Source organism: Mirounga leonina, unplaced genomic scaffold (genome assembly GCF_011800145.1).
Source record: "Mirounga leonina isolate KUSES-001 unplaced genomic scaffold, KU_Mleo_1.0 Mir_153, whole genome shotgun sequence".
In the NCBI taxonomy this organism is placed as follows: Eukaryota; Metazoa; Chordata; class Mammalia; order Carnivora; family Phocidae; genus Mirounga; species Mirounga leonina.
In genome coordinates, this window is record NW_023270387.1 from 1,624,586 (window position 1) to 1,696,674 (window position 72,089).

Below are 72,089 nucleotides of genomic sequence, written 5' to 3' on the forward strand. Positions count from 1 at the left end.
GCTTAAAAATAATCAGGGGAGAAATCGTTTTTGGGTTTGTACAGTAGTTTATGCCAGATGGAAAATTTCAGTGTTTAGGAGATAAACTCTATCAGTATTTTCTTTCTTTCTTTCTTTCTTTTTTTAAGATTTTATTCATTTGGCAGAGTGAGCACAAGCAGGGGGAACGGCAGGCCAAGGGAGAAGCAGGCTCCCCGCCGAGCAGGGAGCTGGACACGAGCTCCATCTCAGGACCCCGGGATCATAACCTGAGCCAAAGGCAGACGCTCAACTGACTGAACCACCCAGGCGCCCCTATCAATATTTTCTTGTGTACCTTCCAGGTTTCCCGTATAGCTTAAGAACTACTTTCTCTCTCCACCTCAACCCCCAAGGTTGTATTAATAGAAAATTATACTATATTTTAGTTTCATTTTCCACAATTAGAGATGTAATTCAAATTTCTGTCTATGATATGGAATACGTGTCTAATGTTTAAATTTTTCCAGGTGCTGTGTTCTCCTTGACCCAGTAAGCAATAAATTTGACTTTGTTATAGGAATAAGTTTTGCTGGAGTTGCTCAAGGAAAAGTCTTCCAACATTGCAAAATCCAAGCCGTGAGCCCCAGTCTCCACCTCTGGTCCATCTCTGGGCTGCATTTAATAGATTCATCACCCCTGTCTGCTTTTACTCACTTGGCCGGAGGGGTAGGCTTTGGTCCTGGCTTTTCCCACCTTGGCGCCTCCAGCCTCTCTGCCTACAGTTCCCTCAGTCTGGAATCTCCCTTTTTTGCAGCTCCAGAAACTTTCCTTCTAAATAACAAGTTTCCGCTGCGTGCTTTTGCAAAGCCTCTGCTTCCACTCATCAGCCCCTTGAATCAAATCCGCCCTCGTGACCCTCATCATTTCCCTCGTGCTTCCTGTGACTGTTTGTATATACTCTCTGTTGTGGAATATTTCTTCTGCCTCATCTTCCAGAACAAGGGGACAGTTTCCAGCAGGGGCCATTCTTTTCATAATCTCTCTTGACTTTTCAAAATTTAAGAGTCTTTTTCCAGCGTCCCAGAAGCTCTTTTGTGTTCTCTGTCTGGATCACCCGAAGGCATCTTCTTGTACCAGGAGCAGTTACCTCCTCTTTATTCTCTTAGTTCTGACTTCACAGAAGCTGCGTGTCCCACTCAGGGGGTGCGGGAGGAAGCATGGCAGGCTGGCGGAGAGGGAGTGAGCCTGTCCCTCGTCATTCCCATCTGCTTTCTGGACTTGTGAGTGACACCTAGTGATGCTGCTACTTCCCAGGGATTCATTACTCTCACATAGCACCCAGTGCTCATCATATCACGTGGCGTCCCCCCCCCAATGCCCATCACCCAGTTACCCCATCCCCCGCACCGTCCCTCCAGCAACCCTCAGTTTGTTTCCTGAGATTAAGAGTCTCTTATTGTTTGTTTCCCTCTCTGATTTCGTCTTGTTTTATTTTTCCCTCCCTTCCCCTATGATCCTCTGTTTTGTTTCTTAAATTCCCATATGAGTGAAATCATATGGTATTTGTCTTTTCTGAGTTATTTCACTCAGGATTATACTCTCTACTTCCATCCACATCGTTGCAAATGGCAATGTTTCATGCTTTCTGAGGTCAGGCCTCAGTTTTACTCACACTCCAGGAATGCGTCTCACGGACCCCTCACAGACCCTGGGACCGGCCAATCCTGGCGCCCCGGTCCCAGGGCCCCTCTACGAGCCCTGATGACCTTGAAGCATAGGGAGTTGCTGGCATTTGCACAATTTGATCTAAAGACAGTAATTTTGTGTAATTCAAACCAAAACCAGCTCCTTAATTGTAGAGCAAGCACAAAATAAAGATGGGGTGCTTTTTGCTAAAAAATTAAGAATGATGAGACCGTGACCTCAGAGCGTCCAACGCAGTGTGGGGCCCTTGTGAGCCCGGGGTCAGCGCGTGGGTTTGTCACACGCCCGCAAAGCCGGTTCCGATGCGCAGCTCAGCTCCTCCCTGACCCCCGCCCGGCCTCAGGGAGTGGGCGCTGCCTCGGGGGATGTCCAGGCCGGGGTCACCCCCGTCTTCCCTGTTTTGCTGGTTAGGTTCTCCCTCTGTTATAGAATGCTTTCTGCAACACCTGGTGTGGCTTTTCCCCCAGTGTGCCCTGACGTCTCCCTCTTTAACTGCTTAGGGCATTTATCTGACCTCTCCTATCAGCAGTTGTGTGGACAGATCAGCAACGGTCAGGTTTTCAAACGAGCAGCTCAAAACATCAAAGTCAGAAACTTATATATTAAGACACATTCGAAATGGTTTTTAGAAATAGGGTATAGGGGGGCGCCTGGGTGGCTCAGTCGTTAAGCATCTGCCTTCGGCTCAGGTCATGGTCTCAGGGTCCTGGGATCGAGCCCCACATCGGGCTCCCTGCTCTGCAGGAAGCCTGCTTCTCTCTCTCTCCCACTTCCCCTGCTTGTGTCCCCTCTCGCTGTGTCTGTCAAATAAATGAATAAAAATCTTTTAAAAAGGGCGCCTGGGTGGCTCAGATGGTTAAGCGTATGCCTTCGGCTCAGGTCATGATCCCAGGGTCCTGGGATTGAGCCCCGCATCGGGCTCCCTGCTCAGCAGGAGGCCTGCTTCTCCCTCTCCTGCTCCCCCTGCTTCTCCCTCTTCCACTCCCCCTGCTTGTGTTCCCTCTCTCTCTGTGTCTCTGTCAAATAAATAAATAAAAATTTTAAAAAACACACACACAAAAACTGTGGTCCTGGGGTGCCTGGGTGGCTCAGTCATTAAGTGTCTGCCTTCGGCTGGGGTCATGGTCCCAGGGTCCTGGGATCGAGCCCCGCATCGGGCTCCCTGCTCCGCGGGAAGCCTGCTTCTCCCTCTCCCCCTCCCCCTGCTTGTGTCCCTCTCGCTGTGTCTGTCAAATAAATGAATAAAAATCTTTTAAAAATAAAAACGGGGTATAGGTACGCGAGTTTAGTATTCTCTGAGCACACCTTTCCTCCAGCAACTGTTCTGCCCAGATGTAGATTTTACAGTCTGTTGAGTGGATGTTGATATTAATTCCAGTGTATGTTTAAGACTAGCAGTACTTGCAAACTTTTTAAAGACCTTGCTAAAACCGGCAGACCTTCACCAGAAATCTTTTCCTATTGCGAGAGCACGGTCATCCTACAGGGAAGCAGCAGCTGTGTTGGGCCGGAGCGCGGAGTGTGATCTCGCTCCCGAAGAGAGCATCCACTTCCCGAGCGGGAGCTGGGGCCCAGGCTTGCTGCTGGGCAATTACACACGCATTGCATTTCCACGCAAGCCCCGCTTAGTCCCAGACCGCCGTGATTCAAGTGCTGATGGTTTTGAGGGTTCTGAAGGATGGAAACAGTGTATCTGAGCTCTAGGGAAGCCCGTGCGTTCTAATTACCCCCCAAACAGGGGAAGTCAAGTCCAGGCAGCTCACAAGAGGCAGCCCCATACCTGGGAGCCCTCTCAGGTGTGAACACAAGCCCCCCACGCGTGTGCTCGGCGGAGGAAGGGCTCTCAGCTGCTCAGGGAGCACACGCTCATGCCAGTCTGAGAACGAGAGGTCACCGTGAAAGGCAATTCCATTCCTGAGCTACTCACAGAGACGGGGAATTTCAGGTAGGCTTTACGAAACTCTAAGTGACACCTGGTTCGAACTGCCCTGGAAACGCCAGTGTGTGCGAGAACGGAGTCTCCCGCTAAGTACCGAGGCTTCACGGAGAGCCCCGCACCCGCAGACAGCTGAGTGAGGACGCAGGACTAGCCGCGCAGGTGCACACAGAGTAGCTCAGCCGCCCCGCCCGCGGCCAGTTCTCCCTGCACCCACAGGGGCCGCAGGGAGCACCCCTGCAGGAGATGCGTCCTGCCTATCACCATGCACCCCGCAAGCCTCCTTTTCAGGCTTGCTCTCTGCGATCCCAGAGGACTTCGGAGGTACCCTGCATCCTTGTGCATGGGCCTCGTTCCCCGTCCTGTGGGGGGCAGCAAGGTGGACTGCCCAGGGCCCCTCTCTCCCTCCTGCCTCCTCCGTCTGTCTGTCCTGAAAACTGTCAAGGTGACCCTGAGAAAGCTGAGGGAGACATCAAGAGAAAGAAAACAACTGCTTTTCTTTATAGATCAGCTAAGACAGAAATCGCCTTAAAATTAACAATATATAGAACTTTATCAGCTGCCAGGAATGGATGGGTCACCTTCTGTTTCATGAGAAACAGTCAAGATAAATAACTTAAATAACATGAAAGTGACAAAATTCTTTAAAGTTTCCAAATGGAGAAACATGCATTTGAGCCATGCCTTTGAAGTGTCAGAGTCGACTCTGGGGAGTCCACCAAGGAGAGGAAATTTATACCACAGGAGAGAACAGAATGTGCCTTTTTCACACAATGGCATCAAGAGCATTACGGAGATTATTCTGACCGAGCTCTATTTTACTATAACACATGGTAAGTCATTTATTTATCTAACTTCTGGGTGTACTGTTAGAAATTCATCACCCAAAATGTACCATAGATCTTTCTCTAACCTTTTCATATTTAAGGAATGAAGGTGTTCCAGTCTAGTTTCTTAAAGAAGGTCCTACAAAGTGTTGTATGTTAGCAATTCCATTTAGAAAGTATTATTTGAAGGAGAGAGTAATTGTATAAAGGATCACAGACTTAATACAAGGTACTGCAAAGTGTGAGTGATGACAGGGCTCTAGGGAGGGTGGAGAAGCCAATGAAGTTATTTTTACTTATATTCCAAAATATTTTAAAATTAATTCCTGAACTGAAAATCAGTAACAGCCAAGCAAGCAAACCCTACCAGCCCACTGTTAGTTTGAGCATCACTGCGCCTGATTTGGGGGAAGAACAGCATCGTGGTTAAGTAGCAGGTTTGGAATCACCGTAGACTGCCAACATATGGTGTGGCTAAATGGTCCTTAAAATAAACATCCAGTCTTAGCACGTTTTTTGTCTTCTTTGCAAGATGGCCCTTGGCCCTTTGACAGGTGCGCAGGTGGTCCACTGTGTGCTCATGCTGCACCCTATCGGCACCTGCGGACTTAATCCAGACTTTTATGATCCTCATTCAACAGTTCGGGTGTCAAGAGGTGTGCAAGATACATGTTCGAGAGCTCTACGGAAAATTCCTGAGAGAAACTGAGGAAGACCCAAATATGCGGAGCGACTACCATGCTTATGAATTAGAAAACTTACTATTGTCAAAATGTCCTTTCTCCCCAAACCGATCCCTCAAAACAATGCAATCCTAATCAAAATACTAGCAGGCTATTTTTTTTTTTCTTTTTTTGGCAGAAATTTTAACAACTTATCCTAAAACTTGTGTAGAAAATCTGAGGACTTAGAAGAGTGAACAACAACAACAAAAAAAGAAAAACACACACAAAAAAGGCCATACACATTCCAAAACTGGTGTTGGAATGCTTGTTACTTGATTTTAAGATATTATGAAGCTATAATGTTCAAAATATTGTAATGATATAAAATAGGCATATAGATCATTGGAACAGACTACAGACTCAGAAATAGACACATAATTATGCAGTCAATAGATTTTTGACAAAGTGGTCACAACAATTCATTGAGGAAAAAAATATTTTCATTGATTGATGTGGAGCAAGTGGACATCCATATACAAAACAAATGAGCCTTGATCCTTTGCTCCCTTCGGGCACAGAAATTCACAAGAAAATGATCATAGACCTAAATGATCATAAGACCTAAAACTTAAGAAAACATAAGAGAGATTCTCAGTATTCCTGAGTGTGGCAAAGATTTTGTATGAGGATACAAAAAGCTTGAACTATAAAAGAAAAATTATTAAAGTAACTTCATAAAAAATTTAAAACTTATGCTCTTCATAAGACATTCTTGTGAAAATGGAAAGACACATCTTGACCTAAGATAAGACACTTGGAAAACATCAATCTGACAAAGGACTTTAAAAAATACATAAAGAACTCTTATATCTCAGTAAGAAAACAAGTGACCCAATATAAAAACAGGTAAGAAATTTGGACACTTCACTATGATACGGCGAATAAGCATGTGGGAAGATCCTCGCTGTCTTAGTTATTAAGGGAACTATTATTAAAACCACCAGTTACCACTGCACCTCCTCGAGAATGTCTCGATTTAAAAGGACAACTCAAACAATTGTTTTCGAAGGTGACAAGTACCAAGAATTGCCGGTGAAGATGTAAAGTGCTACACCCACTTTGGGGGACAGTTTCTTTCTTAAAAGTTCAGTGTAAACCTTCCAAATGACCCAGCCATTCCGCTCCCAGGTATTTACCCCTCAAGAAACGGAAACACCTGTCCACAAATAGACTTTCTATACGTATCGCTATGGAAGCTTTATTTGTAATAAGCACAAACCCGAAATCACCAAAGTGACCATCAAATAGCGAGTGGATGAATGAGTTATGTTATATCCAAACAGTGGAAACTTCTCAGCAATAAATAGGTGTCAACTATTGGTAAACACCACCATATTGATGCATCTCAAAATAATTACTGATTAAAAGAAATCAGATAAAAAATGGATGTCTTGTCTGTATGATTCTATTCACATAAAATTATAGAAGGTGCAAACTAATCTAGATCACTGTGGTTGCCTTTCCGTGGTGGCAGGTGAGGTAGGGGACAATTTGAGGAGATTTTAAGGGCCAATACATATGCTCACTATCTTGATTACAGTGATGGTTTCACATTTGTATACAAGTGTTAAACTTATCAGCTTACATGTGCAAAGTTTACTGAAGCACAGGGATTCCTAAATACAAAAGTAAAATTTAAAAAAGACCATTATCATTTTGGTAGAGGTCTATTTCCTATGCCTTTAAAAATGAGTTTATAGGGGCACCTGGGTGGCTCAGATGGTTAAGCGTCTGCCTTCGGCTCAGGTCATGATCCCAGGGTCCTGGGATCGAGTCCCGCATCGGGCTCCCTGCTCCTCAGGAGCCTGCTTCTCCCTCTGCCTCTCTCTCTCTCTCTGTCTGTCATGAATAAATAAATAAAATATTAAAAAAAAGAAGAAGAAATGTGTTTAAAAAAATAAATAAAAAAATAAAAATGAATTTATATTTGCAGGATTCCTTCCACACGACGTGACCCCGCCCTCGCCACACCCCGACGCACCTCTTTCTGAACGGTGGCACCGGGCGAGTCCCGCCGTGGTCGGCTGTGAGCAGGGATGGAGGTCCCGGCCGGAGACTGCTCGGACCCAGGGAACACGACCGGAGTGACCTGTTATTTCAAGCAGATGTAAACACATGCTATCGATCTGGGCTTTCATCAGTGACACGGTATTTGAATTACTGCTTCAATGGGCCGCACGTGTCCGTGACCTTCAGGCCTCAGGGTCATGGACCCGGCAGCTGGGCTCAGGTGTGACGCATAGCAGGATGCTTTTCCACCTGAAGCGGGCAAAGGTGGAGACCTGGCTTTTCCATCTTTTCCCTCCTGCTTTTCTTCTTCTCCCCCTGCCTGCTGCTCAGTGCTTATCACAGACCCGTTAGGGTCCAGACCCCACGCTAGGTCTAAATACATAACGGCCAGAAGACGACACAGCCCCAGCTCTCACGAGCTGACCATCTACCGAGGCAAACAGAAAAGCAGACCAGCAGTTTGACGTCCTGTGACAGACACGTAGATCCACGGGAGCACATCGCAGTCAAGATCCAGAACACTCCCATCCTTCCAGAAAGTTCTTCATGCTGCCTTCCAGTCACCCCTCATTCCACCGAAGTAGTAACGGCTGCTCTGATTTCCACAGAAGCTTCTCTGCCGAAATGCGTCAGGGCCCAAACAAGGGAAAATGGGCTTCTTTGTGTGTCCCCAGGGGAATCCGTCAGGACGGAGGAGGCAACGCAGAGTGGGAGCTGTCCGCGGACGGAGAGAGGACAAGGAGGGGGGTCCAGCAGTTAGCCGGCGAGGGCTGCCCAAGCGGGAAGGAGGAGCTCCAGACAGAGAGAAAACAAGATGGACGGGAAAGGAGGACGACGGACACATACGTGTTTATGACCCTGGGGTAATGTTTCACCATTTACACAGCGGAGCCCTCTCCCCTTGCTCGGCTTTGTTGAGAATGCACTAAAATAATGCATTTTCATCAAAATATTAACAAAGTGTGATTCTCCATCATCCTTGTACTCCCTGAAATCCTGACCTCATGCCAGAGCCTGGACAAGATTACCGTGCAGTTAAACAGCCTCAACTTAAGCTTGGCTACTGTACCAGCTTTAAAGTAGGTTATTCGAAAAATTGCATGTTACTCTTGCCTTTATATATTATATAAAATGTGCCTATGTCAAAATTTATGCAGCTCAGAGACACCCCCAAAGGGTCACTGGTTGATAAAAGAGCAGTATTACTCAGCAGTTCTTAATATTTAACTTTTTAAAAAGATTTCTTAAAAATTTGAGAGCGAGAGAGTACAGGCAAGAGAACACGACAGGAGGAGGGGCAGAGACAAAGGGAGAAGCAGGCTCCCCGCTGAGCAGAGAGCCCGACGCAGGGCTCCATCCCGGGACCCTGGGATCATGACCTGAGTGGAAGGCAGTCACTTAACCGACTGAGCCACCCAGGTGCCCCCATAATCTTTTAACCAACTGAGCCACCCAGGTGCCCGGTGCCCCCATAATCTTTTAACAAACAAAATGCTTACCCCATCAACATTATCTGAAGTTTATAAATGACTCAGACATTGTGACTAAAGACAAAGCAGAACAAAGCCCCGTTTAGGGTGTGCATTTTCAATGTGTGTCCTCACTGGGGCTCCCCTCTCCGCAGACGCCCCGGTGCCCACCCCCAGCTAATCCAACAGCTCCTGACTTGACACTCAGTGGGTTAATAAGGCATCCAGTAACAAATAAGCTTTTACAGCTTATGTTTTAGGGTTCCATACGAGGTTAAGTCTTTTAATTTTTTTTCCATGTTGTTTAACCTCCATGTATTTGTGGTCTTTCCAGTTTTTTCAAGTTTCATAGCATTTCGGTCAGAAAATATGCACGGTATGATCTCAGTCTTTTCGTACTTGTTGAGGACTGATTTGTGACCCAGTATGTGATCCATTCTGGAGAATGTCCCATGTGTACTTGTGAAGAATGTGTATTCTGCTGTTTGAGGATGGAATGCTCTGAATATATCTGTGAAGTCCGTCTGGTCCAGTGTGTCATTCAAAGCCCTTGTTTCCTTATTTTCTGCTTAGATGATCTGTCCATTGCTGTGAGTGGGTAGATTAAATCTTCCTATTTATTCTTTGCTATTTAAATAAATACACCATATATTCTGAATATGTACAGCTTTGGTCTTTAAAGTGTGTGCTCATCATTCAGAATAATCATGGCTGGAGTTAACCCTATTGAAGTCAAAATAACCAAAGTCCCCTCAACATTCCCCTGCCTCCCCAAGTCCCAGGCATGAACACGTTAGAGACTCACGGGCTGGATGCATGGCGGAGTCATGGTGCGGCCCCCTGGGTCGTTTGAAACCCAGCCTTCACACATTACACGTTAATACTCAGCTGCCTTTGGTGAAATTCAAATTTGGCCCTTAGCTGGCAAGCATTTTCAGCCATTACATGGTTGGCTTTTTTTTTTTTTTCAAGATTGTGTTGTTTTTATTTTCAACACTTTGCTCATATTTTTTCATTCTCATCGCTGAATCAGAAAGTCTTTGGGATGGAGTCCCTGCACTGTGGAACCTGATGCTCTGTCCGGCTACAGGGTCAGGATGGAGTGGGATTCTAGGACACACCCCACTGGTGTCAGAGATTCGGTTGTCGGTGGTGTGAGGAGCCCTCCCCGAACACACACGTCGGAAATGGGGCATCAGGACACTTCCACCAACTACGCCGATGGATATGGATCGCTGTGAAGTAAAGACTTCAAGATTTTTATTTTATAGATTTATTGGCCACTAAACTCACGGTTATCTTAATGCTCTATGTAGGCACTAAGCCTAGATCTAACGAATCTGAGAAAGACCTTCCTGATTCTGAGGCAGGTGGCCTGAAAACCACGCTGAGAAACCACATACCCTCTAATTTGTACAGGTTAGGACCAGGTGAGTGAGTGATTTCATCTATAGGTCAATGGTGACAAGTAATGGTCACCCAAGGGTCACACGCACCTCTTAATTGATAACCCTGTTTAATATAGTTTTTCAATTTTTTTATGAATTACAATTCTTAGAAAATTAGCAACTATAGCTAGCTTGAAAGGAATCTCTCTAAAAAATGTTCCTGAGTGTCCCACTCTTAAAACTGAGTTGGTTTCTCTGCTCATCAGAATCCTGTAGATCCTATTTATTCATAAATGAAACTGCAGCTCAGAAATGGCATGGTTTTCTGTTCTGACTACAGCTCTGAGAGTAGGATTCGGCAGCTCGTGGCTTGTCCGAGAGAGACAGGGCGGGCGTGGTGAGACCAGGGCGGCAGGTGGTGGGCAAGGTGGCCGGTCTGCAGGCTGCCAGGAAGAAGGGTGGCTGGTGGCGTTTTTGAGGTGAGTCAGGCAGTTCATGCGAGAAGCATGTGCACAGAGGAAGAGGCCGCGCTGGGAAAGGCAGGGCTCGGGGCCTCGTGGCAGGCTTGGGGGGCCACGCACGTACCAGAAGAGGAATGGGAAACCCAGTTATAGGAACGGAGGCACGGGGTGTGGGGGCCAGGGGCAGAGGTGGCTGAGGCTCAAGTATGATGGCAGAGACCGGGACCCACAGTTACCACCATCATGCGTACCGGATACGACGCACAGTGCTCAGCCTCTCACGCGATTGCCCTCTGCAACCTTGGCAGAGGCTCCACAGCAGAAGGTCCATCCCATGGGTGAGCGAACTTAGCCCAGCTTCCTAAGTGAAGTCACACTAAGTGCAAGCATGGATGGAGAAGTTGGTGCCCTGGAGCCCTGCTGGGAGGGTGCGGTGTGCACACACGCGTCTGGGCTGCGCGTGACCGTGTAAGAGCGTGGAATGGGACAGGGAACTGGAGGGGTTCCCCCGGTCACTGTGAGACTGAAACCCAGGAACGGGGATGGAGCGGGATTGTGAGGTCAGGTCCAACCAAGGGCAGGAGTGATGCCCACGCAGTGGCCGGGGTGGGGAGGGCAGAGGAGGCAGCCGTGCTTCACTTCTGGCCCCAGTCAAGACGGGTTTGGGACCCGGGAGGTGAACGGGGGTTGGGGGGATGGGCTAGCTGTGTCTGCACACACAGACGGCGCCTCGTTCCAGTGTAGCTTCAACAAGAGAAGCGACAGTCTGCTATTCCAGCTTCCACGATAACCGCCAACCCTGATTCTTGTGCTCCCCACGTTCTCTCTACCCCAAAGGGTTGCCTGAAACTCTTGCCCTAGAAATCTATACAGTGAAATGGAGCAAAGAAGAACTGCCATTATCTCCTTCAAACCCGGGTTCCTGGGGATGGAGCTTCCGTGCTGCGTGTGGAAGAGCATCCAGAGCCTCGGGGAACGGTCGCGGCGGAGACTCCTAGAAACTCGGTGTGAGTGGTTTAACCTACGCCCTCTTCTCGTTTTAGACTGAGGTAGGCGTGAGCTTTGGTGCTCATGATTTTATAGAAACCTTTTCCAGGACTGATTTTATTTTTTTTAATTGAACTAAACTAGAAACCTGAGAATTCGGCTGGCACAGAAGAATCAGGCTGCTTACAGACAGCTGTTGGGTGTCAATGAGAAAGTTATTCCTAAATCCTAAAAACAGTCACTTGAGCTTTGTAGTATTGTAATGGAGTCCAAAGCCCTATTGCACACCCAAACTCAATTTATTAGCATCTGAAACTGACAGTGTGTCAAGGATACTGATTAATTACCTGATTTTGCAAGCCAGGCATGGGCTGAGAGTGATTTTCCTTGACAATTTGCATAACGATGTCAGAAAGAAACCAGCACTTTTGTCTGCCCTATGTCAGAAGCAGTTCAAATGGAGCCTGTTTTAATTACGCTAGTGTGCCCCCCACTGCCCTCCCGTTTAATTCTTCAAATCTACTCAGATGTAAATAGAATTTCCAAACGTTCAGGATCTATAAATTCTTTATTCTTGTTCTTTCATCTCTTGTTTGTACTTCAGATGATTCAAAAAATTGAATTTAAAGTTTGATGGTCGTCACTAAACAATTCAAATATCAATTATATGGAAATGGAATCCTCTTTGATGAGTAAATAAGACTATTTAAGGATTTTATGACCTTGCAAATTCCAGGCCTTGAGTGCTGCAATGATTCATTCTCAAATGGCAAAAAATTCATTATCTTCAATTACATAAGAAAGCATGCATTATGCTGAAAAGAGCTGGAGAGGGGTAATGAAATCATCTCTCTCTTCATCTAAATACTTTGAATTATCCAATGCCTCAGCAATGGTATTTTTTGTCTACTTATAAATGCACAATGTTAAATTAACAAAGTTATGGATTTGAAATCACTGTCTAAGCCACAATTACAAATGAAGCTCAGGTAGCCTCTGGAATCTGAAACAGAACTACGATGTCCTGTAGATCTATCTTGGATGATATTTTCTAGTGGTCTGGATTTCCATCTTATTGTGTCCTATTTTATGGCAATCTCATTTCCCTTCATTCCAGTTCCTTTACCAAATTGTATTAAAAGTAAGCAAAGAATTGTGAGCTCAGATCATTGGCCCAGATAAATCCAAGGGAAGGGGTACACGTTGTTTTCTGGTTTAGCAGCCTTTCCAGGAACAAACGTGGTTCCAGGCAGTGTCAATAACCCCAGTGGGGTGTGTGTGTTGGGGGGGGCGGGTATATGCGATGAATCCAGTGCTTCTCTTGGGAATCTTAAACATGACGAGCAGCACAGCCTGTCCTCCAAGGATTCAGTGCCCAGGGGAAGAGATGGATGACCAGCCTAGAACCTAGAACACTGGTCCACAATGTCTCATCTTTATTTCCTAAAGCCTACTTAGTTTTCCTATTTATAATTTTTATTTATCCCACTCAATGTGAATATTTGTATACTTCACTGGTGAAATATTAGTGTATTTGATTATAAGGTGGTACAAGACCCACTGCAAATTTTATGCAATATTTAGAATAGGTACCATATTACCTTTCCAAAATATGAACAATTTGACCTTAAGCTTTTCAGATAAGTATAATTTATATATATATAAGCGCATAATATAATTTATATATAGCACCATCAGCCTCATGAAAGCCTAAAAGAGGGAGAAGAAATGGGATTAGCAAGGGGAGTTGGGAAAGGATCTCCATCCCTCTACAGATCCAGCTCTACCACCAAGAAAGTAGATTCCTAATGGAAACAAAGCAAAATCAAGTCACTCAATTTTTGATGATTAATCCCCCCTCCGTTCCGTTTCCATCCCTGTCCTCCACATGAAAAAGGGTTGGGGATGAGCAAGGGGGGGAGATTGTTTAATCAAGTTTGGGAAGACATCTAGAATCTGAATCCTTGACATTCGCTTCATAAAACCATTGAAGCTCAGAAGGCCACCGTAAGTGGGGTATCTGTGACACATAGCATGCTCTAGCCAGCACATTTTCCCCATTTCTTTAAGATTTTGTCTGACAGACACAGCGAGAGAGGGAACACAAGCAGGGGGAGTGGGAGAGGGAGAAGCAGGCTCCCCGCTGAGCAGGGAGCCCGATGTGGGGCTCGATCCCAGGACCCTGGGACCATGACCTGAGCCGAAGGCAGACACCCAATGACTGAGCCCCCCAGGCACCCCCATTTTCTTCATTTCTGAAGTCAGTGATGTCATGCTGGGAGGTTCAGCCTAGCTACGGTGGGGGTACTTACACCAGAGATCAGCACACACCCTGAATGAGGGCTCCCCCCTACCTCCTCTGTCCTGGCGATACTTGGCCAGAATACCGCCTGACCCTGGCCAGGCCACTGCAGAAAGCAACACAGAACAGAGTCCTGCCTTTGGAGACCTTTAGTCCAGCTTTCTGCACGAAGAGCTTACTGAAAACAAGTTGAATGCAAGAATGAACGAATACTTTCAGTGTCAGACGGCCGGCTCGGATAGGGGTAACGTAGGTGAAGGAGAACGAGTGGGGGCGATAGGGGTTAGAAACTGAGCCCATCGGGGCTGCAGAGGAATCAGGTGGCTGAGGAGGTGGGGTACCATGTGGCACGGCTGGGGGGGAGGGGTGCTCTCTCAGGGGCGGGGGGTGCAGACCCCTGCTTCCCACCAACCACTGCTCGGAGCTACGGCTCTCTCCCCGTTTTTGGAATATCCTTGAAGCCTACACTTCTCAGGGGCATCTTTCCCTGGGGTGTCCTCGGCCATAGGGTGTTCTTTGCTCCTTTCCCAGGAGGCAGGGAGAGAAGCTTTAACATGTTTCCATGAAAAGAACAAGACCGCATTCATTGGGAACCTATTCACTGCCAACTAAAGAGAACAGCTTGCAAACTGTACATCAGGAACTTCGGGGTCAAAACAGATTTCCAGCGGCGCCTGGCGGAGGTGGGGGGGTCACGCGGATGAACGTCCGAGGCTTGATCCCAGCTCAGGTCTTGATCTCAGGGTCATGAGTTCAAGCTCTGAGTTGCTCCTTAAAAGACAAACAAACCAAAAACCGGATTTCCAGGAGCGGGACGCTGCAGAGGGAGTCCTCTCTAAGCTGGTTGGGGTGGGGGGCAGGGGCACACTCCTGCCTCAGCAGAGGGCCTGGCTATATTCCCGGGCTCTGGAGGCAGAAGCATTACTGTAGACAAAGATATGCTTTTCTCAGCTAGGTGGTATTTTCTTCTAAAAGCAGTTTGCATCTTTCCTACCTCTGCTTTCGACAGGACTTGTCTCCATTTGGCACCAGCCACTGAGCCACAAGGCCGGTGGTTCGGGGAATCTGAGAAGCTAGATTAAGGAACACTTGTTTCTCCAAATAGGACTTTGCTACAATTAAGGCCAAACTGGGGAACATTAAACCTCCATTCTTCAGTATCCCTCTGGCGTGAATCTTCTATTCTGCATCTTTACTTAAACGAAAACCTAGCGGGTCCTTTGGTTTATTCAGGGGATATGCACAAACCAGCCCGTCCTCCTCTTTGCCTCCTTGATTCCCAAATGTAAGAGGAAGGCTCTGACTGCAAAATTCAAGACAATGCCTGCAGGGTAAGGCATCCTTAGGTTTGTTTTGCTCTAGGAGAACCCGGGAGGAACACAGAATAGTTGGCGGAGGGACGGTAGGTGGGTGGTGGGTGGGTGTTGCAAGTAGGGCCCATTTTAGGACTGGAGACTTGGCGATCAGGGATAGTAGGACAGTTGCTGCCATCAGTCCGTGTCATCAGGTGACAGCAGACCTGTCCTCTCCCCCCAGGTCACTGGTGACAAATCGGGCATTCTCCTTAGCCGAGGACCTGAAAGGGGAGATGTCAGGAGTGGGGAAGGCTCCGGCCCCTCCTATGTGAGCTTGTTCGTCGGGCCTAGAAGGTCATGGATTAGAAAGAAACAGGTTCGTTATTAAGGTATCAACCGTGTCCCATTCACAGTAACTTAGGATAGAAGGAACAAGGGTTCTTTCCCTCTCTGGGGACTTCCTGGCCCTATAGTCTGCTTCCCCCCCTGGGGGGAAGCCACCACCAGGCACTGGGATGCTTGCTGAGCTCACCCGGCCTTTCTCATGATGGAGACAGTGGGGTTCATTTCTAAACTTCATGTATAGCTGTGTTAGACTCACATCAAGGTGACTCCCCAAATCAGATTTTCTAAAAAGAATAGCACTAATTGGCTCACCCCTGTGCATTCTTCGCATCAGTGGGGGCAGGTGCAGGGGGAGGACGGGCGATGGCCAAGGAGAAGCACTTCCGACAGACAATCTGGAGGGAATAGTCAGAGGCGCCACATGCCGAAGGAGAAGGAAGCAGTGGCGTGTCCGGGCCTTGTGTCTGTGCAGTGTTCTCTGGAAATACCCAGAAGTTCAAAAGTGATAAGGTGTTTTCTCCAGCCTGCCACCTCCAAACCAGAGTTTGGATGGAGGGACGGACGGAGGGATGAGTCCCTTCTGACACTCCCCTCAAAAACATGCTCCTACTTGCCATCAGGGGGAAAACAGTGTAAAGAATGGTGTTTCTTACATGATGTCCTCTAAAGCACCTCTCTTAATGGGAAACACTTTCAAAACCATCATCTTTTTGAATCTGACAAGGGAGATTAGGTGGTGGTGGTGGTGGGTTCTGTTTTTATTGCCTTCTGGACAGAATCGGGAAGTGGGAAGCCTGTGCAGAAAATGTGGATGAGCCTGACGTCACAGAAAAAGAGTGATGGCTGTTAGCTGTAGATAATATGGACTTGAATTCTGTTTTGTGGGGACGGACGGTTAGGGCAGGGATGGACGGACAGTTAGGGTGGGGACGGACGGGCAGGGTGGGATGGAGAAGAGAGCTGAAGGCTTGCGGGTAAAGAAGCATGTGGAGGGAGAGGCTGCAGGTAGAGACTACTGATGGGGCGACATTCGTGGTGGGCTTGTGCCTGGAAAAGACAAGATGCCCAGTGAATACCTGGATGGCAGAAAAAAGAAGGGTGGAATTCTGTGTTGGGTGGTTTAAAGCCAAGCCCGCCAGGAGGGTGTGGAGGGAGGTGGAGAAAGATCCTGTGCGTGTACATTTACTTGCTTTTAGCTTCAAGTGCAGAACCTACAGTGGTCCCAGGACAGGGCGTCCGCAGATAGGGAGACCTAGTGTCGACGGATTCAGCCGGCCAGCAATGTCCCCAGGGACCCCAGCGTTGGGGTTTGTGGAACCAACTAAAATTGTCCTCTTCACTTCGTTTTTGAGTGCATTTTTAAAGAGAGATACACTTGGGAGTAGGACAAATGGAGACCAAATTCCGGCTTTCGTACTGACAGTGAGGGTCAATGTGCCTTAGCTGAGTGACCACCATGGGTTTCTTAGTGATGGACATGAGATTAAAAATCCCATGACTTGATAATTTCAAAAGTTAATTTGTTTGGAGAAAAGAATCAGACCTATAGAAAGCATAGGCAACACCTTATACTTAAAAGTATAATAGAAACATTTAGTTACTTTGTACTTGAGTATATTATTCCTGAAAACACATTTGATTATTAACATCTCCACTTGTAAGCAGAGCAAACACACTCAGAATCATTTCTTTCTGCATATCCTCTGCTAGAGACAAACAGATTACATTTGGAGAGGCTCTTTTTACATCTTAATTGAGGATTTTTTTTTTTTTCTGTTCACATCATTGAAAATGAAGAGTGTTGAATCCCGTCTTCTGATCAAGACCCGTATCAGAGATTGTTGCCCTGACCTTGGGCAAGTTTGTGTCTACTCAGGTCTCAATGAAGCAAAAATAAATATATGTTCTAGAAAACAGGTTTTGCTTTAGAAAAAATCAGGATATCAGCTGTCAAAGAAACGACTTTCAAACCTTTGATCTATCAACTTTCCTGCAACAAATATTAGATAAGTCTTCTTGTGGCAAATAAAGAATGTTAAACATTCCCAGCTCTCAATGGAAACACTGAGCACATAGAGGGCACATGAAGTTTCCCGACAAATGCGGATGTGAATGCACCGTGAGCCCATCTGCCTCTGTCCCACGGCACCTCACGACGTTGTGGCCACAGCGGGAGAACCCACGGGGACTGGTTTTCTTTTCTGTAAAGCTCTCAGCTTCAAATACACAGGGTAGAGACGTTTGGCAGGACCGGGTACCACACCAGTTAGAAAACACTGCATTTGGGAATCAGGTCTTCCTAAGGGGAGCTGGCTTCCATCCCACTGTGACACCTTCTTGAAACCGAGCCCCAAACTTCCCCCCCCGCCGAGTTAGCAGCATAGCATCTAGGCATGATCCTAAAGTCTGGGGGCAATAATGTTAATACGGACTGAGGGATTATTATGTGCAAGCCACTGTTCTGGATCCTTTCTGCAAACTCACTTATTCCTCACAATGACCAGGGCTGTGGCTGAAAGAGCACAGAGCCGTCGGCAAAGCGACCAAGTCCTACTACCTGCCGTGTGCGGAGCGCCTACCACGCGTGAACGGCGCGTGTGGTCCCGGGCCTTGCGTCCCTTGCGCATTTAATCCTCAGGTGCTGAGCTGCCGACCACTGAGGGGCTCTGAGGGGCTCCGCAGGAAAGGATGCTATGAAGAGGGGTCTGCCTTTTCGGATGCGCCACAGAGACGTTTGGGAAGCTGCAGAACCAGGCTCGAGACTGAGCTAATGAGACTGATACCCACACCGCGGAGACCGGTCTGCTGAGAAAATTGCAGCCGCTGCCCCAAACGAGATGTTGGCCACCGTGCACCTCCGTGCGGAGGGGACCTTACAGCTGATGGTGTTTGTACCACTCCTGTTACCAGCATTTCCGCTCCGTGAAATTCCAGCTGCCACCGCTCCACCACCCATCTGGGGGGAACGGAAGACATTGCAGGGGTGGCGTCATTTGGCTCTAGGCTTGCAGCAGAGATGGTTATAAAAATAACCATCTAGCATTTCCAGCTCCTACCTGGTGAGGCAGCTTTAATTCCCTGCCAGTTTCTTAAATCTGCGAAGAGTTTGGTGGAACGGCATATCTCCACTCATAGGAAGTTTACAAGGCACGTCCTAGTACCTGCACTTCCACGGGTCACGGGCCCAAGACCCACAGGGGAGAACGGTCTGAGATTGGGTTCCCGTGCACAAACTCAAGATGGGAAATTTTGTGCCCAGGTTTTATTAGAGAGTGCTCTCCAGAGATACGTCTCTGAGGGAGTAAGAGGAGGATCGGGTTGAGGGAAAAGCTAACCTTCAACGCTGTCACCACCGAGGCCTTAGTCAGTCCTGTATGGGGCACCACTGCTGGGGTGACAACAGCATTGTCCCGTATTAAGGCAAGTGGACAAAGCCTTGTGTCTCTGGATAAGCCGGTTCGGGGCACGGGAGACCTTTTGGGTGGGGCAAAGCCTCAGATGGGGTAGTGCCCTGTGGTTGAAAGGACAGGAGTTATTGTTCTATTTCTGTAATGGCAGTGAAATCACCCATTCGGCACTAATTCCCACGAAAATTTTAGTAGAACAGCAGTGGTACTCATGTGTCTTCCCACGGTGAAAGGTACAGGACCAGTGTTGAGGATGTGGGGAGCTTGGCGCCCTCACGCGTCGTGGTGGCAACGCACAATGGGACCCTTGCTTGGGGAAGTTGGGCGGTGCCTCATGCTTGCAGCCCGGTGGTTGCCCCCGTCTCCCTCTCGCAGCAATCTAATGATTCCGTGTTACGTAAACCTCTTCCTGCTGAAATGTTTAGGGCGATTTTAATTTCACGAACTGACAGCTGGCGGATAGTAGTACCTAGAACGCTAGAGCAAGGATGAGGGTGAGGACAGTCCTTCTTCACCTGGACCACTTCACTTCGTTCTGGGTGTGATGCGCTGAGGAAAAGAGATCCCTGAATCCACCCAGATGACGGTGACCACGGCGCTGACCGACTGGAAACCATGGCAGCTGAGAAGCGCTGAGGGCACTCGGTGCAATTTGCAAGGAACGGAAAGGGCGCTTTTGCGTACGTGAAGCGCACAGCGTGGAAGAGCTCTGCAGTAGTAGGAACAACTCGGAGAATGTGGGGGACACGCGTAAGGAAGAAAGTTCTGGTCGTCAGCTTGCCTTGCCGGGCAGTAAGGTTCCCGCTGCAGGAGGAGTTCGGCCAGAGGGTGGGAGGCCGCTTGATGGAAAAGTCGTAAGAAAGATCCAAGGATTCAGAAGGGAGTAAGTGTTGAACTAGATGATCTTTGAGTGGAGACTGCACCAGGAGCTGGTTCCCACGCTGGCCTACACGATGCCATAAAACAGACGAATTTTGTCACTCACACTTAGGATTCAAGATTGCTGTCTAGATTCACATAAACATTTAAAATATCAGGTTTTCTTGAGGAAAAAAACCGAAGGAACATGGTAACACTGGGCATTCCCTTTGGAAACAAGTGGTGTTGCTAAGAACGTATTACTTCCTTTAGACAGGGCAAGAAATTTGTAAATCACCACAATCCCATTATTCTCAACAATTTTGGCTTTAGCTCACGTCTATTATTTATGCTTCCTGCCTGGAACCTGAATTTGCTACCTCTGGATTGCCAAGCCTAGGATTCTCTGATTCTTTGATGCCATGATTCAGGGTCCAATTCAAACGCTTTCTCTACTCATTTCAACATTCTTACTCCCTTCCATGAACTCCTCCGGCTCATTCAAAAGGCATTTACCATCTTCACTATTTTCTTGGAACATTCCAGCAAGATAATTAGATGCTTGAGGTCAGGGTCTCACACAGAAGAGGCATCCATAGATATTTGTCCAACACATGGCCTGCATTGACTGTTAATGCTGCCCTTTGCCAAACTGATTAATTTTGTTGCAGCTTAGAAATAGCCCACTCTATACAGGAGAAAAGCTTGCCTGCTTTTATTTTGAACTGCAAAGTTTATTTTTGAAATTGGGTTTTATTTCCCCCTGGAATTCTGGAATCTTGAAACAAGTTTGAAGGAATAATTTAAATTATGGACTGTGGAGCTTCCTAGTTCTTACTCATGTTACTAGGCAGCATCAGAAGGCACCTTTGCGATGGAAATCTATAAATTACTTTCTTTCCTTCACTGAGAAATTCAGATATAAGACTGCCTCATTCCTTTTTTACGTTTTTCTCTCTGAATAATTTAACTAACTTTTATTTAAGTTCCAGTTAGTTAACCTACAGTGTAATATTAGTTTCAGCTGTACAATGTAGTGATTCAACACTTTCATACATCACCCGGTGCTCTTCACGACAGGAGCGCTCCTTCATCCCCATCACTCGTTCCCCCTCCCCCCTGCCCATCTCCCCTCTGGTGACCAGCAGTGTGTTCTCTGTAGTTCAGAGTCTGGTTCTTGGTTTGTCTCATCTTCCCCCTACCCATGTTCATTTGTTTCTTAAATTCCACATGAGTGAAATCATATAGTATTTGTCTTTTGCTGATTTTTCTTCACTTAGCATAATAGCTTCTCAGTCTGTCCATGTTGTCATAAATGGCAAGAACTCATTCTTTTTTATGGCCGAGTAATACTCCATTACACATACACACACACCCCCACTTTTTTTTTTTTTTAAAGATTTTACTTATTCATCTGAGAGACAGAGAGAGCATGAGTGGAGGGGAAAGAGAGAGAGAAGCAGACTCCCTGCTGAGCAAGGAGCCCGATGCGGGACTCCATCCCAGGACCCTGAGATCATGACCAGAGCCGAAGACAGACGCTTAACAATCTGAGCCCCCAGGCGTCCCAACCTCTTCTTTATCCTTTCAAAGATCAGTGGGCAGCTGGGCTGCTTCCATAATGTGGTTGTTGTAAATAATGCTGTTATAAACATCGGGGGGCGTGTACCCCTTTGAGTAACTGTTACTGTATTTTTAGAGTAAATACCTAGTAGCATGATTGCTGGAAAGTAGGGGAGGTCTATTTTTAACTTTCTGAGGAAACTTCACACTGTCTTCCAGAGTGCAGACTGCCTCATTCCTTTATGCTTGAAGTTTAATTTGAATTTATAATTGCAAATCAATTTCATTGCTGTTGTAGAGACATTTTCTCAAATCACAATCAGTTTTGTTGGGGGGGGAAGGCAAGTGAACAATTTGTTGCTTTTGATTTAATCAGGATTGTTGGGAATAATGGTACTAATTTAAAGCTAATTTGCTTTATATCAGGAATGTAGTGTCTATATACTGAGTATATCAGCTTTTCCTAAAATGTATTCCACAGAATATTTTTTATTGAAATGCCCCCAAACATTCCATTAACAAATGGATCACAAACTTCAGGATGTGATATCCCAATATGAGCTACATTTTTTGAAGCTATAAAGTCTTTAAAAATGTTACAATTATTTCTGCTTCCAAAGATGAACATTCCACTTTTTCTGGGAATTAGTGAACACCTGTGCTTCCCTTTAATTACACAATTTGAAAAAAAAAAAGTCTAGCTCTTAATTGTACTTATAGCTGGGTGCGGGGGGTGGAGGGGATAGAGATGCATAAAGATCCCTGGAGGAAGAGCAGAGTCCTTTCCCTGAGGCTGGAGTGAGGGGCTGGTGTTGTTGCCTCTGGACGAGACAGCTGTACTCAGCACGAATAGAGGCGGCAAATGGATTTAACTACAAGAAAGAAACTCCAGTGAAACAAAGTACAGGAAACAGAAGTTAAAAGTTCTACGCAGAGAGTTTCAGCAGGATATTTCATCATAATATTAGCATAGGACTTGGTAAAAAGTAAAACACTAGAGAAATCTTGGAAATTTCTCACACGCACAGACCCCACATGAAACAACTCACACAAAGAAAGGATCAAAGAACAGGCTTGGCTGGAGATTCAAAAATAATGCCAATGAACTCTCCTCAAAAGCAGTGCCAAAGGACAAATAGCTTTTACAAACGGGGCGGGAATTAAAAGACAACCTTGGGATTGGCGGATGGGGGACTCTGTAAATTCTCTCACTAAAAAGCAATGATGATAAGACAGAATTGGCACAAACTACCATTTCAGAACTCTCAATGTTGATCAAACTCTACAACAACTTGGGAAGGCTTTCTTCAAGAAAAAGTACTTAATCTTGGTAAGAATAGTGGGCATTGCGCCCTCCCCCTCCCCCTGCCCCACCTGCACAGTGTGGTCGGTCCACCAGTGAAGAGCAGGTCATGCGGACGTTACTGCCTCACTTGGAGAAAACCCATGTCCATGGGCACCGCTCAAAATAATACCAATGTTTGGTGGGATTCAGGGCCATCTAATATTGCAACTAGCCTGAGATTGTGATAATTTTGGGGGGGCAAGCAGCAGACAGAAGTCCTGTCCAGAATTAAGTAGGAAGAGTGGCTTTGAGAAGCTCCTACATACCGCTGAGGGTCTGGAAAGCAGAGAACATGCACCAGGCTGCTCACGTCCCTGGTTTCATGTGATGCCTCAAGCGCAGGAAAATAAAAGCCAGAGTAGACTGGAAAACTGCTTGAATGTTGAATGTATTCTTCAACCCGAACACAGACCGACCGAGGGGGCTGGAATATTTACTGGCTGACGCTGCTTTAGCACAAACTGTGGCCCCATCACTGTTGACCACTAGGTTGGCTTGACCCAGGGGTGGCCACTTCGACATCAGACTTAAAAATAAAAACAGGAATTAAAAAAAAAAAAACAACTGAACAGGGACTTCAGTGGCCACACACTGTGGGGACACAATCTAGAGACAGTCCAGGCAAGTCACCAAACAGGAAAACACCATCAACCAGGTATCTCGTGGGTGGGAAGAATCCAGAGTTGCTGCGATGTTATTCAGGGTCCAGTTTTAAACAACAGATTATGAGACAAGCAAAGAAACAAGAGTGCTCCAGGGAAAAGGCAGAAAACAATAAACAGCCTCTTAATTCCCCTGCTGTTAAGCTTAGTAAAAACTTCGAAGCAGGGCGCCTGGGTGGCTCAGTTGGTTAAGCGACTGCCTTCGGCTCAGGTCATGATCCTGGAGTCCCGGGATTGAGTCCCGCATCGGGCTCCCTGCTCAGCAGGGAGTCTGCTTCTCCCGCTGACCCTCCCCCCTCTCATGCTCTCGCTCTATCTCATTCTCTCTCTCAAATAAATAAATAAAATCTTTAAAAAAAAAACAAAAACAAAAACAAAACTTCGAAGCAGATAGAATAAGTATTCAAAGAACTAAAGGACATTCTTAAGAATTATACAAAAATAATATTACAAGGAACCCTCAAATAGGGTATATCAGCACAGGAAGATATTATTGTAAAGAGGTTTAAATAGAAATTCTGGAGTTGAAAAGAGAAATAACCTAAATGCAAAAATTCACTAGATGGGCTTTATAGAAGATCTGAGCAGACGGAAGAACAAACCCATGAACTTGAAGATAGATCAGTAGAGATCACGTAACTGAACAATACAGAGAAAAATGAACAGAAACATGGGCACCATTAAGGACACCAACACACACAGCAGCGGTCTTTTAGAAGGAGAGAAAATTTAGTTCAGTGAAAAAAATTAAGTGATAGCTGAAAACTTCTGAAATCTAATGAAAAACACTGATCTACACATCCATAAAGCTCAGTGAAATCCAAATAGGATAAACACAGAGACCTAGAAAACCTGAACGTTTTCAGCCAGCAAGGCTCAAGTGCCAAGCACAGAACATCCTTATCAATGTGAGCAGCACGCACATACATTTGAAATACATTTTCCAGACTGCATGCTAGGCCAGAAAAGAAACCCAACATATTTAAAAGGATTGCAAACATACAGAGTGAATTCTTTAACTACAATGGATTTATGGATTAGAAAACTCAGTACTGTTAAGATGGCAATTCTTCTCAAACAGATCTTTAGATTCTGAGTGACATAAATTGAGGACCAGTAGCTAAAATAAATTAGTTCTTTTATTTGTCTCATATAACGGTAACTCTGGAAGTGAGGAGTTCAGCATTGTATGGCCGCTCCGTGACGTCAGCAGGAACCATTCTCTCTGTCTTTGCTTTTGGAAAAGCCTTGGTGTCTGATAGGATTTCATGATTTCACGATGCAGTTGCTTTATAATTTTCATCTTTGCAGTCCATAAAGGAAGGACGGGAGAGATCAAGAGCAAATGTGTAAGCCTTCTGACTCAGCCTCCTCTTGAAGTAGTTCTCCCAGGAGCCCTGTTCAGGGACTACCATTTGCTTCTCGTTGGCCGAAACCACGTGGCACGGCTATTCCGGCCACCCAGGGGGGCTGGGAAGGGTAGTTCCTAGACAAGCACATTGCCAACCAGAGTGTAACTGCATTCTGTTCTTTAGACGGGGAGGGGGGAGAATAACTATTGGGTGGGAAAACAACACGTGTGGTACAACATATATTTAATTCAGCCTGAACTGTATCATCAAGTCAGGACTATCAGCTAATGTGAGTCATACCATAAATGCTGAAAGCCAAAATAGTTCCTTTTAGGACAAAATTAATCCACTGGCATTGCATTAATGGAACATGGAAATTACTGTTTTTTTTCTTTCTGTTGTTTAGATGAAATACTTGGTTCATTTCCAGTTTTAGAAGGTGGGTCTTGGAATGCTTCAAATTGCCCAATTTTAAATTAATTCTGCTTTAGTAACACTTCAAAAAAATGAATATAAATCAGAACAAACCCTCTAGGGTGTAGCAAGTTTCAAATTTTCTTTACAAAAACAGCAATGCACCAGTAATCACAGAGCAATAAAGAAAAATTAGAGAAGTATATCACAAGGGAAGAAATAATGGAAAACCATTAGAGACTCAAAGAGCGGAAAGGTGCCAAGAGAAGATGAATGGCTCCACAAATTTTATCACAGTTTTCCAAGAAATTACAATAAATCCACCAGGTAGGGAAACCATTTAGTGAAATTATTGATATAGACCAATTATGCCTCACCAGAAATGAGATGATCATTTCCCTCTTACTGAATCCAAAGAAAGCTGTAGGATTATAGCTGACCCATGAAAGCTGAATGGTGATTATAAAATATTCTACAGAACGGGGTAATGAGTCTAAGATTACACACAATGAAGCAAAACTTTATCGACATTGTCGCTTTAGGAAACGCTAGTCACCATGACCACAGACATTTTCTGTGCTCTATTTCAGTAAGAGCAGTTGACAGAGTGATAAATTGCTTCTTCCAGATTCTCATGGGTAGGTTTTGGGGGAGAAAAATGACCAGTGTGGCTAACATTTAGAGAGATGTAATTGGACAATTTGTAGGGTGTCATCAGAAACTCTTGTGGTAAAGAAAGGGATGCAGACCAGGTGGACTTCTTAGGCATGATTGCTTTTTCTGTGTTTCTAGAAAGATTCCCAAATGAAACCCTGATGAGTGGACCCCATCTGGGGATGAAGACTACCATCAGTGAACTCAGAGGGCTGCCCCGGGAGGTCAAGGTGCCAGACTCTACAGCTACAGGACAGAGGATGCACGTCTGCCTCCCCATCGAGCCAAGCCGGTCTCCGACTCTGCTCCCTATGCCAGAGTGTGGTCCCTTCAACATGTGGCTAGCTGGAAAGATGAACAGAAGTGACATGTGTTGATGTAGGACTTCTGAGAGGAAGGATTTTATTGCCAGTGGGAAGCCTGCCTCATTCTTCTTTTGCTGAGGAGACTGGAGGCTGGGTCGGTCTCAGCTGGTCCCTGGATGACCCTGTGAGCAGAGCTCCTCTCCTCACCCACAGTGACCAGGAAATGGAGTGTGTTTGTTACATAGACTCCTAGCCTGTCCTGACTGATACACTTCATAGCAAATGATTTAAATTGCTTAACATACTGTTCACCTTCCATAATCTCTTTGTTTACTTATTCTTTGTTGTCTGCTCTTGAAATGTGATGTCTATGTGGGCAGAAACCTTCTCCCTCTTGTTCACTAATAAATTCTTCAGAACCTAACCTATTATCTGGAAAATAGTAAATATTCAGTCAATATTTGTTCAATTAATAAGCACAGTCTTTAAATAAGAAAGATCTTTTTAGACAAGGAACTAACCTTTCTTAGGTACATACCTACATCCACATTTCTAGCCCTTATTAGCTGTGTAACCTGGGGGGAAATTACTTCACCTTTTGTACTTAATGCTGGAGTTCATTTGTAAAAATTGGGATAAGCATATAACTGTCTCATAAGGTTGTCATGAGTACTAAATGGGTAATACAAGTAGAATGATGAAGCATATACTAAAAGTAATACAAAATAGACATCGAGCAGTACGCTTGAATGACTAATTCTATGTTCTGTTTTTCGGTCCCAGATGATCTTGTGGAGCTACTGGTGGACTAGAGCTGGACCATTAGGCCTGCCCTGTCTCTCTCCCCTCAAATTTCATTTAAGAATACACTTTTCGTTGTTTATGCCACGGGAGTATTATAACTAGCAGGTAAGTTAAGTTTCTGATACACTCCTGTTATATGTTGATAGTCTTTCTTCCTCAATCGGGAGTCTATTTGTAGATGTTCACGGTGGAAATCTTTACAGTAACACCATGTTCACTTTTGTGCCAAACTCTCAGTTGAATCAGATGGCAATTTATCAGATGGTGATGAGTAATGTCAACCTAGACTTCTTAGTGTATTCTTAATTTCCTTAATTCTGTAAGTGTTTGCTGAGAAATGATTCAATAATTTGCTCAGTGCTCTACATAAGCACTGGAGATCACCATCCCAAACTTGGCCCAATCCTTGAGGAGGTGAGAACCTAGAGACAAAGAAGGGCACCCAGTGCACAGTTGCGTGAGGTCACTAACATGACAGGTGGACTGTGGGAGGAGCCGTGGTAACACACATAAGCAAAGTGCCCGCGCTGATGGCCTGGAGCCTGCGGCGGATTAGACAGGACATTAGAAAGGAGGCAGCGCTTGGACATCCTGTCAGAGGGGACGGGCGTCAAGGACACAGTGACGAGGAAGGAGTTCAGGGGGGCCAGGCGAGGTGAGGACAGTTACGGTGAGGACGTGGGCTCTCGGTCTGGTCAAGGTGAAGCCACTGAGAGATTGCACAGAGGGAAGGCAAGAAGCGATTTGATCAAATTTGCATTTCTGAAAGGCCAGTTTCACGGCAATGAAGAGGAAAGATGAGAAGTGGTTAGTGGTGGGGACTCCAGTGTAGAAATAATGGCAAGAATCCAAGAGCCGGAGGAGGAAGGGCCCCCAGGGAAGGAATCAGAGGTAGGAGTTGAGCGGAGGGGAAGGACTGAGAACTCTGCGGGAGGTGGCATGGTCCGGGCTCCCTGAAAGAGGTGATGTTTCGGAGAGATGAAGAGAATAACAGCGGGGGCTCTTGCTGGGGGTAAATGGTGCTGTTTCCCAAGATGCAGGAGAAAGTAGGCATCGCTCAAATGGACGGGACTTGGGGGGGGGAGGGTTGGCTCTGGAATACGGTGTCTTGTCTCAAAACAGAAAATGAAGCAAACCACTGATTGCCGTACCTCCCTTCCTATTTATTTAGTGTTCTCTAGGTGTTCCTTAGTGATTTAAAATGGAAAACTTGGACAAAGGCCAAGTGTAGGTTAATATCCGCTGCAGGGAGGAATGATGAGCTCCTTCACGAACGGTGGTTTACAAGTCAAACAAGCAAGGTGACTGTTAGCAGAGACTGTGGTTTATTTCAGGATGGCAGGGTCTATCACCCGGTTAAATTGCGTTTGTGTTCTGTGAGTCTTTCATTTTTCCCTGGAGGAAGAAAAGTTCTGCCTTCATTTTCCACTGGCAACTTAGGAAGAAAACTTAGAGCAGTACTTCAATTAAAAATTGAAGTTAAATGTAAACAGCAGATTAAAGGATTCATTAGTTACCATTTAAAGCTTTGGTTACTAGCCAGAACGCGGGATTTAGTAATCCAAGGGGCTGCTTGATTTGATGGATTTTTACAATTGTTTGTAGGTAGAGAAGCTTCCACGCAGAGCTTTTGAGGTGCCTCACCTGCTGGGGGCTGTTTCTGGAGTCTGGGGGAGGGCCTCTTACCTACGCATATGTGAGAAAAATAGGTGGTCTCCCTAACACACTTCTAAATTCTTGGGTAGGGAAGAAGCAAATGGATACAGGTCTTTGAAAGCTCCTGCGAGAAGTGTATTGAAGACTCCCAAATCCTTTACCGCTGAAATGTTTGAAATTCATGTGAAGAGAAACTCATGGTTGAGTTTAGACGCGCCTGTTGAGGAGGCAGGGCAATCGCGGAGCTGTGCGCCTAGCGCTTTCTCGGCCCCTCTAGACCCAGCTCGCCCGGGTTTCCTCAGGCCAGGGGAACCCCCCGGCATCTGATGGCTAAGTCTGCAGCTCAAGACCTCGGTTTAGTGAGACCACGGTAGAGCCGGAGCCTGAGGAGGCAGTCCCTCACGCCTTGGTCCTTGCTTGGGCTGAGTGTCTCCCTTGCATCTGCTGTAGCTCCCACCTGAGGACCACTGATGCCCAGTGCAGCCACCTTCCCTTCCAGGCTTACCAGCCAGCACCATTGCCTACTTTCCACGTGTGCCCCTGGAACCCCTTGTACATCCCAGAGGGTTTAGGGAGATGCAACTGTATACCTCTGTTTTGTTCTGCTCTGACTACTGAGCAAGGTCGGAATCCTCAAAGTCCTGCTCTTGCCAGTCTCTCTGCATTCCTCGGGGATCTCGTTTAATGGCACCATGGCTTTAAATGTTACCCATAAACTAAGGGCGCCTAATTCTGTATCGACACCCCAGACCTTTCCCCTGGACTGTAGACTTGAACCCAACTACCTCCTCAACACCTCCACGTAGGCGTCTGGTACACCTTTCAAACCTACCTGTCTACACTGGAACCCTCCTCCCTCTTCCCCTCAAACCTGTTCCTTCCTCTGTCTTCTTCAATGCAGTGAACAGCACCTTCACTCTGCCAGATTCCAAAGCACATGGTAGCATTACCTGTGACTCCCTCGTGTCCCACACCCACTGAAAAATCCACTTGGCCCTCTCTTCAGAACACGTCCAGACTCTGTGCTTCCTAACGCCCTTCCCGGTAGGACCGTGGGCCATGACACTGTCCCCTTTCTCCTGGATCCGCTTTCAAAAATACAATTCCTACCATGTCCTTCTGTTCAAATGTTTCCAGGGGTATCTGCTGTTTCCTATGCCGGACGCCCGCCTCCCCCAGATACCCACGGGGCTTTTTTCCTTCACTTCCTCTTGGTATCCCCTTAAATAGCACCTTCTGGTCAGGCTTTCCCTTCATCATTTTAATGATCAAGTTTTTACTATTCTTGAGATAGAGTTGAAATACAGCACTGTATACGTTTAAGGGGTACAGTGTAATGATTTGACCCACACATGTTGCAAAGTGATTATTGGGGTTTAGTTCCTATCCATCTCATACAGATAGGTAGCAAAAAAAAAAAAAAAAGTTTTTTTCCTTGTGGTGAGGACCCTTGGGAGTCTACTTCCAACCTCACACACACTCTACAGCCGTGTGAGCCAGAGTCCCGTCACATCCCCAGTCCTTATCATTCCTGGAGCCGTGAATGATCTTCGACACCTTCATCCAGTTTCCCCACCCCCACCTCCTGCTGCTGGTAACAAGTCTAAGCTCTCTTTCCAGGAGTTTTGTTTTAGATTCCACGTAGAAGTGAGCTCATACAGTATTTGTCCACATCTGACTTATTTCACTTCATGTAAAGCCCTCGAGGTCCATCCATGTGGTCACAAACGGCAAGATTTCCTTCTTCTTAATGGCTGAGCAATATTTTTAATGATCTTAAAATGGCAACTTCTCCCTCCTCCCAGCACCTGACATTCTTTGCCCCATTTAACTGCTTTCCCTCTTCTAGTGGCCCTCATCTTCATGGGTCTCCATGTTTATTCATCCGTCATCTTTCCCCTCATGGAGGCAGGTGGTCTAAGAGCCGGAGCTCCTAGTGACTTTGTCCTCAGCTGGCTCATCACACCTGCACATAGCGAGTGCATAGCGGGTTTGGGGGGAGACATGGTCTCTGTTGTATTGTTCACATCCTAACCCAAGGCTGAGAATTCTCCCAGGTTCACTTCTGCTCCAACCCCTCTCCTGGGGCTCTGTGTGTGGTCTCTGCACAGAGCTGTCTGCGGTCTGTCCGGGCGCTCTCGAAGCCCATCTTCCTCCCGGGACCTCACGGGCTACGGCTTGCTTACCATCTAAGTCAAGTGCAAAGTAGGACGATACGTATACACTGCCAATTCCAAGGTGTATGAAATTTGGCATTGAAGATTTGACTGTAAACTCAGTTCAGGACAATTCCCAGAACTGCTTCTACAAACACACCCAGCCGTGCCCAGCATCGAAGAGGACATGGTTGGCGAGATGTTGGCGGACATTTAGCTAGAGAGGTGGCAGATAATGATCATACCACGAGCAGTTGTGTGAAAATCTAGCATTTATTGCGTGCTGACTGATTGATTGTGCCAAAATCTACATATACCCCCTTCCCAATGGCCCTAGAAGGTAGTTATTACCCTGTCTCACACATGAGGAACCCAGGGCTCGAATCGTTAATACCTGGATCAGAAGTCTGAGGTTTAATAAGGGCTAAGCTGGGATCGCGGGCTGGTTTTTCCCAGGAAGCCGCGCCGCATTCCCCGTTGTCCCTCCCAGGAGGCTGGCAGGCTGCTTCTGGAAAGTATCCGCAGCGCCTTTTGACAATGATCTCAGAAGCCTTGCGAGGACACCTAGCCGGACAGCTTCTTAGGTTGTACCACAGCCTGAGGGGCCAACTGCGCCGTTCCCTCCGGCGCTCGCGCCTTCCCGGCCTTTCTCGGCGTCCTGCCGGGTCTCTCAGAGGCCTCCCAGGACGGCCATCCATCCGCGCGGCGCTGGTCCGCCGTGACTTAGCCCTGTTAGCTCAAGCCGCATTGTGTTGCTTCCCTGAAGGCACCTAAGCCCTTTCTCTTTTGACTGGGGGGCCCTTCCCTACTCAGGGGTTCCACACGCAGCAACGCTTTGGGAAGGCAGCCTGCTCTTTGCTAGGGTTGTAAACTCATGCCCCCCAAACCACAGGCGAGGGGAGGAAATGGGGCCCGCCAATCCTCCCGCAGGGGGATTTGACAGAACACAGTAGCGTGACTCGTTAGTATTCCCAGGTGGAAAATGGACCTGTTGTTTGCAGTATGGAGGCCGCAGAGGCAGAAGCGGCCTCCACAATCATTTTCAGGTCTGAAGTCCCTGCACACCACGTCCTTTCCTAGCTGGTATCGCTTGCACATCCTGCCGCGGACTCGCCCAGCACTTCCGGGCTGGGGATGTGGTTGTTATCATCTTACTGCAGAGGAGGGCGGGAGTGACAACTGTTCTCTTTACAAATCCCAAGTGACGGGTCATTTGGTTTTGTAATTGTGCATGTTTGTACAATCTGCTTCCCATTCCTGCTAGATTAGCAGGCACCGAAAGCCTCTTCGGTGTGGAATTACGTCTTCTCAATAAGGCCTCGGGTCTGCGGTCGGGATGCACAAATGATAGAGTGCACTTGCAGGGACGGTGACGCAGGGACGGTCCCCGTGTTACAGGGAGCTCGTCTGTAGGAAGGCGCAGCGAGCCTGCACCCTCACGGTTCCTACCGTGGGACGCCAGCAGAGGGCAGTGGAAGCCAACGCAAGCTTCCCTGAGCCCCCTACACTCCACAGTTGGGTCCTAACAGATGAGTAGGAGCCTGACGAGCAGGACCACAGATCGGCATATTCTGCACTGATGAACCACGCATCTGCTTTCTATGCGCTAGAAACAGAATTTGGGAAAAATATTGAATGGTATTAGAAAGTGATTTTAAAGGTAGTTTGTGTTGGACTTGAAGCCTGAGGGTCTCCACCCGCGGGTGGCCCTTCACGCGGGTCGCAGGGGTCCCCTCCCTAGCACGCCTGTCCCTGCGTCTGGACCACACTCTGGACTTAATGAAGGACGGAGGACGTGAATGAACCAACGTGGATGCCACAAGGAGAGCTCTGTTCTGTGACATTCCACATGCCATCCACTATCCTGATTACTCTTTCATGATCTGAAACTCACGTCTCCCCTCCAGCGGACTGCCAAAATCACGAACCACAGCAACTGCTTGTTGGGCCCCCCTCTGTGCCCAGCGCTGTGCTGAGTACGAGGTTTCCACTCATCCTGGTCTCACTCCAACTCCGTAAGGTCGGTCCCATTATTATACCCAGTTTGAAGGGGAGAACACACAGGTTTGGCCGCTCACCCGAAGTCAGAGCCAGCGAGAGGGTGCGTCCCAGCCAGGAGTGTCCGCACTCCTGGTCTTGTGTTGACAGCCAACCCAATAACCTTGTCCCGAATCTTGTAAAAATTTATCTGAATTTTTATGAGCTTGTACACTGTGTGATATCGGAAACCTCCGCGGGGTCTGTGTTCAGTGGATGATAAACCTTGTTCTAGAAACAGCTTTGTTTTCTAACCTCCGTGTTGTGCGTAACAAGGCAGCCACACATACTTGGAGAGAGTCCCTTCAAGAGGCTTGTAGGGGGCTGGAAACTTGGAGGGTGATTAAAATGTATTTTTGCAAACTTTTAAAATTCGGCAAAGCGGAAAGATGAAGTGAGGAAGTGCAAGTTGATTCAGAATGAAAATAACACTGGTAATAATTACAGCAGCCGTGGCAGGCTGGGGGCTTAGCCCATGCCTGGAACGATACTGACTACTTCTGAAATACTTAAATTCCAATAACCTCCCTTTGAGATATGTGCCATCATTCTGCTTTCACAGGGGAGGAAGCCATCTCAGAGAGGTGAAGGCAGGTGTCCCTGTGACCCAGCGGGGCGTAGCAGAGCCATGGTGAGAACCCAGATCCAGTGGTCACGTTTCACCCCTTTCCATTCCTGGGCACTCCTAGAGCATCGCTGGCCGGGGAGACCATGTTATTTTTTCAAGTTTTTAATTTTGATTCCAGTTAACACACAGTGTAATATTGTTTCAGGTGTACAATATACTGATTCAACACTTCCTTACATCACCTGGTGCTCATCACGCATGACAGGTGCGCTCCTCATCCCCGTCCCCCGATCCCCCTGCCCACCTCCCCTCTGGTCACCATCAGTGTGTCCTCTGTAGTTCAGAGTCTGTTTCTTGGTTTGTCTCTCTCGGCCACCCCCCCACTTTGCTAATTCGTTTTGCTTCTTAAATTACACATGAGTGAAATCTTACGGTATTTGTCTTTCTCTGACTTATTTCACTTAATACTCTCTAGCTCCATCCACATGGTTGCAAATGGCAAGATTTTATTCTTTTTTATGGCTGAGTAATATTCCACTGTGTGTGTGTGTGTGTGTGTGTGTACATCACCTCTTTATTCATTCATCAGTCAATAGACACTGGGGCTGTTTCCATAGTTTGGCTATTGTAAATAATGTGGCTATAAACATCGGGGTGCAAACATGTATTCCTTTGAATTGGTATTTTGTATTTTTTACACATGACACCATGCTCTTTTGTTCTATTTTTGTTTGAGTCATGAGAGAGGAACGTACTGACAATATTTCCTGGTTAGATGAGTAGCTGACCCTCTATTCCCCAGGTTGGTTAGCAGGATTGAGAAGGGCATGGGGGGACCTCTCAGCAAGAATTGCTTTTAGAAATCTAAATGGCTTCAACTCAAAATTTCAAGTACCTTTTTCATTTTGACTTTGACATTCTTATTCATCAAAAGTGTCACCCAGGGCGCCTGGGTGGCTCAGTTGTTTAAGCGACTGCCTTCGGCTCAGGTCATGATCCTGGAGTCCCGGGATGGAGTCCGCATCGGGCTCCCTGCTCGGCAGGGGGTCTGCTTCTCCCTCTGCCCTCTTCCCTCTCGTGCTCTCTGTCTCTCTCATTCTCTCTGTCTAAAATAAATAAATAAAAATCTTAAAAAAAAAAAAAGTGTCACCCAGCTCCATTAATCATTTCATCCAGGAGAGAGAGATGGGTTTGGATACCTTTTGACCAATTTGGGAATCAAATATCGAGGACTTGCTCTTGCTATGTGAATTCAGGAAAACAGACAGGGTCCATGGGCTCCGAGGAGTGTTCTCCTACTCTTCTGGTCAAGGGCAGGCTCTCTGCAGTAACTTAAACCTTCCAGGGTGACAGTTTTGAAAGAAACACATTCAACTGCATATCGGATTCATTTGGTAAAAAAAATAAAAATTCATAAATTTAATGTATAGAAACCCTTTATACAGAAGCAGCAAGAGAAGTGTACCTTCCCAAGAATAGTCCCCTTGGCTTTACGTCCCACCTCAGACTGGGTTGAGCGCGGTCTCTCTGTACCCGGTCAACTCTGACCCACGTATTCCAACGTGGCCTTCTAGAACACGCAAGTCATGTTTGTTTTCTTTTCTACTTGGTGACCCTCCACATATTTGAAAATAGCACGCATGTTTTTTTCTGACTTAAGGTTCCTTAAAGGTTCCTTTAAACTTCCCTCTCCACGAAGGACTAGTAGGAGGATGTGTCCTTCGGAAAGTTTTAGTGTCCTCGATACACACAGCCTGGCTCACTTCTGGTTTCGAAGACGGGATGTGCTCTGCTAGAATACCACTTGGCCTGTTTTCTCTTTGCAAGGCAGGCGTTGGGACGATGATACATATTTGTGCAAACCGTGCAGCTGAGCTATGTGCAAATTTGCATAATGGCACTCCAGGTGATGGGCTGCACGCTAATTACTTGTAACTTGATGAAGCTGGATTTTAGCAACACGCTCAAGACTGAACACACTGCCAGCAAACCAGGAGCTCTCAGCAAGTCGCCTCATCACCTTAAATGGATTAAGAGGAAAGACTGTGGCCAGAGACCGTGGGAGGCTGGTTTATCAAATTCTCCAAGGTCACAGATCTGTGCAATTTCAAAGAATTTCTCAGACTGATGCGAGGTATTTGTTGACTGTGCAAAAATGTTTTGATTTGATCAGTCCAAGACGTCAGGGTCTCCCGCCAGAGGAGTGAATGAAAGGAAGAATAGGAGTTAGACGCACACCGTGGGCCCTGCTGTCACTGCACGGAGGGGAGACCGAGGCCACGGTCACCATGCTTCCTGCCCTTCTGAGCAGCGTTCATCTCTCTGGTTGGGGTTTTTTGTTGTGGTAACAGTCTTTTGGATTTTGAAATGATTGCATCCCTAAGATACACATTCCTTAACCGATAAAGCATCCAGCCCATGCAGGGGATGGAACGTCCGGTGTGAGGGGGCAGGTGACAAGGTTGCTCGGAGAGGCCAGGTGGGGGGTATTTGCAAACAGAGCCCTGGCAGCTGAGGTGTGGCCCTTGTCAGACCTACCTGCACCCCAGTGCTCTGACCTTTGGCCTGGGAATGAGGATACACAGCTCTTCCCTCATTATCGGTGAGATAATGAAAATAAACACCTGGCCCACGTGCAGGTCAGGGTCTAGCAGCTCTTACTAGTGTGTTATCTGTTCTGTGCCAGGAGCTGGTGAAGCTGGGTAAACACCCACAGGGCCGCTAGGAAGGCCAACGGAAAATCAACAGCCGGTTAATCGATAGGAGAGGATTTTAAGGGATCTTTCAGTTTATCCTGAAAGAATGTTTGTGTGATAAGCACAGATTATAAAATGAAAAAGGAAATTAAATAAAACCAATTTGAAGCAGAAACCAAAGACACAGTCTTCACCCTTGGGGGCCTCACCGTCTTGTGGAGGGGACGTAATTGTGGGTTCTCACTTCACGTGTGATTAGTAAAAGCTAGAATGAGGGAACGAAGAACTCGGAGTGGGAGGAAATGCCCAGAAACTTCCTGGCGTCTGTCCTGTTGGAGATGGAGTCAGGAGGAGCCACAGGGTGGTGGTGGTCGGGGGCACGGGGGGAGGGCTTTGCAGGCAGCAAGGCCTCGAGGACTACGGGGCACAAAGTCCCATGCCAGGAGTGGCCAGCTGTATGCGAGGCCCGTGGGATCTGTGCTGGTGCTGGATTGTGCGGGGACTAAATACCAAGCCGACAAGTCAGGACTTTGCTATTTACCGAGTTCATTCCTCCAAGTGCTTTTCTCGAAAATTGTGTTTGCCGTGAGGATGCGTCAGACATCCTGACACTTTCTTCCTAGACTCTGCTACTCAGGGTCTCATGCAAATGGAGAATGAGGAGGTTATAATGAGGATTTGGCGATAAAAAAACAAGGAAAAATACGCTACGCAGGTGAGATAGCGCCTCACCCCCTGAAACATGCCATTTTACGCACTTTGTGTGGATTCTGGGAGAAGTGAGCCGTGATCTTCTCCAGCGTGAGGACCTACAGCACCGCACATGGGAACTGGCAGCTTTCCAGCTCGTGGGTCAAGTTGAAGACAGGGTATTACACTTGAGAACAGGGTAAAGTGAGGCAAGCCAATTCATCTGCAATTCCCTCATAAAAATGGATCCAGGAATCAAATAGACCAACACAGCCTGGGGCTCTTTCACTTACAAGTGCACTAAGGTTTTGGTTATGCAGCATGTACCCCACTGGGTTTGAAATGCAGGAACTGCACTTAGATAAGTGCCGGGGATGTGGTAGGACTGGAGATGGGGAAGGAACCCTGGCTTTGGGAGTGAGGGCCTGGCTACGCGTCCCCGCTCTGCCATTACTGGTCTAGACCATGACCTGACTTGGTCTCGCGGTGTCATAGGGCACTCCAAACCTCCAGCCCCTCAGATGTAACCACGGGACAGAAACAATGCTGCTCTCTCCCCAGTAGAGAACGGTTGTAGGTTGATGGAGGGGATTCCCCTGCTCCCTGCTTTTAGAGACTAAGATGGGGTCATGGCATGAGACAGTCTATCTACATCGGGTTATGATCCTTGTTTGCACCTTGAACTTCACCCAAAGAAACCATCTTCAGTTACTTCAAGTGATGAGAAAACTGAGGCATCGAGAGTTTAAGGAACTTCTCGTGGTCATGACTGTAATCGATGTTGGATCTGGAGTTTAAATTCAAGTGATCAGCCTTCAGAATCGGTGTGTAACCACCATACTACCTTGCCTCTCAGAGAGATGGGTTCTTTCCTCTACCGTAAATAAATAAACTGCCTAGAATTTCAGACCCTCAGTGTCAGGAAGTGAGAGGGGTGGGAGAAACTAACAAGAGGGGACAGCTTTTGCCTGGATCCACTGATTGGTTCCCATGGAGTGTTTCTGGCCTCATGTTCACCACACTAATCTTTTGAGTTTTCAGTTAAGGCCAGAACTCAAAATTTCAAAATGTGTTCTATTGAATTTTCCATGTTTCAAACTAATTAACATTTTAAGAACTCAACACAAGCCATCGGCATGCAGAGGACGATGGTTTGTGATGTTGGTCAAGAGGCGTTCGCAGTGTGGTGGTTATGAGGACAATCTCTGCATCCAGATGTGGAGTTCAAATGCCCACCTCATTGCTTAAGAAGAAGTCATCCATTCCTTTGACCTCAGTTCCCTTGCCTGGAAAATGGGGCTCTTGATATGAATGAGGGCGCATGCCCCAACCTGTTTAAGGATGGAGTGAATACCATTGAGCACCTGCCCAGTGCCCAGCACCTGTAGGCATCCTACCCGCTCGGTCATGGTGCCCCACAATGCGTGTCAAGTCGTCCACCGTGAAGGAGGGCCTTGCACAGCTCCCGGTAGCACTCAGCCAGCCCTCCTTGGAGAACAATGTTCTATGCAGCTATCGAATAACTAACATCACAAAAATTACTAAATCTTATGATGTTAATCCCTCCTTTTCATTCCCAATCTCAAAATTCCCAATCCACAAATCTACTTAAATTCAATTTCCATCAAAGGGAGCCCAGAGAAAATGACTTCCTCATAAAAATAAGAACTGGTTTTCTATTTGTCCTTCGAGTTTTTTTTAAAAATCACATTTCCTCTTAGTCCTTTTCTTGAATGAAATTAGTAGAAGAGGGAATAACAAAAGCCTTTAAAATGGCATGTATTGAGTTCCCTCAGTCCACGGAAAGAAGTGCTTAATCCTAGAGGAAGTAGTAATTACATGACTTTTTCTGGAAATAAGAAAAGAGAAAACAAAGGAAAAAAGGTTCAGCTTCAGAACACAACAGTAATTAAACACCATTAAGCGTCTATGGAGAGCAGGGCTCTGTATGGATGATGTGGGGAGAGGAGTTTGAATCAGATGAGGCCCCAGAGATTTCTGCAGTGGTTCTCAAGTATTTCATATGCTAAAGGGTCACCTGAGAACTTGTTAAAATGCAAGTTCCTGGACCTTATGCCGGGGAGTTCATTAATTTATGTTGAGGGGGGCCCAGGGGTGCTTATATCCATCAGAACACTCAGTCCGGGGACTACATTTTGAGAAACACGGTTTTAAAATAAGGGCTTAGGGTATTACAGATGGTGGTTGCCTACCCTACTAACCACTCCTCTGGGATTTAAACTAAAGATTCTTTAGTATTATGGGCTCTTCCTCAGTTCAACGAGATGAAGGATTTTGATCAAATCAGTAACTCTTATTCTGTTCATGGCGCAGGAAACGTTAATCTGGTCAATAGGATGAAATGGTAAGTCTTTTGGGAAACTTTTTCACGTTGGGGAAAGAAATGGTCCTTTGCCTCTAGCTGAAGATTTTTGGGGAGGCCATAGTTGGAGCTCCTGAGGCCACATTCAGCCTGACTGGAAGAGCCAACAGCCGGAGAGTGATGGAGAAGGAAGATGGAAGAAATTCCGGTTCTTGATAACATTATCAGTGATTACAGTAATCTTTGAAATATCTTCCTCTAGACTTACGGAGATAATAGGACTCATATCATTTAAATTACCTTTAATTAGATACCATTATTCAAAGCTTAGAGCTTAGATATAGGATACACTTCTTTTCCCCAGAATGCTGTAAGAACAGACCATAAATTATAGGCTGAATGAGGCGGACAGAACAGAGGGCAGTGAGGACTGCCTCACTCCAGCTCGGGAAGTCGGAGGCACCTGTTAACGAAGGCACAAAATGTTTACGTCCCAGGAAACAATTAGGGGTTGGATCAAAGTGCGTTCCGATCTGGGATCTGGGTCTAGTTAGAAATGGAAGGAAGAATTCAGAGTATGGGTTTTTGTTGGCTATGTACAGACTCCTTCAAGTGAACTTCCACAAGAAAGAGACAAACTGTCTGAAGAAGAAACAGGTTCTGCTAAGAGGAGCATTTTATGCCTCTACGCTGAAAACCGAGCTAACACCGTCTTTTAATTTGAAGTCTGGTGGTTGGAGAGGTCAGTCTCTGCTCCCCAAACTAAAGCTAGTTTATGAAACACCAGGAAAGCAGGGAGCTTATCAGAAGATAAAATTAGTAAGTTTGGTGCCCCGGGCCTTTGCAAATATCCCCATGATTAATTATTTCTAAGTGAGAGAGAGGCGAGCCTGTCTGCCAAGATTGAAAAAAGGTGGGAGCTTCTCCAACAAGGGCTCAACTTTGCCAAGTTCTGAAGACAAAGGTCGTTAGGCCAAGGGAGAGGTCAGAGGACTGCGGCTGGGAAACCAAAATCCCAGAATTAGCAACCCGTGAAGATGACTAGCCGTGCCGGCCAAGCCTGGGTATGGCTGTGTTGCTAGAGAGGACCTGACCTGGCCGAGAACGGCTTGTGAACGGTTAACGTCTAAGGCAAATGGCAGGTCTCTGAGCCTTCCCAGCCTCAAGTGGGTGGCAGAGTCGGAGCGGGTGGTCTGGGGGTGGGGTGGGCTGACTGCCCCGCAGCTCAGTCTCATCGTTCCGGCCTGCTGAGCAGGGACGGGTTTGCTCGGACAGGGCCCCTCACTCTACCCCGTCCTGCTGTGACGGCCGCCACCTTCCTTCCCGCAGGCCCCACGTGGGCGTCCTGGGTCGGTAGCCTGTCTCTCAGCCGGAGGCTCACCCAGCGAAGCACACCGTGCCTCATCTGGATTCCCAGGACCTGCAGCCTGATGCAGAAGCCACAGGAGACGGAAGAATTTGCGCCATGCAAATGGGCGGCAATACTTTTATCGTGAAGAACAGCAGAATACGGGGCGCCTGGGTGGTGCAGTCGGCTGAGGGTCCAAGTCTTGATTTCGGCTCAGGTCACATTTCAGGGTCGTGTCGTAGGATCAAGCCCCATGTCGGGCTCCACACTCAGCAGGGTGTCTGCTTGAGATCCTCTCTCCCCCCTCCCTCTGCCCCTCCCCACTTGTGCGTGCTCCTAAAAAAAAAAAAAAGGAACGGCACATTATGGGTGTTGCGCACCCAGAAAAGTAGAACGTGACGGATGATCGAAATGTAGCAGTTCTCTCTGCCTCCCATCACTATAGACGGACTTGAAGACGTCAGTTTTCTTGTGGTGTCAGGAATACAGATGGTTCGTGGGGCTTCTCCACAGCCAGTGGGGGGGATCGATCTTGGTCAGATCTAAGCCCACCCCAGCAAAGTCATGATCAGCGACAGTCATTTCACCGGGCTGTAACTACACTCTGGCCAGTTAGAAGAAGAGCGAGCCCCTGGCAGACCGCTGGGACTGGCTTTCCTTCCAGGAGAAAGGGAGGTGTGTGGAGAAACCACCCTTCCACCGCTTCTGGCCTCTGGAAGCCACCGTGGGAAGACAGCCTCGGGGGTGGCAGTCATCTGCGGAGACAGAGGGATGGAGCCCGGACCCAGACGGCACAGGCAAGCCTGTGAGTGAGCCATGCATTTCCCTGGCACCTGCTATCTCGTCGGGGGTGGGTACAAGCCCCTCCGTCTACAGCATCCTCTGCGTTCCCTGGTACTCACGGCATCCTAGCCCAGCCAGCAGACAGGGCCTTTGTTAATACTGCGCATAGGGCCTGGATCACAGCTTTGCTCAGCACTCCGTTCCTTGAGTAAATGAACACTTGAGTCTGAAGTCAGACTCTTTCACTCAGGAGCCTCTACAAGACAGTCCACCCTCTCAAGCCTCCGTTTCTTGGTCTTTCAACATGGGGACAACGGAGCCCCCCCTGGTAGGACGGTCATGAGGGCTGGCCTCACACCTATGCAGTAAATGTTCCCCGCAAACCTTAACTGCTTTTTACAATTATCTTACCGATAAAAAACAGTCTGGTTTTACCCAGAAGCAGAAGCTGTTGGCTCGGGGGTGATCCCAGCAGTGTGATTTGAAAAGCCTTCTCCTGCATTTTAAGTAAAACAAAAACGCCCCTTCTTCCGGATGTCCGTGAATCAGAATTAGGCTGCTCAAGACAAACAGGATCCAGTCGGGTTTCGACCGTGGATGTTTCTCCCCGGCGTCACTGGGGGGAACAGGAGCGGATGCCTTCTACGATGATCCGGGTGGCTCAGTTGGGATGTGTGATTTCTCGCTCACCTGGTAACTGATGGAGAGCAGGTGAGGTCGGAACAGAGAGGCTCAATTGCCTTTGGCCCAGGAAGAGATGGTGTTGGCATTCCTCCTGCTGTATTTATGTAAACCATGTAATCACTGCGGCCGTTCTCGCCGCTCCTGGGAACCGGGTAGGTCTCCACGCTGGGTGGGACGCTGTGTACTCAGGGACCACGCAGGAGATTCACGTCCGATCGAGGACCAGCGAGGAGACCGGCAGAAGGGGTGGCCCCCGTGCAGACAGAATTCCTGAAAATTAGTTTGTGAACCCGGAGCCTATTTTCATGAGGAAGAGTACCATGGATTCCGGGGAGGTTGCTGGTGCATTCACGGTTTTTCTGTGAAGCGGTCCTGTAGCTGATCATGCTGACGTTTGACTTCAGGCAGCACCTCCAGCCTCGCTGCCCCTGCTCAAAGTTACCAGCCCTTCGCTCATGCCTGGGGTCGGACGCTGGAAGCTACAAACCCAGATTCTCCTCCAGCTGCCATTTCAACAATAACCCCTAATGCCTTAATCTTCCTGCACATCTTTTCCTCACCCATTCAAGGGTGCTCTGGCTTGTTACGGGGGTGGGAGCCATGGAAAGGAAATCAAGCTTGCGTTGGTGAGTTGGCTACCACGTCGTGTGCGACTGATCAGGCAGATTCTAAGCCAAGGGTGGGGAGCGTGTGCAGGAAATGTGTACCCGAAGTCCAAACGTGATGGGGCGTGCACAGTTCACGTGCTCTTCTTCCAGAGCAGGTCAAACTGTGGAACAAAGACAAGCTGGATGCGCCCAGCAAAGTAAACCGAGGCAAACAGGCGACTTCAAGAGGAGCCCAGTCTCAAGGGCAGACCCTCCGGATCGGAGGTGATCGTCGCACACGGACAATTGCAATCACCACAGTGGGCACTTTCCTCCTGCAAAGTGGCCTTGGTGACCGAAGACAGGGTGTGGCCTCCTTTCTCTTTGTCCTTCTTTGTGTCCTTGCACTGGACTCAGTTTCTCTTGGCCTGCGATGAGGCAGAACTGGCTTACCTCCTCAGCTAACTTCTACTCCTCTCTCACCTCTGAGCATTGGTGACAGCCTGGGAAGGTCACCCCCGTTCTGGGCCAGGCATTCCCGACTGGGTTCCCCCAACTCATCCTGCTCGTGCCCACCCTTGCATTCTTCATCCCCCTCTGCTACTGCCTGCCCTCGCCTCTTCACGCCTCCCCAAACCGCAAGCTTGTGACGTCAAGGGCCTGGGCCAGCCTCGGTGGCCACCGTGCCCTAGACCAGAGCCCGGCTAACAGAGTGCGCCAGGATCTGCAGCAAGAACACAGGCCTGAATAAACAACTCAGTGTTTGGACACTCCGAGGTTCTCTCTCTGGGAAACATGGTCACTTAAAAAAACCTAAAACTTAAAAAAAATATATAGTACACCAGACAGAGTACAATGAGATCCCTTACAGCTATGATCCAGATCCAGCCGTTATCAGGGTCCGGATCTTGCCCCATGAACCTCATCTTTCCTCTTTGCTGTTTTCTTGAAAGTCCCAGACCTCACACCATCTTACCCTTATTTCAGGATGCTTCTCTAAAAGCACAATCATTTTCTAAACCAAAATGCCTTCTTCATGCCTAGCACAATCAACCATTTCTTCCTATCATTTATTAGTTTTTGTTCAGACTTCCCCTGTTGACTTAAATATAACTTTACAAATTTATTCCATTAAAAAGAAAGTCTCACACGTCTTCACTTGTTATGTTTTTAATCCCCTCCTCCTACCCTCTGTTTCATGCCATTGTCTTGTTGAAGAATTAAATGTATTGTACTGGATCATGAATGAATGGAGAAATATGTCCCATATTCTGGATTTGTTGGTTTCCTTGGAGTGTCCTTTATTATCTTCAAGCCCTAGATACCCTGTAAACTGGAAGTTAACTTTCAGTGCTAAGATTCAGGGTCTGCTATTTTTGGCAAGAAAATTTCATAGGTGTTGATACGTATACTTCATGTTCCATCATCCGGGGAGGCACATAATGTCTGAATGCCCCAGAGGACAGGGGCCGAGTTTATTCAGCTAGTCCTCTGATAGTGAACAATTGGGGAAAAAAAACCCCAACGTCTATCACAAATAAGACCACAGTGAAGAACTTTGTGCACAAGATAGAGCTTTCTGCCAGTGTATCTTTAATAGGATTTCCTAGGGATGGGATGAATTTCAGCTATTTTACCATGGTGTGTTTGGGTGTATTTATCCTGCTTGGGGTTAGGAGTGCTTCTGGAAACTGATTTGAGGACTTCTGTCAGTTTGGAAAATTCCTGGCATCACATTTTCAAATATTGCCATCTTCATGCTCTCCTCTCTGTCTGGAAGTCAAGTCATTTTTATGTTGGACTTGGCTGTGCTCCCTGTATCTCTTATGTTCTTGTCTGCATTTTCATTGCTCTCTGTACTCAGAGACATTTACGTCTGACCCATAGTCCACTTCATTCAATCTCTTGCAGTCCTGTCCAATACGCTTTTAAACCGACTCATGGTATTCTTTTCAGTTATTGCATTTTATACTTCAAAAGTGTACATTTTAAAAATAACTCCTGGTTTGGTGCCCCAGTCCTCAATTTCCCTTTTTCATTTCCTTATATACCCAGGCATCGTTGTTTTAAAAAGCTGTGCTCAGCAACTCCACTATTTGGAGTTCTTAGTGTGTTTCTGTTCTTTATTATTTTTCTTCTTTGTTAATAATCTCTCACTTCTTTGTGTGATTTGGTATTTCGTCAAGTACCATGTGTAGAAGTAACTCGAGGCTCTGGATGCTATTTTCTTCTTCTGTACGGGATTTCCATTTGCTCTGGTCATGTAGGCAGGCTCAGGTCAGCAGGTGCACCTGGGTCACCTTAATACACAGGGATTTCAGATGGTTCAGAACTCTGAACAGAGATGAATGGTTTTCCTGTACTTCTAGGTGGTGCTCTTCTGGGTGCCAGCCGTAACCCTGAGGAGGTTACCTGAGTCCCTTCTGCCATCAAGACTTGGATTCTAACTTCCCCTGTGCGCTGTGTGAACATCACAGGCTGTGCTCAGTTTCCTGCCTATCAGCCGCGTCTTCCAGAACCCACTGTGATGTCTGTGGGCAAAGCAGGCTCCATGCTTTCCTTCTGTTTCCTCGTCTGGTCGTTGTTGTTTCTGTCTGCTTTGTTATTCCCAAGGTCTCAAGACTTTAAACTATTTTCTCCATATGTCCCAGTCGTTTTTTGCTGGGGCACTGGGTCTCAGGAACCTAGCCTGCTGTGGGTGTGGGTGGAGCATCTCTCGCCAACTGGTCAAAAGCAAACTCTTCTCGTCTGTGGGACTCTCCCTCTAGTTTTCACACCTATTTCCTGAACTTAAATTTTGGATTGCCTGGACCTGGCCATCCCTGTAGTGAGACTGCCCACTTCTCAAAGATCATCAGGTTATCTACGCGCTAGCTGGGCTCGAGGCACCGCTGGGTCCCTGACAAGGTGGTTGGAAGTCCCGTTTGGCTCTGTCAGGACGTATATGAGAAGCCAGGGCCATGCTCAAATTTCCTGTCTGTGTACATATAGCCTCTCAATCAACTTACTGAAATTTTGTTCTCAGTTAAAATAAGTTTGGACGAATCTGTCACTGTAACATTATATTTGATTAATGGCTTTGTGAAGGTTAAAAAATCATATGTGTTGAGGTTCTCCCCAGAGGACACGCCCATCATCCCACCTCCACATCTGAACAGGAGACTATACGTAGGCCGTAGCTGTGTAGGCAAATCTTGTTTCTACTTGTGTTATGTCTAAATAGTTGTTTCTCTGCTTGAGAAGTAATGTTTTGGACCATGTTTTCAGTCAACACAAGAGAAAGGAATGGCTCAAGGCAAATGGCAGAAAAATGCCAAGTCCCTCAGACTGTCTCATGGCAGGGCCGTGTCTGGAGTTGGCTTCTGATACGGGCTTGCTCACTTAAGCATTCCCAACTTCTCAGTCCTGTGTTCTGTGTTCTCATGCTCTTTTTAACCCCATTAATGCCTCCGGGAAAGATCTCGGGCTTTGGAGTCAAAACATCATGAACTCCCCACTCTCCCTCCTACCAGCTGAAGGTGGTATTGACCAAATGAGTTGTTGAGATTGGGGTACCCAGCAAGCAGAGCGTGGGGTCTCGTCACTGCTTCATCTGCTTATGCAGAGGCTATGCAGACGTGCACCCTGTTGCTCTTTGAACAGAGGCAAAGGACATACGGAGCAAGTTGGCAGGGTAAGGAGGAAGGGCAGCCATGGGGCCATCTGCTTACACACTCAATGTTTTGTGCATATGCAAGATGCTGGAGTTTCCTGTGGCTCAATTAGATACCACAGAACGGAGCTGAAGGGCCGTTTTGCCATCCAAGAGAGTTGGCCTCAGGGCCGATGACTGTCCTCTAGAGGTATCACGAGAGGGAATCAAGGAGGTTTGGAAGAGGTCAGGCTGGAGCCAAATCTAATTTTCTTTATATGAAGGGGAGATCAGCTGCAGGCCTCTTCCCATACACCCATTCCCCTAGCCCCACCACTGGGATGCCTTCCACCTAGAGGATATCGATGGCTAGTCAATGGTACCCCGAAATGCAGTCAAAACTAATATAGAGGACAATACCAGTGGCTTCTGAAGTAATGGACACCTGCCCTTCCCCCCCGTACTTTTACTATTTTGTAGGAGAGCAAGGAAGACCACTGGTATGGATATTTTTTGAAAGATTTCTGGGGATGCTAATGAGCAGCTAGAGTGAGAATTTCCAAAATCCCATAAGAGGGGATGAAAAAAGTGTTTCCTGGAGACAATGTGGAGAGCAAAAAGTGCCTCATGTTTGTGAACCACTGAGGACACCCCTGATACAGTCACGATTCTCCTCAGCAGGGAGGAAGACTCCACAACGAAATCCCGACAAACTCCCAGTCCAAGTGGGTGGACTTTGCACGCCATTCTCTCTGGAGTAACATCCTCCCTACCCTTAAATTTTGAGCCAATGAGTCATGGAAAAAACTTGGGGACCACATTCCACCTTGTTTTGGATAGAATCTGGATGATGGGATTTATTAAGATCTGAGGACATCAACAAGCTCCTAAGAACAGAATTCAGGAACTGCTGCAAGCCTCCCCTCCCCTCTCAATGCCTCATTTTACCTTTACAAAATAACCAATGCATCATCTCCCTTCTCTGTTACACGCCCATCGTCCTTTGCTTTTTGCATCTCGGGTGAAGCATTTCTAATTCCCAAGCTCCTTTCTCGTGAAGCATTAGCCCCCTGAAGACTCTTATCAGCAGAGAACTTGGCACGCTCTGTCTAGGGTAAAGTCATCTTCCAGGGGGGAGATATTTGGTTGTCCTTCCCCCTTTCAAGAGGACTTCTGAAACCTGGTGGTCCCAGCACGACCACTGATATTCACCACAGCCCTTGTAACCTCTTGGGTATTTCAATTTCCTTGGCTAAACCACAACTTCTGAAAGCAGATCCTAGCTCTTACATCATTGTCAGGTTCTGTGTAAGGGTAATACTTCATTTTAATAAACTTTAATTGCTACATTAATCCAGTTCATTATCCATGTGGATTGCCATTTACTGCTCTTTTAAAAATCTTTCCATCTGACTCTGTGTACCCAGACTGTAAACAAAAGCAGCTGCCGAATGTGTTCAGACTATTACCATTTGGGATGTGCCATCTACCTCTGTTCCCAAATTAATTAGGGCCGATGAAACTGCTGAACCTCCCGACCGACACGCTGGTGTCTTGCAGGGGGCTCTTAGCGAAGGTTTGTCATCTTGCTCTCAGAATGGCCCATCTAACTCAACATCACGACTGTATTTTTCAGATCCAGTAGTGATCAATTATTTAAAGCCAATTGTTTCTAAAGGAGGATAGATCAAATCCTGAAGATACCGCTCACATCATATATTCTCTTTCTCCTTCATGGAGTGACTTCAGTCGGACACCAGGAATGGAGAATGCCAGGCACTTCTTCCTGATTTGAAATTCCCCCACTAAGAGCACGAACACACATGCCTACTAAAGTCAGAATTGCAAATTTGTCTACTGAAGGTCACTAAGGACGACATACTCTCTTAAAAGGGATTTTAAATTACAGTTTCAACAGCAATCCTTTTGAGAATATTCTCTTTAAAGAAATTTATTAAAAAACAACAGTATACAGAAATAAAATCATAGAGATAAAAACTCCATGATAGCATTTCCCCTTCAGGCCTCTGTAAGTGATAACCCTCCATCAGAAACAGAATCAGTGTTCAAAGTGTTTTCCAATCAACTTCCCTAACCATCACTATGCCCTGTGATCACCTAGAGTTTTAAGAAAAAAACATTTAATAAAACATCAGAGAAATCTAACCATAGTTTCTTTTTATTTATTTATTTGAGAGAGAGAGAATGAGAGAGAGAGAGCACATGAGAGGGGGGAGGGTCAGAGGGAGAAGCCGACTCCCTACTGAGCAGGGAGCCTGATGCGGGACTCGATCCAGGGACTCCAGGATCATGACCTGAGCCGAAGGCAGTCGCTTAACCAACTGAGCCACCCAGGCGCCCCTAACCATAGTTTCTTAACTTACTATTAACATGTGCATGAAAATGTCCTTTTACTGGATTGTAATTTATAGAGATTAAAAGCTGGGGTTTCCCCCCTCTTTCCCTGGCCTCCCTAATTCTTTGCTAGGACTCTGCCTTGAGGCTTAATAGATGCTAACAGGAGGACCCTGAGTATGTGAGAGGCAAAGAACAAAGAAGCAAGCAAGATCAGGGTAGTGAAAAGAAACATTTTATTATTTTTATTCCATTGACTATGCCATTCCAAAATTGAAATTGTTCTTGATGGAGAAGCACTAGTCCATGATGGTGCTAGAACTGAAACTTTTTCACCCAACTCTTGCAAAGGCAACCTAGTGCTCTGACAAATGGTAATGTAGGATTTTTTTTCCTCTTTAATGTCATAATTAACTTTCTTCTTTTGTTCCTCTTTCTGGCTGCACTACATGGTACCATATCTTAACCTACCAGTAAAGGACACCAAAGAAATCCTAAGTGTTACCTGACTGGCTCCTTGATTAGCATGAACTTGTCAGAGCCCAGCCCATTGTTCTATATGGAAGAAATTACACCCATTTTACTTGCAAAAGAAAAATTTGAAAGAAGAACAGTCAGTTGGGAGGAGTGCTGGGAACCTTGGCAAAACCATCAGTGCTTGAAAATTGGGTACCAGCAAGAGAAGACCTTGGACCAAAAATGCAAAACCCATAATAATGGCCTCATCCCAGGAAAAAAAGGACTAATGGCCTGTTACTCCCTGTTTGAGTTGACTGATAGGTTTCTCCCTCTCTTCTCTTTCTAGACAGTTGGTCATAGCTACGGCAGTATGGTCTTAAGAATGCTTAGGGGAGGTCAGGGCTTAGCAGGAAAGAATGTTGGAATTGGTCAGGGTTGGGAAAGGAGGTCCCATCAGGTAGAAGCAGAGCACACTTCTCAGTGGACTCTGTCTACATCAGGGATCATCTAAATCTTGTAGGTTTTTGGGTAAATATTCATGGCTTGCCTGTTTAATATGGTTCCATCTTTGTGTTAGAAGGTAGGAAAATGCTGGAAGTCTCCAATAGGAAAAAAAATCCAATGTCTTCTAAAGTTTGTTTTTTTTTTTTTTAACTTAGAATCAATCTGAGAATTTATTTTCCTCTCGAAGTATTAGTTTGCACCTTTGATATCCATAGCTATCTGAATATGTATATGAAGAGTCAGACTACTGCCGAAGAAGATAATGTGTTCAATCAGAATCATCATTGGTCTAGGATTACTCAACTGATTTTGAATGAAAAATGAGCTCTGCTGCCTTAAGAAAGGTACCAGGTGAATGTAGGACTATGTGTTTTGAAAGACACGTAGCCTGGTTATCGTTGGTACATGATAAGCTACTTGAAAACTGAAGGGCTTAAGACAAGGTCATGTATTTCACCCACAAATCTGCGCCTGGGCAGTGCTCTGGGGCAACAACTCGTCCTTGCTCCACTCAGGCAGCTGGAGTGGCTCAGAGGCTGGACATGGATACTGGAATCATCTTAAAGACCTCCTGTGTCTGGCACTCGGTGTTGGCTGGGATCATAACCAGAACACCCACACGAGATCTTTCCATGATGGCTTGGCTTCCTCATGGTGTGGTAGTAGAGTTCCAAGGACAAGTTTCCATGAAGACCAGGGAGTTAGAAAAGGTTGGATAATTTTTTATGACTTAGCCTTGGAAGTCACATGGCATCACTCTGCTATAGACACAGACTCCCTCAGATTTAAAAGGAGGATAAATCCCATCTCTCAATGGGGAAGCATCAATGTCACATTGTAAGAAAAAAAAAAAAAGCATATGGGATGAGATAGATTTTCCGTCTTTGGGAAAAAAATAATACAATCTGTTTTAGTACCACTTTTAGGAAGATGGAGAAAGTACTCCAATCATTTTCTATATTTTGTTGCTCGGATGAGGACTCTAAAATAGCAAAGACTAAGGCAAATGTTTGGACACTGGCTGAAAGTGGTAACAATGGAGGCACTCAACAGAATCTTTCCCCCACCCTCAACCAAGGCTTGTCATCTCTGTGGTGTTATCAGTGGTGTTGTTAAACCAAAGAACTAAATTTTAGTTCCATTCTAGATTTAGTTTTAAAAATACCATTTCAAGTACTAACCATATTATGTCTGGGAAATAGCGACAATAGACTACCAATTACACAGTCTGTTTTAATGGCATATGAAGTGGTGTGGAGAGATTTGCTTGTATTTTATAACAAGTAACAAATCCAATCCTTGTTAATGTGTTACAGCATAAAGTACAGTTTCTAAATAGGAAGATAACAATTTAAAATACCTCTAAAAAAGTTTATCAGGATGCTATAACTGAATCTACGTGGGGTTTATAGTCAAAATGACATAGGTTCAAAACCTGTCTGGAATTTCGTAGTTATGATATCAAAAATAATCACAATTATCGTAGTGATAATAGTTGACAGTTATAGATGGTTTATTCTAAGCTAGGTATTTTACTAAGAACTTTGCAGGTGTGAACTCCTTTTTTTTCAGTGATCCTAAGGGAGAAACGACAATTATCCCCATTTGCAGGTGACCCACACTAAGTAACGGAACTAATGTTTGAACATATCCATTTGGGCTCAAACTCTTACCTACTATACAAGTTCCTGAAATTTCCTGAGTGTCCTCATCTACAGAACAGGGGCATCATTCCCATTTGAAGGAATATAAATAAGATCACATATAAGAACAATTACAGCACATAGTAGGTACTTAATACAGCCTACATTTTATCTTTAGGGATCAAGAACTCAGTTCATATCCGGGGTCACCTGGCAATAACTATTTACTGTCTGATTGAAACGATGTCTGTGTCTTCCGTATTTATTGATGGCCACAGCTGCAAGGAGCCGTCAGGATCAAGTTCTATTTCCTTCTTTTGCAGCTGATGAAACCCAAGGTTTCCGGTTTGAATGACTTAGAGTGACAGAGCCGGTCAGGGGCAGAGGTGGGAGCAAACTCCAAGACCAGGGCTCTGCTAGCGTATCATGCTGCCCCCCAGTTGCATTTTAAGAACAAGAAGAAACACCAGCTAATGATTAGATACATATAACTTGTTGGTACTTCCTGCTTTATATTGACAATTTTATAATGTAGTTTTATTAAACAGTTATTGGTAATACACATTTATATTTACAAATGCCTGAAACTGAAATTTCATGCCCTCCTCAATGACTGCTAAGTCGCTAGTCAGCATCTCGCCCCACTAGGGTTAATTATTACACCTAATAACACTCATGCTGGAAACTCCTGCTTAGACTAATTACGCTCATAAATCTCTTTAGGGAAGTGTAAAAATCTCATTACTTAAATGATAAAACAACTAATCTTTGCTCCTTGTCCTTCCGAGATAATAAGATTGCCAAAACTGCTACAGTTGAATGATGTTTTAAGGTAATTAATAATGTTACAAGAACCAGGGCCCTAAAGAGCTCGCAAGGATGCGTGAAAACAGACAAGGAAGAAATTTAGAAGACAAAAAAGAGGAGAATGTGAAGGGTCCACCTCTAAATTTTTAAAGGGATCATCTTCCACTTAACATTTTTAAACTTTGATTTTATAGGGAAATCCTCGGTACTGTTGTTTGCTGTCAGCTAAAATTGCACTAAGCGTTCACTGTTTTTACTCATTCTTCCATCCATCCGTCTGTCTGTCCATCCATCAAATGAACATCAGCCCTGTGGGTAGAACCAGGAATGAGATGGATCACTCCCCTCGCAGAGTCTGCCTTCCAGGGGACAAGGAAGCAGATAATCCAAGGACTGCGCCTTGGGGTGCTTTTTTGGGACTTTTCCCGGGGACTGCACTCTCCCACCAGCTTCTTCGGCCACCCCTGCTGCAGGGGGGATGGGGGCACTCACAGCCCCCACAGGGCTGGTCAAAGGCTCCATTGGCCGCTTGGAGAAATGGGGTCTCGGTTCACTCACTGAGATGACCACTGCATCAATCTGTCATCGGTCAAGAGACGGAAACCTCGCCTGACCCTTGAATTTAGTAGAATGGGGATTTAATACAGAGGAATGGCTAACTGGACGGAAGTCGTTGACGCCAACGGCGGGGGTAAATATGCGACTCCCCAAGGAGCCACCACTCCCTAGGGCTGAAGGCACCGAGGAGAGAGGTGGGAATCGTGAAGACCTCGCAGCTCAGGGGCGGGCCCCCTGGACCCGAGTCCCAGACATCCCAGGAGGGAAAGGGCTTGGCTGCGGCCCTGCGCGCCCGCTGGCAGGGCAGGCACGACGAAGAGGTCCCTGCACGTGTTGGGAAAACCGGCAGCGGACTCCCCTGCTCCGGGACGGAGCGCTGTCCCGCGGGGCCGCGGAAAACCCGCCGCAGCAAGGCGAGCGCCCCGGGCCTCCCCGCGGATCGCAGGGTCCCGCCGGCGCCCCTCGCGGCAGGGCCCGGCACTGCAGGACGGCGCCGCGGAAGCGGTTCCCGAGGCCTCCAGAGCCCCAACCGGGTCCTCAAGGCTGACTTCCGAAGGGACGCACCAGCCAGGACCGCTGAGAGACCAGCACAGTGCCTTGGATGCTCTCGTCTCCGGAAGCCCGTTCCAACGCCCGACAAGTAGTCCCGGGCCCTGCATACTTCTGTGGGGACAGGTTCTCCCGGGGGGGAGGCAGTCACCGGGAGGCAGTCTTTCTGCACGTGTCTATGCGGCAGCCCCGGTACTCCCTCTCGTTGCTGGAGGAGGATACGGTTGCCTTAATACCCACGGAGACATCTAGGATGCCCTCCCTTTGTGGCTTCTGGCCCCATGGATCTTCATGGGGAGGTGATGAGTGTTCAAAGGTGCTTCCAGACTCAGCAGCTCATTCACTGTCTGGCCAAGGCCTTGGCAAGAGTGATGATGAGGGAGCAGAGCCCCTTTGCTTCTTACCAAGAGAGGGTCCAAGACGCTTTTTTGCGCAGGATGGACTCGGAAGTTGGCTGTTTCCAGCAGCTGGCTGCCTTTTTCAGGGGGACAGAGGAGACATGTGATTTTGTGAATGAACTGGGGATAGGAGAGGATGGTTTTGTTTTGCTTGTTTTTTTTAAGATTTTATTTATTTGTCTGAGAGAGAGAGAGAACATAAGTAGGCAGAGAGGCAGGCAGAGGGTAGAAGCAGGCTCCTTGCCAGAGCCCGATGCAGGACTTGATCCCAGGACACCGGGATCATGACCTGAGCCGAAGGCAGACGCTCAACCGACTGAGCCACCCAGGCGCCCCTGTTTTGCTTGTTTTTGTTTTGTGTTTGAGAAGGAACATTTAAAGAATGGGTTGGGTTCAGAGAATGACAGAATGATTTTGGGGGAAGAATACAGACATTAGAGAGTAATGATTTACATGATTTTTGTATGCACATTTTTATTTTTATTTTTTAAAGATTTTATTTATTTATTTGAGAGAGAGAATGAGAGAGAGCACAGGAGAGAGGGGAGGGTCAGAGGGAGAAGCAGACTCCCCGCCGAGCAGGGAGCCCGATGCGGGACTCGATCCCGGGACTCCAGGATCATGACCTGAGCCGAAGGCAGTCGCTTAACCGACTGAGCCACCCAGGTGCCCCTTGTATGCACACTTTTAAACACTAGATCTCTGGTGGGTATGCTCAAGAAATCAAACGTGAAGCCGCAAAACACAAGCAGCGTCAAGAACGGCAGAAGCACATGCAGTAAACCCACTCTCTGCTGGAGCAGCTGCATTAGATGGTCTTGCACGCTTCGGTAGCATCCGTGGCGCCGCCTGGACACAGCGGTGCACCCCAATACCGTCTGCATGTCCGGTTGCACTTTGCCTGCATTTCTGCAGAAACTCAGCCTGATGCTCCGCTCACAGGTGTCCTCTCACCAGCCATTCCTTGGGGGCGGCAAAAATAAATCTTCCATGATAATAAAAACTTCAGCGCATTCCTGTGTGGTCTCCTTCACACTGTGAAGATGGGTAGGCGAGACAGTTGTCCTAAAATAGTGCCTGACCTAGTAAGTACTATTTATGTGTTAGCTTTAAAAAATATTAAGATGGTGAGTTACAGTTTAGGAAAAGACAACGGCAACTGAAGTATATGCAGAACAGCAGACAGGTTAAAGGAATAGAGAACATCTCTCCAATTCGGCCCCTTAGGCTCGGTGATTTAGACATAAACTACTCCTATTGTCAAACACCCTCGTATGGAATGGACTATATTGAAACTTCATTCTAATAAGCTTGGTTTTAAAATATTGATGGAAAATCTTCCAAACACAGCATAGTGATGGGATCCCGTTTGGGAGATTATGGCTTATAAATGTGGCCATTGTACTGAATGATGACCCTAGTTTGTTTGGAAAACCTTGAGGGCCAGAGAAATTTAATAGATAAAAATAGAAGCAATAGGGCGCCTGAGTGGCTCAGTTGGTTAAGCGACTGCCTTCAGCTCAGGTCATGATCCTGGAGTCCCTGGATCGAGTCCCGCATCAGGCTCCCTGCTCGGCGGGGAGTCTGCTTCTCCCTCTGACCCTCCTCCTTCTCATGCTCTCTGTCTCTCATTCTCTCTGTCTCAAATAAATAAATAAAACATTAAAAAAAAAAATAGAAGCAATAGATTCCCTAGCGGTGTCGGTAGGCTTTCTCCACTTTGGGCTTCGCATCGAGGGAAAGGAAACTTGCAGCCCAGGTCTGTACCGTGCGGTGTGGCAGACTCTAGTTGCACATGGCGAGTGTCCACCGTGCTGGGCAGCACCGATATTAGGACAGTCCATCATTGCAGGACATTTTATTCGACAGCACTGAGGAACTGTGCCTGCAGCTCCAGGCACCATTCGTCAGGGCTCAGCACTGAAGGGGTCTAATTATTTCTAGAATTTTTCTAACAGAGGCATATGAACGTTAAACCAAAGATGACAGAGAGGACAGGTAGTGACTATTTTTTGTTCCTATTACTACATTTTCCCCCCTATTCCTACCTTTAAAAGAGAAAAAAATTCTGCAATGATGGATTTACTGTTATCATTAATGATAGCTTGGCTAGGTGGGATGGGAAGGTGTTGGCAGAGGTCATCACGGAGAGGACATGACCACTGGTAAACCCAGGAACTAGACCTGGACGGTCAGAGGCTCCTTACTCCCTCCCCTGTCCTTGGAATGCACATTCTGTCTACTGTTCTCATTCTAGAAGCTCCTTAAAAGACAGCCTCGAGAGCGCAAGGTGTTACTGAGACCATCTGGACGATATACACATGACTGAACCCCATTAAGGCCTCTACAGAAACCCTCAGGATTCCGGCAGGTATGTGCGGAGACCTACTCCTCTGGTAGCCGCCCCAGACAAGCCCCGTATGAAAGTTCCCTTGCTTATTAGGTCTGGCACCTGCCAACCTCCAGCCTCTGCCTCTTTCTTCAGCCCCTCCTTGTGCCTCCCCCCGGACCGGTTTCAGATTTCACCCGGGGACCCGCAGGGCTGCAAAGCTACAGGTGCCCCTCCCCCCAGGACCCCCGACTATCTAGGACGCAGAGGAGGAGGATCCCAGCAAGTCCACCTGCGATCTTGTCTGAAGATTACACAGCTTCCAAGAAAGGGGCCAGGAAAGGGGTGAGAGCTTTCCCAGGATTCAGGACAGCTCTGGGGAACACCTGTGGAGGGCGCTAAAACACCCACTCTTACGTCTATGAGCAGTAATCGCGGCTGTGTCCGCAGGCCACGGGGGGCGCAGCTGACTCGCCCGCAGGAACGGGGGTCGCGGTCCGTGGCCGCCTCTCTCCGCTCACACCCCGCCGAGCCTGCTTTCCTGGCAATGGAAGCTCATAACATTTCAGTAACATTCAAGGTCTCACGGCCAGGAAACGAATTCAGGATTTGTTGACGAACAGGGAGGGGGGCCTTGTCCCCTCCTCGCCCCACAACCTCCCAGGGGACCCCGGCCGCATTTCTTTCGACTTCAGACCTTGTTCTGCTACCAGTGGGGTTATTCTGAGTCATCCCGCATCAGTGAGTGGAGGACCAAGCCCCTGGTAAGAGCCGCCGAGATCCCAGGCACAAAACCGTTCCCTGGCACCACCTGGTCCCCATCTGCAGGTCGCGCTGAGCCGCTGGAGCGCCAGCAGAAGGCCGCTGGGCCGCCAATGGCCGCGTGTTAACAGACCCCTGTATAAGATCACTCCGAGAAACGGGACCGTGTCTCTCTCCGCCTGCCTTACTGATGCACCTTGAGAGGCGAGTGGTGCAAGGCCAGGGCTCACGCACAGCCTTTCCACCTGTCCCCAGAGGCCATGGAGCGCATCTGTGGCCAAGCAGACTGCACCAAAGGAGAGACGTCCCAGACCCCGGTCAACCTGCTGCCCTCCTTTATCGTGCTCTCATGGAGCAGAGTGGCTGCGGCCGCCCCGGCAGAGGATGCTGCCTCCTCTCTGAAGCCCGCGTTTTCCAGGTCCTGTGGCGAGGACCATTGGCAGGCCGACCAGCAAGCATGGGCCCCCCTGTGGCCCCTGCATGCCTTGGTAGCGGATGTTCCGGTTTCACATGCTAAACTCCTCTTTGAAGACACCAAACAGTTTTTTCTTCGGCATGAGGCTGTCATAAACGTCGACATGAGTGGAAGACCCCCAGAAAGTTCTCATAAGCCTACGATTCTTTTTTTTCCCCCTCCTAGATTTTGAGCCCAGAACTCTCCATGTTTATTTCATTAAACATGATTTTCCTTTCTGACTTGGCTTCTGAAAGTTCAACTTTAATGAACTCCTGCACAGCGCATGGCTCAGTATTACCCATGTGGCGTATGTCTGAGAAATTTCTACTGAGCTGTAACAGGAGATGTTGTATTATTCAACAGCCACTTGCTAGAATTCAGGCAGTTCTGAATATTAAAAAAGTAAATGAAATGCCTGAATAAAATATAATCTGTGCAAAAGCTCATTTGCTAATTTGATGTAGTCAATGTAACATGTTTTGATCCTATTGAAGCATATTACACGGTGTCTTGTGATCTCTCCTTTGCAGAAGTCATTTAAGTTGCCCTGGAGGAGGCTGGCTGAAGACCCTCCACATGGGTCAAGCGGAGGACCGGCGTGGGGTCAGCGAGAGTGAAGGCGGCGGGCCTGGCCAGAGGGGGGCGGGGGGAGAGGGAGGGCGATGTGTCTGGTTGTCCCCAAGAAGCTCACAGTGACATGTGTTCTCAGCATTTCATTCCCCGTCCCCAACCACGACCACCATCAATTTGCTTGCTTTTTACAACAGACAAAACAGAGACCTGTTCTTCCCACCTTTTCCACAGCCTTCCCTGGCTTTCCTCCACACGCCCTGCAGCCACAGGGCCTCCGCCCGGCCCAGGGCCCAGGGCGGGGATTCGGCACCTGCCTCCCCGTAACTGTGCAGCCTGCCAAAGTCTCCACGCCTGGGGGAGGAGGTTTTTCTTAGGGTTGGTGCTAACTGGACCCCTGGTTTTACTCTTCTGTTTGGCAATATTTCCGAGTACATCCTAGGTGCTTTCCCACCGAGAAAGTGGGAAATGCCGTACAGTAGGTTTCTAGGGTTTCCAGCTGGGAACACAGCACAGTCCCTGCTTGCAGGATCGCCCCTATCCCCAGGTTCCGGAGGAATATAGGCATTTCTCATCCACGCTCAGCTCCCCAGCCAAAGACAGCCACCCTTCTGCAGCCAGCCACCCTCTGAACTCATGCTCTCGAATCAAGGGTGGAAACAGAGATTTTCAAGGGCCTTTTCTGACCGCGCCTCTGTGCTTGAGGCCACCACCTCCAGGGTCAAAGCCGATACCACGGAGGTAAAGAGATTAGAGCACTGCACCCGGCAAGTCAGAGTTCGACAATTGAGACATCTTCAAGGGCCTGAAAATAAGAATGTTTTGTGATTCCAAGAGGCGCAGACCCCGAATCTCTAGGTGTCCCGACAGGGTGGTCGTCAGTGTGAGCATCCGTCGTGGCTGGTGCGGGGACAGCTCTGGTGTGTGGAGCACGTCCTGGGGAACGCAAACTCCAGACACCCGAACGGCGCGCAGACGGAGAGCACATCTGTATTGACCATTCTTTAGTTTCATTCAAGAACGCCTGTTTTAAGCACATTCCCGTCATTTTGTGGCCAGAGCAGGGCCTCCTGCTTTGTGAACACACAGCCCCAGAGACCCGTTCGACCCCAGGCATTATTCTGAATTAAGGTCCTAGCGGTCAGGCAGCTCTGCCTCACCATTAACCATATGCTTTCCGTGCAGGACGTTTACTTGCTAAGAATGGACGCCTACTTACAAAGAGAATTTACGGATTTCTACCCAGTTGACGTATTCAGGCCCCGCTACACCATCCTCTAGGTCTTAACTTTTTGCAATCCGGGCTAGTAGTAAATAGGCTCCAATAGTCAAGCTCAAGTTCTGAGCAATTGTTACGTTAAGTAAATGTTACGTTAAGTAAAAAAAACGTAGAAAGTTACGTTTCTCAGCAAGGGCCTGAGGAGCATTAGCTGAGTCTGTACACAGAGCCTCGGGCATCAGTGCGGCTCCCTCCAGGGATCTCAGGAGCCCTGCTTCCTCTCCTGACCCCTCCCTGGGGTCCCCCAGGCTTTCATGAAACCTGTAATGCGGGCATTCTCCAGCCTTGCACAGAGCACTCCTTAAACCTCCAATCATTATCTCCTGAAAGGACCCTCTTGCGGGGGGGGGGGGGGGGGGGGGGGGGGGTGGCATAGCCTGAACCAGAATCACCATCAACGTCCTTGTCCCTTTGGCATCGCCCCTCCCACATACCTGATTCGCCTGGGACCACAGCCCAGAGAGCCCTGCGCACCCTGGCGCCCAGGCAGCTGGACTGGGAAAGTGCGGAGCTGCCCTGCTGCTAGACGGGGGGCTGGGCATGGAGCAGGGCTTGCAAGCGCTCCATTTCCTGCCCACTTACCCCAGGGAACACTCCTGGCTCCCTCCAGCTTTCATGCCTCCCTGCAGGTGGCTGGGAGAACGGTTTGGGCCACAGGCAAGAGGCAGGGCCTCATGCAACCTTTCAGGAACTCTGCAGACCAGGAGGGGGGAGGGGTGCATAGGTGGGAGGAAATGCTGTCCTCCTGGGGAACGGTGAGGAACCCTGGTGGAGGCCACAGCCCGGACAGACGTCCCCACTGAAAGGCTGAGACTTACTCAAAAGGGTACAGAATACCCGCTCTCCTCCATCCCTTACCATCATGCCAAACTGGTTCCAGTAGAAGAACACTGGATTATAGCTGAAAGAGCTCCAAGATAGTCTCCCTGAGCAGAACAGACAGGGAAACCCCAGAGCCCAGACAGCAGGCAAAACCAGCACACTAGAGAGATTTAAACTTCCTGATACCTACCGATTTCAAACACAGCTCGACTCCTTATCAGATTAACACATGCTCACACTAACGGCCTGTTTCCCTCAGTTCTTATCACACAAGCAGCATGTCTGGCTTGCAATAATAAAAAAAATGACAATTCTTGCCAAAAACCTAGAAAAACACAGTCTTAAACAGTTATTGGAACCAGACTCAGGACTGTAATTATGAGATTTATCAGATATTTAGAATTATCAGATATGACCGACAAAATTCTATAGACCATGTACTTAAAATACTTATGATTAATATGTTAAAGTTTCTAATTAAAAAAGTACCCACATGCACAAACAGGTGGGTAATAAAAGCAGAGAAATGGAAACTCCAAGAGAGAATAAAAAGGAAATGTTAGCAACCAAGAGCATGGCAACAGAAAGAAGGTCTCTAATGGGCTCATCAGTTGATTCAACATTGCTGAGGAAAGAATCTGAGCTAGCACATAGATCAACCCAAGTTCCTTTAACTGAAATGCAAAGAGGAGAAAAAGAAAAAGTACAACAGAACATCTAAGAATTGTGGGACAATATCAAAGCTAGAACACACACGTGATTTTGATACTGGGGGGAGATAAATGACAGAAGAGGACAAATGCAGGACATCAGAAGGGCCAGGAGCTTTCTGAAAGTCCTAACACACAACTATCGACCCAGGAACCTCCAAGAACACCAACCAGAACAAAACATCCACAAAAATAACCAATCAGCCAACAACAAACCCACACTTAGGTGCATCATATTCAAACTGCAGAAAACTGAAGACGAAGAAAAAAATCTTGTGAATTGGGGGTGGGGAGAGCAGTGGGGACACGCAGAGGGCAGAGAATTACCGTAGGCTTTTTTGCCAGAAACCATGTAATCAAGAATGGAGTGCAATGGAATTTTTAGTGTCGAAAGGCAGCTCAGATTCTCAGGTGTTCTGCTCATCTTCCAAAACCCCCATCTTCACGCACACATACTTCCTCTAATATTTCTTACGCCAAAAGGCCAATTCTTGAAAACCTGCACTTTAGTGTTACTCTTAGTTTGGTAACAGTCATACACCTAATTTTCTTGGCTCTAAAGTAGAAATCAAAATATTTTCCTAAATCACAAGAAGTTGTTACTGTTCAATAAAATAACAACACTTATGAACTTGTGTAACCAGAACGTTACCATCCAGTTAAACAGAACCTGCTCTTTTCCCCTGGCTCTCATTAATGGAGGGATTTTCTTATGAGTAGTATGTTCCTTTGTTTGCAGGTAAAGAAAGGATATTTTTAAAACTAACCAATTTTTGAAAAGAAGTCTCTGGCTCATAAAAGTGGAAAGTCCCTTTTAACGTGGCCATCAGGCATGGCTGGCCCCAGCTCTGTTTCTCTGTGATTCTTCTCCCGGCTCCGCCCGCCATGAGGGCAGAGGCCGCTATATAGTTCTAGGATTCACATCCTCATCACACGGACCAGGGGAATGTCTCCTGTCCTAGGGCTCTCAGAGAAGCAAGGAATTTTCTTTGTAAGAAGCCCCCCAGGAAACCTCCCTTAAGTTCTACTGGAACAAATTGGGTTACAGGCCCATTGGTGAACTAATTCTGTTGCCATGTATTGATTTACTTAAGTCTGGGATTCTGGTGGCAAAGGAGAACTGGGTCACTTTCCTTTGGTTACAAAAATCAAGGGCACTCCTGCAGCTGGACAACAGGTTAACTATGTACCAAGTACATGATCCAAGTACAGAGAGGTAACCAAGTCAAATCTGGGTGCTCTTCTGGAAGGGGATAAGCAAAAAGGGTGGCAGAAAGCCAACGAGCAAACGTCCCCTACACCCATAAAATACACAACTTAGTAACTTAAAAATTCTGCCACAGAAGTCACTGGATGTGGGTAGTTACCGGGTTACTTTATGAATGACCCCGCAGAACTTCAAGAATCTCTGACCGGAATACTACATTCCACAACAATAAATGAACATGTGAAGACCTACAGCCCAATGAAGACAACTATGAATTTTGTTATTCAAAATATACCAGCACCTAAAGATCTTCAGATGAGCAGCACCAGACTCAGATGTTCTAGCACAAGTCCAAGGCCCGCAGCAGAGATTCATGAAGCCAGCACGTGACGGCTCACCCTCTCACTTGGCCATGTTGGAGCAGATCAAGAATGCGTATTGCCATTGCAAAACGACAGACGTCCTAAAGATTTTCATGGGCACACAGAAGTTCAGATTCCTGAGACAGGAATTTGTTTCGTCTATAGGTATGTTTAGATAAACATATGCACTTGCTTGGAAGACAGGAAGGGGAGAAAATAGAGCCGATTTCCTTCTCCCGTGGTCAAATGAGAGTAGCCCCAAAACAGAGCTCACCCCTTCCTTTCGGGCTCAGTGTGGGTTGGACATCGGGCAAGGTCAGCATGCCCTGGACCCTGTGGCACAATGCACAGTGGTGCAGAGCTGTGTGCATCAGAGCGGGGAGGCCGTTGCCCATTATCAGGTGTCTGAACATTCACTCAGACTATCCCCTTTCCCTGATGGTTTCCTTTGCTGTGCAAAAATTTTTAGTTTGATGTAGTCCCATTCATATATGTATATTTTTCATTTTTTTGCCCTTTGGGCATTGGGTTTAAATGTCAGATAGTTGATTAAGGCTCCTAATACTAACTTGTCAGCATGAGTCCCGATTCTGTCTTAGGAGATGCTGACAGATGTCAACTGCATGTCATCTACAAGCTTGCTATGTTAGTCTCTGATGACTTCCCCTAGGGCAATAATTAAAATATTTCACAGTAGGAACTAGGTGATTTGTGTATAAAAATCCTTCTAATTTCACTTCCAACTCTTCTCTCTACTGGGATACTTTGGAAAATGGACCCAGAATCAACCTATTGGACAGTTTCTAATCCTTCCGGAGATGTAGCCCCTTGGAGAGTTTCTGACCCTGAGAGCCTGCCCAGTGTTATCCTGAAGGGTCTTCCACATCCTTTCCCGCTGCCAAATCTAAGAGTCAGGCTGTTCCCAAGGTCACAGGGGTGGTGATAAAGAACACGTCTACAGTTACTGTCAGGCTCCTGATGTGCACGCTGTCTGGACCTGCAGTCCAATCCTCAGATAAAACTGTTGAGTGCTGGCTCATTATCAATTAGCTCACCGTTTTGAGTTTTAAAACTGAGCCATGTTAAGTTGAAGGTCATTTTGTCTAATGAGCGATTCAAAAGTAAAATGGTAACCAGCAATTCCTTTTATCTGGTAAAATAATACTTCTGATTGGTTTTCTCTTGTTAATTTGTTTTTTCTTACAGGGTTGTCAGCTAAGGGCTCAGAAGGGTAGACAGAAAATGCTTCTTCCTCCTCTACAACTCCAGGTCCTATTTCCTACTCTCTTGTGTCTCCATGATAGAGGGTGTCCTAATGATAAGTGAGGACAAAAGGGGAAGGGAGATGCATCTAGGCCTAACTTAGAGGCACACAGAACCCTTAAGGCAATTTTGTAAATAGCCTTGGCTGATAAATGAGAACTGAGTTCATCACAAAACAATTCCGGAGAGAATTTTAATGACCAGAATTTTACTGGCGATTTAACCAAACATCAGGTAATGACATTATTTCACAGAGTAAACAGCATGAGGGCTGCAAATGGATGGACGGACAGGACACAGGACAGAACAGCCAAGAGGAAACCAGCACTGGCTGAAGCATCAGAAAGCTTGGGATGGAATTGTTAGAAGGGCAAGTAAGAAGACAAAGAACATTCTCATCAGAACGTCAATAAAATTTGACCTTGGCCTTTCAAGCCCCTGCAGGTGAATGCTTTGTGTTTATAAATGCTTGAAGTCAAGCATTTATAATCTGGAAGAGTTAGTCAAGTACTGAGAGCCTGAAGATCTCCTCCCAAAGTCTTCTTTCGACAGGTGGTGGATAGGAAAGGCAGGAGAAGTTTCATAGGTGCTAAAGGTCAGGTAGAGAACCAGCAGAGACCAGGCAGAGGTCTAGCCCAGCACACATGGCCTTTCAGACCCATTACCGTTCTGGTCAAGTGAAGCTGATTCACTTCTCAACCATTCGTTTTGTGTGTGACCCAGGGGGTCCTTGTTGTAGGTGGGCAGGAGAAGTCAGAACAGGCTGTTGAGATGTGAAGGATGGATACTATGTGTGTCTTATATGGATCCCTCATCTCCTGACTTTTAAGATTTGGGTAAGTTTTCCACAAACCACCATTTAAGGAGATCATTCCAAATCCTGTCCACCAAAAAAAAAAAACAAAAAAAACCCCACTAGAAATTCTTGAGGTGAGTATCACCTCATGGCTGCCTGTGGCTAGGACATTGGGCTTCCTGCGAATGGGGGAGTGTATCACCCCAGCGTCTCACATTTCCTGGCTTTGCTCTGCATCACCTTGAACCAAAATATAATATTCAAGCCTGTCCTCAATTTCTATCTTTTAAGAGACCCACTTCACAAGGGCTTTATGTGAAGCAGACTAAGCAGAAAATTTGGCGTCGGGCTAGTGGTAGAGGAAAGGTTCACATCTCGGCCACAAAACCAAGCATAAATTGAACATTAGATCTCCTTGTTCCTAAAATGCCATCAGCCACTTCGCTGCCGAGGATGCTCATCTGCTGATGACAGAGTCCCTGCTTGGACTGTTCTCCATTCCAATCCTACATCCTTGTCTCCTCTGATTCCGGAATCCCTGTTCTTTCTCTCATGCAAATACACTATCTTTTTGCCTGAGAGTTTTCTCTGGTTCAGCGGAGACTGCTCCACTCCTGTGCCCTGTTCTGTCAAACTGTGCTTGGAGGTATTGCCTCCTCAGAGACTCCTCCTCGGAGGACTGATGGACGCCCCCGTACAGATCCCGTGGGTCCCCCTCACCTCCTGGGTGCGAGGACCCTCCCTGGGTTTACAATTCCCCCAGCAGCTTCGAGCTCTACTTGGTGACATAGAGTCGATTGGTTTCCTTCTCTTCCTCTCCGCCCCCTATGCCCACCCAGGTGTGTTAGGAGCTCACCTCCCAAATAAGCCCCTTGCTCTCAACTCTTTCAGCATCTGCTTCTGGGAGAAATCAAAATGTAACATAGTTACTCCCTTCTAGGAAGAAAAAACATTTTTCTTCCTCTGTTCCTGTCCTGATCAGATTTCCTCCCTCTATATGTGTCAGAAAAGTTTCCTAAAACAATTGGCTTATTTGGGGGGGAGGGGGGCAGGTGTTCACAGAGCAGTGACTTTGAAGGTGTCACATGACCAAGGCAGGCTGACTTATACTGGTCTTCTCACCAGGGTGACGTTTTGTTGGGAGCATCAAGTACTTTTATGCTGGGAATGACATCCCTGGCAAGAAATGAAGGCTCAGGTTGGCGGTGTTACGAAGAATGTAATGCCTCAAACTGTGCTTTTCAGCAAAGGCCATTTTAATTCCAAGGTTAAGTTTGTCTCCTCTGCTTTAGGAGAGTTTAGGAAACAGTAACTCAGCATCTACTCTGGGAGACCCCGGGGAACGTAGCGCTGGAAGAAACACGCAGGTGTTCACATCCTAACTGAGCAGACAGGCTGTCACCGGGCATTTCCAGTCGGTGTTGTGAGAGCTCTGCTAGGTGGGTGCCTAAGCTCGCCACTGGAAGCAGGGTGTTCGGTGTTTGCAGGACATGAATGTTTAACAATGGCTCGTTGGATGAACGGAGGAACAGATGTGAGCCCTCTGCAAGGAAGGTGACATTCTTGCAATCTCCGACATTTCTGAATTGTCCAGGAAAACTTGGGTTGGTATTCCTTGTGGAACAGAAGTCAAAATTCAGGTCTTGTCTTCTTCATCAGGGATATTTGAGAATGTTAGAACCAGGGAGGATGTAGAAATCATTTAATTCACTTAGTGAGAAGTAGAAAGGTTAGTGGGATATCCCAAAGTCAGAGTGAAACCATCTAGATCCACATCTTACTGCATTTCACATAAAGGACCTTCCCTGGACACATCACTCATACCGGTCACACCTCTCACACCCACACCAGAGAAGCACCTGATCATACTCCTATGTTCAGTGACTAGGTGGAAAACTCAGAAAAAAATAAAGCACCACATAGGACTAAATTTTCCTTCAATTTCTCTAGGGAAAAGGGAAACTAGCATAAACAAACCATTTAAAATATTATGAGAACAGCGTACGACACAATGGAATTGAATTTCCAACAGCCTAGATTGTTCATAAAAGTCCACAGATTACTCTTTAAGGGGGACAACTGCAAAACTGCCTTTATGTTGAGTAAGACACTGATTTATACCTTCTATTTTCCAGGGACCTCACCATTCTTCCGTCTTTCAGGGAATTTCCTACCATAGAGTCTTTGAGAGAGGAAATCAACTATTCTAGAGTTTTCTTTTGCCGTTAACTCAAAAGAGAATGTAGCAATGTTTTTAATCAAAATTGTAGCATTTGGAAGTCCAAAGGGTAAGACTGCATTACACCCCGGGGGCGGGGGTGGGGTGGGGTGGGGTGGGGTGGGGTGGGGTGGAGCTCTTTTCAGCTTTGGGAAAAGAGAAGTGATTTACTACCAGATTCTTGAAAAAAGCGTATGGAGGAGAGTACATGAGGTGTTTTTAACATAGATTCTCATCTACTTGCACAACTTGGCATTTCAAGAAACATGAGGGAATCTTGACCAGATGAGCATGGGCAGAAACATGGGGCAGGAAAAATGCTCTGATACGTTTTCAAAATTAGAAGTGGGCGAAGAGTAGGACAAGCTTTCTCTTCATTTATGAAGAGTTACAGCTCCTTCCGATGGCCAGAGACTTTTTCTATGAACTTGAGCTAAGTCTAGAAAAGAGTGCTCTTTCCAAAGGGTTTGTATTACAAACTCCAGATGGAATAGAAGTGTCCAACCTGATGAGTGCTAAGTGGAAGATCAATATCGGAGTAGAGAGCAAGGGGTTAATATACTAATAAGGTAACTGATGTTGGCAAGAGGAGCAAGCACTTGCCTGTCTAGAAGTAACTGCAGATGATGGCTTAAAAGCTTTCGCTTGCAAGTCTGAAGTGATAGCAGTGTAATAAATCTCAGCTCCAAAAATCAGAATGGTTTTGAGCCAGCAAGTGGCAAATCCGGAGTCCGAAAGTTGAGGCTACCAGGGGGAGGTCAATAATTAGAGGTAAAATACAAATACCCACAAAGTCAGAATCCGGCCTTAATCATCCTTTTATTCCCACTCAACCGTGCCTGGAACATAAGAAGAACATAAGCACCTTGCTGAATCCATTTGATAGTTACTGAGTGCTGACCATGAGCCAGACCAGGAGCCGAGGATGGGGGAGACTCTGAAGCTGACTACACTGGGTGAAATACAGCGAGGACGTGCCGTACCAGAGAACAGTGGCTGGTACCTACCCAGGAAGGATATTAGCAGGAAAAATGATCTGAGCAGGTGGGTTGGAGAAGCCATTACAGAGGAGAAAATTATTTCTCTGCCTCCTGAAGGACTGGTAGGGGGTCACCAGGTGAGTAAGAGAGGTCAGGTCATGCCGGGCAAAAACAACAACAAAAATCCAACAAAACACGACCACCAGGAAGTCTGTGCATGGGCAGTGGTGATGCCATATAATGGCCCACATCTGGAGAACAGCCGGGAATACCGTATTGCCACAGAGAAGAATCGGGGGCAGGAGAGCGCCCGGGGAGATCATTCTGGCCAAAGATACGGCCACAACGTCAGGCTGGAGCCAGACTGAGGAATTTCCTCGGTAGATGGGGTTTGCCGCTGGAGTTCTGCACTGAAGAGCTTGCCTTGCTGCCCACTGAAAGTCTCAGTACAATCTCTACGGCTTGTCATGTTCTGTGGGGGCTTTTAAGAATGTGGACTTGTCAAGTTGCCTGGGAAATTGAATTCGGATGGTGAGGCAGAAGGAACGATGGACCCCAGACTACAGAACCTCTGCAGAAGGTCTTAGCAAGACGTGATGACCTCCTCCCCCGGTAGCAAAGATGATCGTCAGCCAGGCCTGACACGCAGGACAGAGGGGAAGTCCCAGTAGGCCAGTGTGTTCTGACAGGACGCGGTATCAGTTTGTTTCCCCAGTTTACACGGGAACTTTATCTTTAGGAGAAAGCTCAAGGTGATTTTGAAGGGTTAGAGATTGTGCCCCCCACCCCAAATTCATGTCCATTAAACCTCAGAATGTGACCTTATTTGGAAGTAGAGTCTCTGCAGATGTATTAAGTTTAAACGAGGTCCTGGGGATTGGGATGGGCCCTAAATCCAACACACGGTGTCCATACCAGAAGAGGACAGAACATAGAGACAGAAGAAGCCATAGAGGACAGAGGCAGAGACTGAAGTAGCTAAACTCCAGGGAATGGCCAGGATTGCTCAGAGCCACCAGTCACGAGGAGAGAGCCATGGGACCAAATCCTCATTCAGTGCTTCTAGAAGGAACCAACCCCACCAACAGATTGATTTTGGACTTCTTAGCCTCCTTAACTATGAGCAAATAATACATTTCTATTATTGTACGCCACCCAGTTTATGGTAATTTGTTACCAAAGTCCTAAGAAACTAGTCCAGTGATGTATTTTAATAAATTGAGAAGCTTATTAGTCATTGGTTAATCTAGTGGATGTGGTCTTTCATCAGTTATGCATGGGATTTTATCAGGAACTATAATTCGATTTCCAGATGCTGATTCTGGGATGTGAAAAGCTCGGAAAAATGCGTCCAGCAGGAACTTGTAACATTTAGGTTTTCTTGATATTGGTCTTTAGTTTATCACAGTTGGGTATGCTAGACAACAGTTCTACGGATAGCAACTAAGCATGATGGAGAAAGTATTTAAAATATGCACTGATGAGCCAGCAAGATGCCGACAAATCCTTGTAGTCCAGTGACGTGAACCCAGAGCTCCAGAAAGTCAAGCTGGTTCTGAAGTGAGGTTTTTATCCTGGTGACACCTGTCGGATTTGGTGACCTTGACCCCCTGGTGTGGTCGCCAAGCAGGGCACAGGGGGCCAGGAGACAAAATGTCAGCCCACCCAGGGTGAGGGGTCTAAAAAAATCACACAGACCCCGCTCATCCACCACCTCGAATGCTGACACTACAAGAAGAGTTAATTCCAGAAGAAAATACCAAGGAAACTTATCTGTCAGTACCTGGTTTTGAGGGGGGGTGGGGAAATCTTCCCTGACATTTCTTAGCTATGGGACTGTTCTGTCCTGGTCAGTTCATAGTCTGCGTTCACATTATTTGAATCTGTTCAACAATTTCAGTCCAAAGTTTAATTTTAAGCTGATTCCAGGTTGAGGCAAAGGCAAATCCTCTCTGGATGAATGAACCTTCAAACCACTCTTGAAAAATTTGAACTGCTAAGGTTGATAGGAATATTAGCTAATAGCAAAACTAACCCAAACACGTGCACACACAACCCATCAGGAGGAGGTCTGCAAATACTTCAGATGCTGGAATTACCAATTGGGGAATATTGGAGCGTTAAATTATTTTGACAAATAGAAGATAGGATTAACATAAGTTTAGGAGGCCATAACATGTAACAACAACAAAGCCTTATTAAGATGTCAGAGGACTTTATATATAAAAGAAACAAATTTAAAACTTCAATAAAGATCAAATGATATATATAAATGAAATTAATGAATTGGAAACTAAATAATTACCCCCAAAGGTGCACAAAGCAACAGGCGGAAGATAGGTCAGAGAAGACAGGTGTGGAGGGGGGAGCAGCACAAACATTTGGATTCCAAAGTGAACAGAATGGGCGAGAGGTGAATTTAGAAGTGTTAATGCCTGAGAATTTGGAAGATTTTAGATAACTAAGAAATATAAAGAATTTTAAAATCTAAAGACTTTTTTTAAAAGATTGGATCTTTCAATTCAGGAAGGCTACAATATTCCAAAAGGGTTAAATCAAAATAAACACATCTGTAAACATCTGGTAGGGCACTTGCAGACCCCCAAAGGGAGGAGGTGGTCCTAAACACGGTGAGAGATCAGGCTACCCGCCTAGGAACCAGCAGTCTGGCAGGACACTCAGCAGGACGGGAGAAGCCAAGGGAATATTTTCTTAAAGAAAAACAGAGAAAGTGACAGCAAATCTGATATTTTATGCCCAATAAACCTCTATTTCCCAGACAATTGTATAATTCAGCCATTTCTAAGAAAAACGGAGGCTTTTTTTTTTTTAAACCTCCAACAGTTCCTTACCAAAGGAATTATTTCAAGGACAAGCAAAACATCCCAGATGGAAGATCTTAAATGAAAGACAAGTTGACAGAGCTTAATATGTTGTTACATCCACACAAACCCTGTATGAGAACAATGATGGTGTCTTGGGGGCTTAGAACAAGATAGAATTATAGTCCTAGAAATAGTAATGTATATTTACATTAGTAAATGGAAGGAAGGAAGGAAGGTGATTGGATTTAACATTAACTTTAGACTTTACTAATCATGCCCTATTAAAACATCCGGGAAGACCACTAAAAAACAAAAACAAAAAGCAAAACAAAGAAAAAAAGAAAACCACTTATATAAATTCCATACTAGTTGGGGACAAAATGACTCAAATTTGCATCAATAAAAACAGGGCAAACAGCCTAAGGTAGGAGAAATATATTTAAGACCACTACAAGTTACGAAAAAATGAGAAGCATTAAACTCTAAAAGACAAAAATACTAATTGCAATGTGGTGTGCTGAAACAAATTAGTAAATGCTGTTAGTACAGAACCTGGTGAAATGTGAATAAAGTCAGAAAATTCAGTTTATAATGCTCTATTAATATTGATTTCTTAGTTTTGACCAACATACAGTGGCTGTGTAATATGCTAACATAAAGGGAAACTGGGGAATGGCATTTAGGAACTCTACTATATTTGCAAATTTTCTGTAAGTCTAAAATTTAAAAAAATTTAGAAGTAAAAATAGTCCTAATGGATTTTTTAAAAAAATTCTATCACCGTTTACAAGAGATAGAGCTAAAGACTCAGAATAGCTGAAAGAGAATGAAAAATTATGTCAATTCCAGAAAAAAATACAGCCTTCCTATTATAACACCACACAAAATAAACTGTAAAGCAAAAGGCATTATGAGAAGTAAAGCTAGTTATTCCTATTGATAAAATAATCAACTCTCAAGCTGATAAATGGTTTAAACCTCTAGGTATGAAATAATATAGCCTTAAAGTGTATAAACCACAAATTGGCAGAAGTATAAGGAGAAAATGATCCATCTGCCATCATAGTGGGAAGTTTTAATAGTTCTCAGTAATTGATGGATCAAACCAAGCAGAGTTGGATCAAGTATCAACTATTTTGCCCATTCAATACCATCCTTTTTGTAATGATGGGCTGTGTGTAGGACATTGGGCTCAGCAATGGCAGAAGACACAGGAGTATTTCAGAAATTTTGAAATATTTGGAGTTGTTCTACTTACCTGTTGCTGATTTGTAACTTAACTGCTTTATGGTTAAAAAATAATGAATCCTTTGAAAGTCATTGAGTTCCTTTAGGACTTAGTGCAAAGTCAATTTTATTAATTGTCCTGTGTCAGCTTGAAAAGAACGTCTGTGTAGAATATTATACCCAGCTTTGAGAGAAACTTATAGTTAGAAACATTTATATTAGAAACAAAGGATGAATGTCAGTGTGCTAACATCTATTTTAAGGATTAGACAGTAGAATAAAAAATTTAGGCTCCCCCCCCACCCACCCAGTACTGTCAGTGAGGAGACAATCACTGTCATTGGTTGGTGAAATGCCATAGGGAAGAGAACTTGAAAATATGATGTGATAATAGGGTCCCCTCCAAAAGTTGTCCCAGTATATCGCAGCTGAGATAGCACTATTCATGCACTCAGGAGGCGGTGGGATTCCACAGGGGCAGGGACTAAACCCGGCCTGGGATTTGGGAAAAGGACCTCTCTGGAGAAATAGCCTTTAACCTGAGGGATCGAGGGCGAGCAGGATTCCCCCTCCAGGCAAAGAGAAACCCTCACTTGCACAACTCGGAAGGAGACCGGGCCCAGGCTGGGAGGTTCATTTCCCTTTCTCCGGCTTCAGGGAAGTTGGGGGCACAGCTCCGAGTGAGCCCTGAGCACCAGGGGCCCAGGAGACTGGCCAGCACCCAACTCCCTTCCTCAGGAACAAGGGCCTCTGGGTCTTTCTATGTGGTAACTTTGTGAGTCAACAATGTCTGGGTCATTAATCCCATGTTAGGAAGAAGAGGATGAAAATGAATCAATCCATCAGGACTTTGTTTCCTAGCAGCTAATTGCAATCATCCGATACCGATGCCTGATTGAAGTTGTTCACGATTGAAGACTGCTGGCCTCATGGAAATTTCATCAACTGTTTGACGCAAGGGACCTTAGTTCTCATCCCTAGTGCTTCTCTAACCAGCTACGCAACCGAGGGTGTGTCTTGACATTTCTGTTGCTCAGTTTACTCATCTGAAAATGAAGGAGGGGGGCTGCATTATT